The 71641-nt window shown below is 51.7% G+C and overlaps 4 protein-coding genes across 6 annotated transcripts; 1 reads left to right on the top strand and 3 right to left on the bottom strand.

The window, feature by feature from the left end:
* Window positions 1-14446: 14446 nt before the first annotated feature.
* Window positions 14447-25398, bottom strand: zdhhc18a (zinc finger DHHC-type palmitoyltransferase 18a). Of its 3 annotated transcripts, none has more exons than XM_035391669.1 (10): window positions 23058-25398; window positions 22809-22969; window positions 21533-21682; window positions 20386-20523; window positions 19906-19957; window positions 18718-18820; window positions 18156-18268; window positions 17592-17691; window positions 17157-17219; window positions 16272-16405 (listed from the first exon to the last, which is right to left on the bottom strand). In XM_035391669.1, the coding sequence occupies exons 1-9, from the start codon at window positions 23297-23299 to the stop codon at window positions 17178-17180; spliced, it is 1101 nt and encodes a 366-aa protein (XP_035247560.1). In that variant the 5' UTR covers window positions 23300-25398; the 3' UTR covers window positions 16272-16405; window positions 17157-17177. The 3 variants fall into 3 exon arrangements, with proteins under 3 accessions (XP_035247551.1, XP_035247560.1, XP_035247571.1); XM_035391680.1 differs by having other exon boundaries at window positions 16310-16405; window positions 17152-17219; XM_035391660.1 differs by lacking the exon at window positions 17157-17219 and having other exon boundaries at window positions 14447-16405.
* Window positions 25398-27306, top strand: LOC118234499 (cell wall protein DAN4-like). Its single transcript, XM_035431074.1, has 2 exons — window positions 25398-26944; window positions 27117-27306. The coding sequence occupies exons 1-2, from the start codon at window positions 25515-25517 to the stop codon at window positions 27304-27306; spliced, it is 1620 nt and encodes a 539-aa protein (XP_035286965.1). The 5' UTR covers window positions 25398-25514.
* Window positions 27307-27751: 445 nt separating this feature from the next.
* Window positions 27752-32431, bottom strand: pigv (phosphatidylinositol glycan anchor biosynthesis, class V). Its single transcript, XM_035399767.1, is given in 4 exon segments — window positions 27752-29168; window positions 29962-30648; window positions 30650-31126; window positions 31604-32431. Coding segments are annotated over 4 exon segments (1608 nt in total). The 5' UTR covers window positions 31667-32431; the 3' UTR covers window positions 27752-28787.
* A 1421-nt stretch (window positions 32432-33852) lies between these two features.
* arid1aa (AT rich interactive domain 1Aa (SWI-like)) lies at window positions 33853-69054 on the bottom strand. Its single transcript, XM_035431015.1, is given in 21 exon segments — window positions 33853-37043; window positions 37369-37499; window positions 37634-38304; window positions 38306-38418; window positions 38860-38956; window positions 39358-39480; window positions 40528-40669; window positions 41005-41180; window positions 41418-41550; window positions 42775-42976; window positions 43218-43427; window positions 43657-43754; window positions 44047-44189; window positions 44904-45333; window positions 48198-48368; window positions 48881-48955; window positions 49395-49635; window positions 52291-52410; window positions 53235-53828; window positions 56145-56354; window positions 67511-69054. Coding segments are annotated over 21 exon segments (6834 nt in total). The 5' UTR covers window positions 68426-69054; the 3' UTR covers window positions 33853-35204.
* Window positions 69055-71641: the final 2587 nt, after the last annotated feature.

Raw genomic sequence — 71641 nt, 5'->3', positions numbered from 1 at the left:
ATTTTAGACAAAAATGGCAATTAGATACAATGAAAGGGCTATGCACTTTCAAATTTCTAAGATGCCAGTCCTGACACTTGTAATATTAAACCACAACTTCAATGCAGAGAATGACAGTGAAAGAGTATAATGACAGATCTTAGCCTGATGTTCACATCCACAAACAGTGTGTTCATTAAACATTAAACAAAGAGTAATTTTAATTGACCTAAATGGAAGTGAAATTAGTCCCTGGCCTCTCTGATATAAGAAGCTGTATCTGTATTTCCTCAGACAAATTAGTAAACTAAGAATTAGTTTTTGTTTCCTCACTTCCTGAAAAAGAGGTTTTCCTTGTGGCTGAGTCGAAACAGGAACTGTGTTTAATGTCTGATTAAAATGAGTTAATTGTGTCTGTATCGCTGTACACAGTCTGTAACTGTGTCTGTATCTGTACACAGCATATAACTGTCTGTGACTGTACACAGTTTATAACTGTGTTCATATCTCTGTGCTCTGTCTGTAACTGTGTCTGTATCTGTGTGCACTGTTTGTAACTGTGTCCATATCTCGGTGCACTGTCTGTAACTGTGTCCATATCTCTGTGCTCTGTAACTGTGTCCATATCTCTGTGCACTGTCTGTAACTGAGTGTATCTCCCCAACTGTGCAGATGTACTCTGAATTTAGAATTTCCCAGGAAATTCAGAGTAAAAATGAGTGCATTTCTGCAATAGATTTTCATTGAGTTCAGTGCGTGTGTTAGCAGCACAGCTCAGCAAGAGGTCTCTGAATGAGAAACCACACTGCTGCTCCTGGCGGTTTTCATAGTTTCACTTGTGTGGTCTCACTCTCTGCCAAAAAGCCAGCATTTTGCACCCCACAGGGCAAAGAGCATTATGCCATTTAACACACATCATAGCCTTTAACACACACTTAACACCCATGGAACACATTCACACACACTTTCTCGTATCCAAATGTGGAAAAACTCCACTTTGCCTGTCCAACTACAATAAGATTGTTTCAAACATTTAAATCAAGATTAGCTTAACCTATACCAGGTCAGATGGGTCCACTAACAGGCCTAATTAAACACAATAAAATGTCACTGAAAGCATAAAGGCAAAAGGACTCTAAGATAATGCCGATAAGGCGGGTGAGCTGATAACCCCGTAGGAAAGCCATGACAGAGCGGCTGCTTTTCCACAGATTCAGAGCGGGCTGCTTTTCCACAGATTCAGATACAATATCTCAGAATATTTCCACTGTTTGTCTTTCCTGTGCGGAGTGCAGATTGTTTCCGCACATCAGTTATGGTTTTATTTGCCCCCCCTTTTAATGCTGTGTTTGTGTTCCTTGCTGGGGGGATGGGGGTGGGGGGGGGGGGGGGGGGGGCAGTATCAGAGGGGCAAGTCTGTTGTCCGATTCCAGTCAGAAACTCACTGAAGCTTCAATGCCACTAAATTGGAGGAACAGCCAAAACGGGCTGCGTTTCTCAGCTCAGTAATCAAACGCCATTTTGCATTTATGCCTTTTTTATCAATGCAAAATACAGAAAATCTCTTTTAAATTTCATATTTAATCATTCAGGCACAGGCATGTGTGTTTTGCACTTAAGTTTGTGCATAACAGTCCAACAGCCAAAATGCTCATAAGCAGTAAGTTAGGACGCTGTCGTTGATTTTGACAGGAGCATTAATATAGATGCTGCACAAACTCCTTTCACAGCATGAATAAAATAAAAGGGGTTCTGGTACAAAGTGAGCTGCGTGTGTTTGGAATTGCTCCCGAGGCTGTTGAACTGCGGAGACGTCAGTTTAATTTGAAACAAAAGGGAGAAATGATCTGTAAGGAGAGATTCCAGCGACAGGCACCCCTGACTGGCTCGGGCAAGCTGCTTGCAGTGATGGTCTGTGTTTGGGGCTGGGTTGTTGCAGTGATGGTCTGTGTTTGGGGCTGGGTTGTTGCAGTGATGGCCTGTGTTTGGGGCTGGGTTGTTGCAGTGATGGTCTGTGTTTGGGGCTGGATTGTTGCAGTGATGGCCTGTGGTTGGGGTTGGGTTGTTGCAGTGATGGTCTGTGTTTGGGGCTGGGTTGTTGCAGTGATGGTCTGTGTTTGGGGCTGGTTGTTGCAGTGATGGTCTGTGTTTGGGGCTGGGTTGTTGCAGTGATGGTCTGTGTTTGGGGCTGGGTTGAGATTTGCAAAGATAGTCGGTGTGCGGGGGGAGGGGGGGGGGCTATTTCTGTGCGCTTCTGACACGCTCAGCAACGTGGCTCTGACTCATGTCCCTGTGTATCAGACAGATGGTGTTTGTGTGTGTGTGTGCGCGTGTGTGTGTGTGTGTGTGTGCGTGTGTGTATGTGCACATGTGAGTGTGTGTGTGTGTGCGCGTGTGTGTGTGCGCGCGTGTATGTGTGTGCGCGTGTGTGTATGTGTGTGTGTGCGCGTGTATGTGTATGTGCATGTGCGCGTGCATGTGTGTGCACATGTGAGTGTGTGTGTGTGAGAGAGTGGGGCGGGGGGCAGGGGGATTATAGACAGGATGAGGGTGGGATTTTGAGTGGTTGGTAGGGTGGAGTGGGGGGGCATATCATGCGTAAGGTTTGTTGTCAGCACAGAGACGGCCTTCCAGGCCTCCATGATGTCAGCATGCTCCCGTTTCCCTGGTGACAGCATCCCGCGGTCGCCTTGCAGAGGCCTGACCAGCTTCCCGCCGACGGGAGGAACAGGTGGCAGAGAGGCACCTGCGTCACACGCTATTAATACCCCACCGCCCATCCGCTTGGATCTGCACCTTCCCACTCACTCATGAATGAAGAAGAAAAACACACTCAGGTCACACAGAGGTGGGCAGGCTAAGAGCCTGTTATATAGTACAGTTTCCACAGGTACTCAGCTCTGTCACACAGAGACACAGATACTCAGCTCTGTCACAGTCACACAGATACTCAGCTCTGTCACAGTCACACAGATCCTCAGCTCTGTCACAGTCACACAGATATTCAGCTCTGTCACACAGTCACACAGATACTCAGCTCTGTCACAGTCACACAGATCCTCAGCTCTGTCACAGTCACACAGATACTCAGCTCTGTCACAGTCACACAGATATTCAGCTCTGTCACACAGTCACACAGATACTCAGCTCTGTCACACAGACACAGATACTCAGCTCTGTCACACAGACACAGATACTCAGCTGTCACAGTCACACAGATACTCAACTACAAAATGTACTGTGTGATCAGGATCTGGAATTATAAAGCAAGTGAGAGAACGTTTTGTGTTGGAGGACTGCAGGGTGATTGTAATAATGAAGGTAATTGTTGATTGATGACAAAATAGGAGATATAATCTCTACAATAGTAGGTTGCACATGGACTCAGGAACAGGCTAAAGATGCATCTGTGGCGCTGAGCTGTGTTTGTGACTGCAGAGCTGGATTGCTGAGTTCTGTAGGCGGGGTGCATTTGTGCTGTTTGATCACACCTTGAATAAATGCTGAACAGGAGAGATGGGCTTCTGGGCGATCCCTTATCAAACATGGAGCAGGGTTACATCCACAGTCAATAGCTCCTGTTTACTCTCCTGTCCTCAACCAACAAACCATCACAGTACCGAGATAAGAGATAAGCATCACACACACTCACATTCACACTCTCTCTCACACACACACACACACACACACAGTCACACTCGCACTCGCACTCGCACACTCACACACATGCATACACACTCACGTGCACACGCACGCAAACACACACACAGACACACACACTCACACAAATGCTCACACGCAAACACACACTCACACAAATGCTCTCACACATACACACAGAACCCTGCATGCAGAGCAGAATTAGGCCAATATCTGTTACTCATTAACATAAAAAAGAACATTAAAACAGTGTAATTAACCAAATAATGAAGCAATAAAAAATGATATTACCTATTGGGAAACTCAAACAAAAAATCAAAACAAATTGGCATATTATTTGGCCCTAAACTGAGAATACACTGACCGCAGCGAAAAACCGCAAGCTTAGGCAAACAGCGAGGAAGTACAGACTCAGCGAGCACAGCCTGGCGACAGAGACAGGCTGACACAGGCAGACCTGGCTGCCCAAGGAGGCTGTGCTCCCACTGCAACAAAGAGCAGGTAGAGACAGAGCCGCACTTCCTCATTAAACGTGAGAAATCAGAAACATCAGAGAACATTTCCCCAAACTCACAGAACAAGTCCCAAACTTCCCAAACCTTCCTGAATCACAAATAAATTCCACTTCTCCTGGGAGAGGAAAGGTGCTGCCAAAATCTGATTACACAATGTGTAGATACCTGCCACAGCCTGTGGGACAGTTGTGACCCTTAATGTTAAGAAATTATAATTAATTGTCATTCGTCGTTTTATTAATATTATTCTTCATCTAATAATTATCAGTTCATGTATTTGCATGCATTTGTTAAGTGTTCATTGATGTATAATTGATGACATTACACTGTACTTAATGCAAATTGTAACGTTTTGCAAAGCTTTGGCAACACGCACACTGAAATATGTCGTGCCAATAAAGCATTTTGAATTGAAATGAACTGAATTGAGAGAGAGAGAGACAAAGACAGAGAGAGGAAAGACAGAGAGAGACAGATAGACAGAAGAAGAGACACCTTATGTATGTATATATAATTTTTTTTTGGTATACAATTTTTTTTGGAGCTTCACTGGTAACAGAAGTGAGGATGTGAGGGTCTCATTCTCCAGATCTGATTGGCCGGTTTGGGGCGGAGGGGCGGGAGGTAGCTCTTGTTGTTGCTGTAATGAAGCAGCCAGCCGGTGGTGGGGTGTTGGGGGCACATGTCGGGTGATTTTGGGGGGCACATGTCGGGTGATTTTGGGGGGCACACGTCGGGTGATTTTGGGAGGATCAGAAGTCTCACCCCTGATGAAGCCAGTCTCCCATGGGCATTAGACCCGGCAGTGCCTACCCCAGGATCACATGACCAGAGGAACATGCCCAGGCGTGACTGAGTCACCCTAAAGTCCTAACTGCACCCCAGACCAAAATATCTACGACTAATATTAAAGTACACACAATACCTACCAGATATATTATTTTGTATATTTTAAACAGTGCACAATGATATATTGATACAGATCTGCTTTTATAAGAAGCCTCCTTGCTCCCGGATGACCAGCCTGTCAGCTCTGTTTGTTCGAGGAGTAGCGAGCGATAAGGACAGTAAGTGTGTAATGACGACAAAGCGAGCTGTTATCTGCGTTTCCGCTTAGTGTGCACAAATTCAGGGAGGTGTGTAACTCGCTCTTTTCCTTTCTTTCCACGCTGAACAGAGAACTCAGATCATTTCTCCCGCGAGAAGTGCAAGTGTTCAGGGCTTAGTGTATAGTGCTCAGGGCCTATGTGTGCAGTGTTCAGGGCGTATGTGTGCACTGTTCGGGGCCTATGCATGCAGTGCTCAGGGCCTATGTGTGCAGTGTTCAGGGCATATGTGTGCAGTGTTCAGGGCGTATGTGTGCACTGTTCAGGGCTTATGTGTTCAGTGTTCAGTGCTGAGTGCTCAGATATATAAGTGTTGAATATCCCAGAGGAGGGGTTTTGCAGTGTGATTGGCCAATCAATGACCCGATTCAGAGCCACTCTCCACAGACTGAGCTCTGGAAGATAAAAACCGAATTTCATTCTCCAGGCTGCATTCCCAGATGTGTGGGCTGCAGCGTGACACGTTTACAGATGCACACGCTGCTCTGCCTGTTCTGCTCGGGATGAGTTACAGGCCAGAAGAGGGGGGTTGAAGAAGCTCTCTCATAGCCGCCACCCCCCCCCCCCCCCCCGGGGATGTCTCAACAGTGCCTCCACAGGTATAACACACCCCCCTTTACTCCCCCCTCCGCTGCTGTGGCCCCCCCCATGCCCCAGGCCGGCCCATCTTGCAGTAACAGGTTTACAGCTGTAATCTGCTTTAGCCGCAGGCTGGGCCCATGGCTGCTTCTCTCTACACCACAGCACCCAGCTCCGCTTACGCAACAAGCTCAAAACAGAGCCGCGAAGCTCCAGCACGTCCCGCGGCTACAGACAGGACCTGGATAAGAGCAGGTAACCCCCCCACCGCCCCCCCGGCCCGTGACAGCCGGCGTGACCGTGTGAGTACACCGCAGGTCACCACCAGCCACATTCTAATCGCAGCCGTGCGATAAGCACGCCGTAAGGACTTTGTTCTTCTTGGCCAGGTACTCACAGATAAGAGTTGGGTTATAAGGCCAGCACCGCTGTGAGGTAAAGGATCCAGCCTCAGATCTGCCTCAGCCTGAACGCTAACACTCAAAACACCCAGACTGCCTTAGCCTCAGTGCTAACACACAATCCAGCCAGACTGCCTTAGCCTCAGTGCTAACACACAATCCATCCAGACTGCCTTAGCCTCAGTGCTAACACACAATCCATCCAGACTGCCTCAGCCTGAGCGCTAACATACAATCCACCCAGACTGCCTTAGCCTCAGTGCTAACACACAATCCACCCAGACTGCCTTAGCCTCAGTGCTAACACACAATCCATCCAGACTGCCTTAGCCTCAGTGCTAACATACAATCCACCCAGACTGCCTTAGCCTCAGTGCTAACACACAATCCACCCAGACTGCCTCAGCCTGAGCGCTAACACACAATCCACCCAGACTGCCTCAGCCTGAGCGCTAACACACAATCCACCCAGACTGCCTTAGCCTCAGTGCTAACACACAATCCACCCAGACTGCCTCAGCCTGAGCGCTAACACACAATCCACCCAGACTGCCTCAGCCTGAGCGCTAACACACAATCCACCCAGACTGCCTCAGCCTGAGCACTAACACACAAACCACCCAGACTGCCTTAGCCTGAGCGCTAACACACAATCCACCCAGACTGCCTCTAGTCAGCATCAGCTCAGAGCACAGACCAGCCACGCCACAAACAACAGAAATCCAGGCCTGGGCCACAGTAGACTGTGTCAGGTGGGCTTTAGCCGCAGGTACAAGAGCAGGTGTGTTCCATGCCAGGTGTTTGCTGCTCTGTCCTGGTCAGGAGGGGGCAGGCAACCTCTCATCACTCTCAGGAACAGCAGAAGCCCAAAGCACCAGAACATCAGACCCCCGAGGAAACTAACCTCAGCATCACTCAAAAGCAAAAAATAAAAAAACTTCGCTTTAAAAATAAAAAGTAGGCGGGGTCATTCGATGAGCTCACGGATCCCTATCAGAACCGCAGCGATAAGCAGCAGGCCGATAAGCAGCAGGCCGATAAGCGATGGGAGCACGGCTTACTGACCAGCGTTTCCATGGCACCCGTCCAGGTGTGTGCGCCGGAGCGCTCCACACGCACAGCGGCGCTCTCTCTGAGCCTGCCGCTCTCTCTCAGCTCTCTCTGAGCCCGACGCTCTCTCTCAGCTCTCTCTGAGCCTGCCGCTCTCTCTCAGCTCTCTCTGAGCCTGCCGCTCTCTCTCAGCTCTCTCTGAGCCCAATGCTCTCTCTGAGCCTGCCGCTCTCTCTCAGCTCTCTCTGAGCTCTCTCTGAGCCTGCCGCTCTCTCTCAGCTCTCTCTGAGCCTGCCGCTCTCTCTCAGCTCTCTCTGAGCCTGCCGCTCTCTCTCAGCTCTCTCTGAGCCCGCCGCTCTCTCTCAGCTCTCTCTGAGCCTGCCGCTCTCTCTCAGCTCTCTCTGAGCCTGCCGCTCTCTCTGAGCTCTCTCTGAGCCCGACGTTCTCTCTGAGCCTGCCGCTCTCTCTCAGCTCTCTCTGAGCTCTCTCTGAGCCTGCCACTCTCTCTGATCTCTCTCTGAGCCTACCGCTCTCTCTGACCCTGCCGCTCCCTCTGAGCCCGCCGCTCTCTCTGAGCTCTCTCTGACCCTGCCGCTCTCTCTGAGCCCGCCGCTCTCTCTGAGCTCTCTCTGAGCCTGCCGCTCTCTCTGAGCTCTCTCTGAGCCCAACGTTCTCTCTGAGCCTGCTGCTCTCTCTCAGCTCTCTCTGAGCCTGCCGCTCTCTCTGATCTCTCTCTGAGCCTACCGCTCTCTCTGACCCTGCCGCTCCCTCTGAGCCCGCCGCTCTCTCTGAGCTCTCTCTGACCCTGCCGCTCTCTCTGAGCCCGCCGCTCTCTCTGAGCTCTCTCTGAGCCTGCCGCTCTCTCTGAGCTCTCTCTGAGCCTGCCGCTCTCTCTCAGCTCTCTCTGAGCCCGCCGCTCCCTCTGAGCCCCTCTCCCCTCGCACTGAACACACTCTGAACAGGCTTTGTGAGGACACACTCGTAACACACTGAGGGAGTGTGCCCCATATAGTGTGCTGGAGACTCATAAAACCGTGGGCCTGGAACCATAAATACTGGGACAGCTGGAATTCTGCCACAAAACATGCGAAAGTGGCGACCTCAGGCCTGGCTGTATAAACAGGCGTGTTCTGCACAGGTTCCGCCTGCATATCACTGCGGGACTGAGCCTGGGACGGCTGCCATCAAGGATAGATCAGGACGCCATGGCAACCTCCACCCTCACAGCCTCATCTGGGAGGTATCTGGACAGGTAACACCACCTGCACACCATGCCAAAGCTCACCTGGCAGACAGAACAGCCAGGTTTCAGTTTGAATGCCTGAGGAAGAGTGTGAGAGGAGACAGAGGAGAGAGGGAATGAGGGATGTACTATGCCTGGCAGGTGCCTGTTCACTTTATTTACTTGCACAATTAGCCAAAGCTCAGCTGATCCAATCAGAGAGGAAGGACAGATTCAGGCTCTAGAAGGAGACTGAGCTTCTCCAGCTGATACTGACAGTAGATGACAAACCCATCGCATGCATGTCTTATGTACAGCACATAGACCCTGCAACACTGACATACTGCACATAGACCCTGCATCACTGACATACAGCACATAGACCCTGCATCACTGACATACAGCACATAGACCCTACATCACAGACATACTGCACATAGACCCTGCATCACTGACATACAGCACATAGACCCTGCATCACTGACATACAGCACATAGACCCTGCATCACTGACATACTGCACATAGACCCTGCATCACTGACATACTGCACATAGACCCTGCATCACTGACATACAGCACATAGACCCTGCATCACTGACATACAGCACATAGACCCTGCATCACTGACATACAGCACATAGACCCTGCATCACTGACATACAGCACATAGACCCTGCATCACTGACACGCCTGAACTTTAACCACACCGCTGCAGTACTGAGGGTCTGTCACATTTCTACCAGAGTCCAGTACTCAGCGTTGTGTTAATAGCATGGACCTAGTGTGCGGTCTCTGGAGTCTCAGACCTGCCCCATGGGGCAGATACTCATAAAAAACTGCCCCAGTTTCAGCAGAGTGAGCAGGAGGCAGTGCAACAGCCTGTGGAAACAGAATCTCCGCTATTCAAACAAAGTCCCCCAGTCCTGCTGCTTAACCTACCGGTCCCTGACCCCCCCTCCACACACACACACACACACACACACACACACACACACACCATTCACCTCCCACATACACACACACACACTCACACACTCACTCACACACCATTCACCTCCCACATACACACACACACGCACATCATTCACCTCCCACATACACACACACACACACACATACACACACACACCATTCGCCTCCCACACACACACACTCACACTCCATTCGACACACACACACATACACACACGCACACACCATTCGCCGCCCACATTAACACGCACACACACACACACACACACACACACACACACAAACACACACCCAGTGGGGCTGTGTTGTCCTGGCTAATCCGTGGTTCATATTTTGTTAGCAGAGAGATTAGCCTCAGGCTCTGCAGGGGAGATGCTAACCGCTAACACCCTGGACACGCCCTGTGGCTCACAGACACGGCACTTAAGCTGCGGGCTTCCTTAACCACCAGCCAAACATCCGCCCATGGAATCCACTGCTGGCACAAGTCCGCCACTAGCACGGGTCCGCCGCTAGTACGAGTTCGCCGCTAGCACAAGTTCGCCGCTAGCACGGGTTCGCCGCTAGCACGGGTTAGCCACTAGCACGGGTCCGCCGCTAGCACGGGTTCGCCGCTAGCACGGGTCGGCCTCTAGCACGGGTCCGCCGCTAGCACGGGTTCGCCGCTAGCACGGGTCGGCCTCTAGCACGGGTCAGCCGCTAGCACGGGTTAGCCACTAGCATGGGTCCGCCTCTAGCACGGGTTCGCCTCTAGCACGGGTTAGCCGCTAGCAGGGGTCCGCCGCTAGCAGGGGTCCGCCTCTAGCACGGGTTCGCCTCTAGCACGGGTCCGCCTCTAGCACGGGTCCGCCGCTAGCACGGGTTCGCCTCTAGCACGGGTCCGCCTCTAGCACGGGTTCGCCTATAGCACGGGTCCGCCTCTAGCACGGGTCCGCCTCTAGCACGGGTCCGCCTCTAGCACGGGTTAGCCGCTAGCACGGGTTCGCCTCTAGCACGGGTTCGCCTATAGCACGGGTCCGCCTCTAGCACGGGTCCGCCTCTAGCACGGGTTAGCCGCTAGCACGGGTTCGCCTCTAGCACGGGTTAGCCGCTAGCACGGGTCCGCCTCTAGCACGAGTCAGCCAGTAGCACGGGTCCGCCGCTAGCACGGGTTCGCCTCTAGCACGGGTTCGCCTCTAGCACGGGTCCGCCTCTAGCACGGGTTAGCCGCTAGCATGGGTCCGCCTCTAGCATGGGTTAGCCGCTAGCATGGGTTCGCCTCTAGCACGGGTCCACCGCTAGCACGGGTTCGCCTCTAGCACGGGTTCGCATCTAGCACGGGTTAGCCGCTAGCACGGGTTCGCCTCTAGCACGGGTTCGCCTCTAGCACGGGTCCGCCGCTAGCACGGGTTAGCCGCTAGCACAGGTTCGCCGCTAGCACGGGTTAGCCGCTAGCATGAGTCCGCTGAGGCCGAGGGCCAATCGAAAGCACTCCGGAACATTCTGAGCACCAGAGCAGAGAAACCTTCTGGAAACCCCCAGGCCACGTGTGTCATCTCACATAACAGTAATGTTCTGGGGTAAAATAACATGCTGTGTCCAGTGTGGGTGATCCGGGGACTCCTGTTTTAAGGCCTCTGAGGCTCGGCTCTGTAAATGTAATACAGTAAACGAGACAGACACTTCTTTCCAAACAAGTTTCACCATCCGTAACCCAGCACCAGTGCGTGATGCAAAACCACCTTTTCTGCAAGACTTAGAAAGAGGTGTGCCTGTGGGATAATATAGTAATGTAAGACTGTACACACTCACACACACACACTCAAACTCTCTCCCACATACACACACACACTCACTCTCTCCGACACACACACTCTCTCCCACGCACACTCACACGCTCTCCCACACACATACATTCACACACACACACACACACACTCACACTCTCCGACACACACACACTCTCTCCCACACACACGCTCTCTCACACACATCCATTCATGAAAAATCAATGACTGCTGTACTTATTTGCATTCCGCTCACACATGGTAGCCACTGATTGCTGGTTGTTTAGTAATCCTGTTTCGCCGTTCTTTAACGTTGTTCTGTAAGGCCATTCTTTAAGGTTGTTCTCTAAAGCCGTTCTCTAAGGCTGTTCTTTAAGGCCATTCTGTAAGGTTGTTCTCTAAGGCTGTTCTCTAAGGCTGTTCTTTAAGGCCATTCTGTAAGGTTGTTCTCTAAGGCTGTTCTCTAAGGTTGTTCTTTAAGGCTGTTCTTTAAGGCCATTCTGTAAGGCTGTTCTCTAAGGCTGTTCATTAAGGCTGTTTTTTAAGGCTGTGCTCTAAGGTTGTTCTTTAAGGCCATTCTGTAAGGCTGTTCTTTAAGGCTGTTCTCTAAGCAGCTGGCTCCTGTCCAGCCTGCAGACGGAGGCTCTGCTGCCTCTGGGATGCTGAAGAGAGGGTCAGCTGATCTCACAGAGCTGAGATAGAGACCTTATTCCCACCCGAATCCTGTCCAACTCCAACACGTCCAGCTCAGCCCACCCGCAGAATAACAACAGAGCAGCACTGTGCTTCTGAGCTCTAAGGGTGGAGCATGGGCCCGCTAGGCCCAGAGGCCTGGGGAGCGGGTGAGAGGGCTCCCCCGCAGACAGCACAGCTGAGTGGGGGAGAGTTAACCCAGCTGGCCCCTCTGCCTTCCTGTCTGGTGGGTGTTGGGGTACGGCCAGAACCCTTTTTGTTTGTGTTGGGTCCCTCCCCGTCTGAGAGGTGGAGAGCAGCCAATCGAAAACAACCCGCCCCACAAGAGCCAGTGTCCGAAACACTTAGAGGTCCCGCCCAGCATCACAGAGATAAATATCCCAACCTAGAAAAAACATGAATCAAAGCCAAGCAGCCACCAACAAGCAAGGGGGGACGAGGGGGAACCCAAACTGCCCCCCAAGCTGTAGGTGAGAAAAACAGCAGCGCATGAAAGTGGGGAGACTGCACACAGGAGGTGGGGGGGGGGGGCACCAGGGTTAACACAGGAAGCTATAAACCCAGCTGGTACCAGCCCAGAGAGAGAGTGCACTGGCTATAAATGGACCAGCAGGGGGGGAGGGGGTGCTGTAATTAGCCCGTGAGGGTGGGGGTTCTGACTCTACTGTTTGGGGGGGGTGGGTGATTACTCAGCATTTCTCTTACTGTGCTTCCCCTCCCCAGCTCAGTGCCTGCAGCAGCTCACAGAAGGTCAGGTAGCAGCGACTCTCAGAGTGCCCAAGCCCACGCTTAGCGCCATGTTACCTTCAGACTGGAGGTCAATATTGAGTCTGGATGGGCTGACTGCCCTCTTCTCCTCATATTCATGTCCTCCTCTACGCTGCTGGACCAATAGGTTTACTTCTCCATATCCTCTGGCTCTAGTTCAGCATTTTAGCAGTATGTGGTAGAATCACATGTGATGATGTGTGGCTAAAAAGCTGATGAATGAGGCAGCATTATAAGGCAGGAAGTGCAACTCATAAGGCAGGAAGTGTAACCCGCATAATAAGGCAGGAAGTGTAACTCACACTATAAGGCAGGAAGTGTAACTCACACTATAAGGCAGGAAGTGTAACACATTTTTGGGTAAGGCATGGATTCCGGGTTTGAGTCTCGGCTGGCCGGATCCTCTCTCTGTGGTTTGCATGTTCTTCCCATGTTTGCATGGGTTTCCTCCAGGTACTCTAGTTTACTCCCACACACCAAAGTTCAAAGACATAGGCTCCAGGGCTCACTTGCAAAAGAGATGTCAAAGTCAATGTGACTACCCTGCACAGGCATACATGATACTCTCCACATGCAGAGCACGCACGCACACACACTCTCCCTCTCACACAGACAGACACTCACACACACACACACTCCCTGTCTCTCTCTCTCTCTCTCTCTCTCTCACACACACACACACACACAGACACTTTCTCTCACACACACACTCTCCCTCTCTCTCTCTCACACACACACACACAGACACTTTCTCTCACATACACACTCTCCCTCTCTCTCTCTCTCTCACACACACTCTCAGATATAGTGTGTGGGTGCACCATTACACACTGACAGCAGGCTGCAGTGTGTGTGGGAAGAATCACACCTGTAAACATCACCACACCTGTAAGCATCACACTTGTGCACATCACCACATCTGTGTACATCATACCTGTAAACATCACCAAACCTGTCAGCATCACACCTGTGAGGATCCGTTTCTTTGTCTTCTCTAAACCTGCTGTGGAGTAAAATGGAAACAACATTCAGACAATCAGGAATGGACAAGAAATTAAAATCATTCATGCAGAGGACAGGAACTTAGTGACCAGTTTTCTGCAGAAAACAGGAACTTACTTTCAGATCAGGAAGTGTGACCACGCGAAACAAGCACGTCCTCTTCTCTGCAGTGGAGAGATTTAAAACGGAAGCTGGTGAACGGCGCCCTCTGTTGGTAAGAATAATTCAGTGCAATGAGGCAGCTCACGGGCCATACAGCGCGCGGAGATTCACTGGGAGGGAGCTCGCTGCCTGGCAACCAAAGGTCACTGGAAGGTAATCCAATAACTCCCAGAGTCTCAGGATCTTTTTACACTTCTAGAATGTTCTGCTAAGGCAGCATCTGGAACGTGGTCTCGACACATAAATCACTTCTGCTCCAATTTATTTTTAAGTTTCATGAATTTTCAGCAAGCCCGCTAATTTACGTTACATGTTAACAAGGAGAAACGTAAATGAAAGCTACATAAACGTGGCGAACGGTAGGCATCCAAGCAGCGAGCGCTGTGGCTAGGCTACCAAACGCAACAAACATCCACACGATGGCCGCATGCTGCCGCATATAACAGCCTTAGATAAACTAGTGAGACTCATATCGCTTCACTTTTCATAGAATTCAAAGAACCACGGCAAAACTCCTGTTCAAGGCCAAGTATGCGGCAGGAAGCAGTCCAAAATGAAACGGCACACCATTTCCTCTTCAAGCTCTTTTTATTGAAGGTACTTTGTGTGGATCATATACATGGAGATTACATTATCAGCCCTTGAGAGGTATAAAAAGATAAAACGGGATGACCCAGGTATTTTAATCCCCTTCCTGTCTTCCCAAAGTTCAGAGGCAAACTACAGAGGAGAATCCGTCTCACTCAGACAGGAGAAACCCGCAGGAGAGGAGAGCGGTTCAGTGGCTTCTCAGCTCGTCACACCAGCTGAACATCGGATGAGCTGAACACGCAGGACCAGCTGAACACGCTGAATGAGCTGAACGCACAGGATGAGCTGAACACCAGATGAGCTGAACACACTGGACCAGCTGAACACACAGAACGAGCGGAACACGCTGAATGAGCTGAACACGCAGGACCAGCTGAACACGCAGCGATGAGGTTGGTGTTGTGTAACTGGCACCCTGCCATTATGTTGCAAGCAGCATCGAAAGTGAGCTGTGGGCGTGTCTTGTGTGCAGTGGGCGTGTCTTGTGTGTGCAGTGGGCGTGCCTACAGTGTGCAGTGGGCGTGTCTAAAGTGTGCAGTGAGCGTGTCTAAAGCATACAATGGGCATGTCTAAAGCATACAGTGGGCATGTCTAAAGCATACAATGGGCGTGCCTAAAGTGAGCAGTGGGCGTGTCTAAAGTGAGCAGTGGGAGTGTCTAAAGTGTGCAGTGGGCGTGTCTAAATCACACCGTGGTCTAAAGCAGGTCTGAGTGTGCAATGTAAGTTTGTATTGTAAACAAATAATTGTACACATCTCTATTCTCTGCCTGTCTTCCTCAAGAATCATCTTCACTGACCTTTAAAAAATGCATGTTTTTAAAACCCGTGAGGCCAAAACATGTACAAAGCAAACAGAAAAATTAGAAATATTTTCACTTAAAAAGGCTAAACTAAGCAAGGGGGGTGCAGAGACACGCAGAACCGTGTGGAACCAAGCAGATCCAGGAAGAACCATACAGAACCCGGAGAGAGCAGCATCTTGAGCCTGGGTTCTGCAGTTCTGCAGTGTACCACGGCTCTCCAGCACAGCTCACCAGGCCAGATGATCCTGGGGGGGGGGGGGAGGGCGTATGAACCTGGGCCGCTTAAAGGAGACCCAGCTGAGGAGCCACTCCCTTATGATGTCACACATGCACTGGGATGTCACACAGACACGTCCTGCCATCCCCCCCCCCACCTCCCCCAATTAAACCTCCCTCTGCTCCTCTCTCAGGAGTACTACTCTGGAGTTTTGCATGAGTAGGGCGAACAGGTGTGACATTGCCATGGTCACACACACCCAGGTGTGTAGCAGTGAGCCCAGTTATTGCTGTGAGTTAGCGCCTCCTGACGGCGCTATAAAATATGGCTCAATACTTTGCATGACGCACGCGGGCGGTACACAGCCTAAAAAAGGGGGGAATCTTGCAAAAACAACCCCTCTAGTCTTTTGTGCTTTTTCCAAACTTTCAGGCAGCTGACCCCGCCCCCAGCTATAGAGTTTGCTCGGAGGCTTCTCCCCTTTCCTAAGCCCCTCCCCCCTCTACTCCGACAGCTGAGTTTCCCACAATGCACTGCAATGATCCACGGGGAGTTGCCCCTCCCTGGAAACCGCCACTGTTCTGGAGCGCGCTCAGTGCAGTGTACTGAAAGCCAGGCTGGGGGCGGGGCCATGGGTGGGGGAGGTGGGCGGGGCCGCCAAGTCGTAGACGGGGTTTGGGGCGTGCAGAGCCGCGCGCTTGCTGCCTCGCTGGGGGCGGGGCTTGTCTGCAGACCGGCGAGCGTGGCGGCCGGCGCACCCAGGAGAAGGCGGCCGATTGGCTGGCGTGGGGCGAGGGGCGGGGCTGAGGAGGTCCGGCCCGGCGGGGGCGGTCTTGGGCGTGGCTCGGGAACACGGACCCGAGAGGAGCGGAGCGTGGGTGGCCGTCTCCAGCAGGTCCTTCGCCCCGCGCGCACACTGGGGGGCAAGCACAGAGCGACCAATCAGAGAGCGGCACAGAAGCGAAGGGCAGGAAGGAAAAGAGGTATGCAGACATGGGCACGTGCAGCAGGAGCGGAAGAACACTGTGAAGGAAAGATGGAGAGAGAAAGTGCAGGCACTGTGACATCACTTCCTCTGAGCCAATCAGCTGAGTGCTGAAGGAGGAAGCCATAATGACACATGGGAGAGAAACTGTTAGTGTACAGAGAAGTAGTTCCAAACACACACTCACTCACACGCACGCACACACTCACATACACACACACGCATACACACACACTATCACAACTTCACACGCACACACACACACACTAACACGCGCACAGACTTGATGGGAGCAGAGACCACATGCTGCTGATGAGGGCCATACAGGTGAGACGTTCAGGTGAGGTCACACAGGTAAGATGCTAAGGTGAGGTCACACAGGTGAGACATTCAGGTGAAGTCACAGGTGAGATGCTCAGGTGAGGTCACACAGGTGAGATTCTCAGGTGAGGTCACAGGTGAGATGCTCAGGTGAGGTCACACAGGTGAGATTCTCAGGTGAGGTCACACAGGTGAGGTCACAGGTGAGATGCTCAGGTGAGGTTGCTGGCAGGTGTAGGTGAACACAGTGCTGCTTAACAAAGTGAGCAAGCGGCATGCAGCACCAATGACAGTGAGGAGGCGGGACCCCGTCACTCAGACTCTTACCAGCCAATAAGAAAGGCCACTGCACACACCTTACCTGCTGCTGCCCAAACTCCCATCAGGCAGTGCAGGTCAGCGCAAATTCCTGACAGCTCTCCTCCTGGGACACCACAACACCACAGATTAATACTGACACAGGTACACACACAGCCACACACATACGCACACTCTCTCACACCCGCACATACGCACACTCATGCACACACACTCACTCTCACACAGACACTCTCACATACGCGCACACACACACACACACACCCGAGCTGAAAAGAGGCTGACTGAAATGGTGCTCTCTCAGGAATAAGGGTGTATGCAGCACTGGTATCACCTGCATTGAGAGGACCATGTGGGCGGGGCTTTGGGGCTGGGTGTGGAGTGGGTGGAGGGGTGGGGCCAAGACAAGCCCATTGCGGAGTAGGAGGAGCTACAGCAAAGCAGAGATGTGATGTCTCCACTAGGTGGTGCTGCCTACCATGTTAGCATCATTTTTGGCCACAAAGTGGGGGAGCTCCGCCTCCTGGGGGGCAGCAGGGGGGGTGTCTGTCAGCACAAAACCCCGTCTGTCAATCAAACTGCAGGAAGGAGAGAGAGCAGAAATGAAATGGTTTCATACAACAGCTTGGCTGAACACTCAACTCTTATTGGTTGGGAGGTCAGCATTATGTTTCCATAAATGCCCAGCTATGAAGCACCACAGTCAAAAGCTTAATCACGGTTCTAAATTATTGTGCATCAAAGGTCTGACTCAATAAAACATGGACTATAATTATTTAATAATAATTTTTTTGCCCTAAATTGCCAACAAGCCCACGGCCAGCTACACTATCACACTGGCAACAATGTTCAGGGATATGCCCAGCCATTACCACCGCAAGCACAGTCAGCCTGTGGTCTGCGAATGACAGCAGAGCGTTGCGACTGTAGTTACTGTAAAGCTCGATTTAGGGCTGCCACCCGTCCCGTGTGATAAGGAATCGGTCCGTGATTGGACAGCAGAAGAGGCGTCCCGTACTGAAGCCACACGGAGTGCAGTCACCTGGGGGGCATGGGCCCACACAGCACCATGCAGCAGTTGGTGAAGATGTTGTTGTAGCTGTACGGGTTCCCAGAATCCACTGCACCCCTCTTCCCCGACCAGGAACCTTTAATCTGCGCACACACCACCAGCACAGGAAGCTGAAGCCCAAAACCCCAGTGAACACACAGCAGCCGAACCAGGCGGCAGGAAAGTCCTGGCAGCGCATCTCAAAGGACCACAGCATGAGCCGAGGGATACTGAACCCACATGTAAGGAGCATGCAGCTAAATATTAACCTTTCAAGTCATTAAAATGTGTCAAAAGCCACTTTGTCCCAATACTGCTGACTTGAAATAGGGGGGGACACACTGAATGGCATCGCTGTAATATAGTATGAAAGACATTAAAAGAAAAACATGTTTCTGTAAAAAAAAAAATTATTTTTTTTAGTGTACTTTTGTTGCATAATCATCTTTTGATCTCAAATGCAAATGCCTTATGTATATAGTAAAAGTAACAAATTTCACACTGCACACACACACACTACACACACACACACACACACGGGGCTGTTACTCACGTCCTCATTGGTGGTGAGGTTGGAGGCCACGAGATACGTATGGAAGCCTGAGAGGCCCAGTATGGACCAGATGGAGAAAAAACAGACCACCAACTCCAGCACAGTGCAGCAGCAAGAGTCAAGGAGCTCTGCAGTACCTGCTCTTAACATCACACCTGCTAAACATCCTGGGAGTATTTAAGTGGCAGCCATGATAAGAGCTGTTTGAATTCCCTAAATGCTAGGGAAAGGAAAGGTCAATGCTTCCTTTCGTATCTCCTTTAGCATAGGGGACACTGGACCATCCTTTACGAAAAGAAAGGAGATAATGCTGTCCCACAATTCCTTGCAGCAGCAACATTTTAAGCGACGCACCATTCGGCCGTTCACAAAAACAAATGATCAACATGACTGGGTTGTGTGGTGTTCTTAAGCTATTATATGCATAGGCTTATAATCAGATCATAATCAGCATATTAACCATAACACAGAAGTCTGTCTTTCAAGAAAAAGGGACGTTTTTAGCCAGATGATGTTTTTAATTCAACATGTTTGAAACTTAAGAATGATGATGTACAGTAGTAGATTTGTAGGCATAACATGTTATGCCTATCTTGCATAAATTTAACAATTATTTTCATACAATCATATTAATTGGGATTCATGTCGATAAATATGAGCGGACAGGAGGGTGAGCGTGAGCAACCATTCTCAATGTGACAACCATTTCGTTTCACTTTTGTGACTGGTAGCCTATATTCCTTTTTTTAATTTCAGTTGTAACCTTGGTAATGAAGTAATATTTTGTCCTTTTGAATTCTCCTGCACATCTTTCCTTGACCTCATGATGTTTTCCATCGAGGTCAAGGAAAAGTGGTTAGGAAAAGACATAGGACGTCATTTTTTTTGACTATTCGGACGCAGCCCTGCTCTCAAAATCACACCTGCTCAACATCACAGACACAGAGCAGTAAGATCACAGACTCGGAGCAATAAACTCACAGACACAGAGCAGAAAGATCACAGACACAGAGCAGTAAGATCACAGACACAGAGCAGTAAGCTCACAGACACAGAGCAGTAAGCTCACAGACTCAGAGCAGTGAGCTCACAGACACAGAGCAGTAAGATCACAGACACAGAGCAGTAAACTCACAGACTCTTTCTGGGATTGCATGGGGGTTGATAAAGGATAAAGGTAAAGGATATCTGGCGGGACTCTCCTGCAGGGCTAAGACAAGGCCCTTCCCACTCTGAGAGCCTGTGGGAAAAACACACATTCTTCATGACAGTTATCTGCTCTGGAACGTCCACATTTCCCACCAATCACTGCTGATAAACCCCTGGTGATGATTACTGTACATTTTCTTTACAAAATAAAGGCAGTATCACCTCCACCCACCATAGCATCCAAGATATCAAACTCCACCCCCTCCCTCACAGCCACCTGTCAGAGAATCACCCTAGGCTCTGCGCCCTTTGAGACAGCAACCTGTCAGAGACTGACTAGGCTCCGCCCCCCTCTGCAGAGTGAGGTGTGTGTTCAGACAGGAGTAGAGTACGTACGCAGTGTGAGGTGAGTGTTCAGACAGGAGTAGAGTACGTACGCAGTGTGAGGTGTGTGTTCAGACAGGAGTAGAGTACGTACGCAGTGTGAGGTGTGTGTTCAGACAGGAGTAGAGTACATACGCAGTGTGAGGTGAGTGATCACGCAGCCGAAGATGAAGGTGGTGAGGAAGGACAGCGAGACGATGAAGGTGTAGAAAAAGCGGTAATTCCGTTTCCCCACACAGTTTCCAACCCAGGGGCAGTGGTGATCAAAGCGCTCTGTAGGAGACACACGTACACACACACACACACATACACACACACGCACGCACGCATGCACGCACGCACACACACGTACACACACACGCACACGCACACACAACCCATTTCAGTAATGGGGTGCAGGGGGCCTCAGTAATAACGGGGTGCAGGGGGGCCTCAGTAACGGGGTGCAGGGGGGCCTCAGTAACGAGGTGGAGGGGGCCCTCAGTAATGAGGTGCAGGGGGGCCTCAGTAGTAACGAGGTGCAGGGGGGCCTCAGTAATGAGGTGCAGGGGGGCCTCAGTAGTAACGAGGTGCAGGGGGGCCTCAGTAACGAGGTGCAGGGGGCCTCAGTAACGAGGTGCAGGGGGGCCTCAGTAACGAGGTGCAGGGGGGCCTCAGTAATAATGGAGTGCAGGGGGGCCTCAGTATTAACGGGGTGCAGGGGGGCCTCAGTAGTAACGGGGTGCAGGGGGGCCTCAGTAACGAGGTGCAGGGGGGCCTCAGTATTAACGGGGTGCAGGGGGGCCTCAGTAACGGGGTGCAGGGGGGCCTCAGTAACGAGGTGGAGGGGGCCCTCAGTAATGAGGTGCAGGGGGGCCTCAGTAGTAACGAGGTGCAGGGGGGCCTCAGTAGTAACGAGGGTGCAGGGGGGCCTCAGTAATGAGGTGCAGGGGGGCCTCAGTAACAGGGTGCAGGGGGCCTCAGTAACAAGGTGCAGGGGGGCCTCAGTAATAATGGGGTGCAGGGGGGCCTCAGTAATAATGGGGTGCAGGGGGGCCTCAGTATTAACGGGGTGCAGGGGGGCCTCAGTAGTAACGGGGTGCAGGGGGGCCTCAGTAACGAGGTGCAGGGGGGCCTCAGTATTAACGGGGTGCAGGGGGGCCTCAGTAGTAACGAGGTGCAGGGGGGCCTCAGTAACGGGGTGCAGGGGGCCTCAGTAATAATGGGGTACAGGGGGGCCTCAGTAACGAGGTGCAGGGGGGCCACAGTAGTAACGGGGTGCAGGGGGTACCCCGGGTCTTACCCACGCAGTTGTCACACAGGCTGCAGTGGGAGGTGCGGGGCGGGCGGAACATCTTGCAGGTGAAGCAGTACTTGAGCTTCACCACCTGCTGCCGGATCAGCACCTCCCTGGTGCGGGGCGGCGGCCGGTAGGAGGACGAGCCCGAGTTATCTGCGCCAGACACACAGCCAATCATTTAACAGCTTGGGAAAGGTGCAGCCAATCAGGAACGAGGAAACAGACACTGGGATAAATGAGTAAACGTGCAGCCAATGAGGCAGAGATGCTGAAAATCACAGCCTGCAAACGCACACCCCACTCCCCCTTTCAGCCTCCCTCTCCTACCATTCTCTCTCTCCCTCTGTCCGTCTCTCCCTCTCTCTACTGCCCAGTGTAGCAGAGCCTCCCTCCCACCCCCCAGGACCATGTGAGAATCACGCTTTGCGTATTAAATGAGTGAAGTGGGGCAGCGGCAGCCGTAGAGTTCGGGACAGCGTGTCCTTTACTCTCCCACAAAGAGCAGCTTTCAGCTCCCGGGGCTGTGAATGCAGCAGCGAGGAGAACCGAGGAGGGAACAGCGAGCAGTAAACAGCAACAAGAAGCAAAGAGCAGTGAGGAGCGAGCAGCAGCAAAGAGCAGTGAGGAGCGAGCAGCAGCAAAGAGCAGTGAGGAGCGAGCAGCAGCAAAGAGCAGTGAGGAGCGAGCAGCAGCAAAGAGCAGTGAGGAGCGAGCAGCAGCAAAGAGCAGTGAGCAGGGAGCAGCAGCAAAGAGCAGTGAGGAGGGAGCAGCAGCAAAGAGCAGTGAGCAGCAGCAATGAGCAGCGAACAGCAGCAGAGAGCAGCAAAGAGCAGCACACAGCAGCAAAAAGCAGCAAACAGTAGCGAGGAGGGCACAGCAGTAAAGAGTAGCGAACAGCAGTGAACATCAGCAAGCAGAAATAAGAGGCAAAAAGAATACAGCAGCTGCAAAATCAAACCTGCAAGGCACAGGACTCTGAAAGCATCTGAGAGGTTCTCAAACTGAAGACTGAGAGAGGAAGAGCCTGGCAGCCCGGAGTCACGCATCATTAAATAAAGCAGCTCATTACTGTCAGACATATGATCCGGCTTCTAGTGTCTGTGTGTGTGTGTGTGTGTGTGTGTGCATGTGTGTGACATGCAAGTGCGTGCATGTGTGAGTGCATGTGTAAGTGCGTGAGTGCATGAGGATGCATGTGTGTGAGTGCGAGTGTCAAAGCAGACCATCTTGTCTGCCAGTACGGTGAGAGAGAGCCAGACCATCACTGATCCGTTCTTACCGATCTGCTTCTCGATGTCGGCAGCTTCTTCCGGCGTGGCTCTCGGCAGGATGCCCGGGTCGGAGAAGCTGGTCTGCAGGAGGGAAACGACCACAAACACGCACAGCAGCCCTCCGATCGCGGGGATGCAGCCGGTCAGATGCGCCACCAGGAACGGGCAGCTGTGCGGGAAAGAGCGGCATCCTGGGTCAGATTCAAATGCCCAAGCCACAGTTGCGGAGCTTTACTTTTCCACAGTGCCGCACTTACTCAAATATAAAGAACAGGCTGCTGGTGACGAGTATGAGGCCGAGCGTCAAAGGGAGAACCCCCATTTGCCGAGCGACGATGATCCGTCCGTCGCAGTAAAAGCGATTTCGGCCCGGAAAAACTTCCCATTTTCTCCGAGGTCTCCCAGTCTTCTTCGCACACGGGGGAGGCAGAGGTGTAGTAGTCGGTGTAGGTGTTGAAAGTGCCCGCGGGTCGATTTGTTGATACTCGCAGTTTTTCATGGCGTTACAGTTTTAAACGGTTAAACGTGCTAAAGCGATGACTGTAAAAGTGACACTGTGGCTTAAACCAGCTAAAGAGAGCTAAAATCAGCCGTGCATGCGGGCGGTGTTCTGGGAATAAGAGCACTGGAAGGTGTGTAAGGTACAGGCAGTATAGTGATGAATGTCATTGTTCAGAAATTATTGAATAGATAAAACAGCCAGAGAGGTTGCGACTAACTACTCTAACTCGACTCTATGTAACTTCAGCTACGGTTTGTCGTGGCACTTCAGATCGACGAGATTAGACTACCTACCGTTAGACATGTAATTATAGCTAGATTTACGTATTTTGGCTAGATTAACATTAGCTACTTGTTTGGCTCAGAGTAGTTGGTGTTTCTGTGGTTGTAGCTGTAGACTATTGAGGTTAATGTCATAATTAACCAAATGCGTTCGAAAACACAACGACTCTGTGCGAGTTAATATAGCTACCGTTACAGCTAGACATCGTCCTTAAGGAAAACGTTACAAACTGAAATCTTTTAACTGTATGCTAAATTCCCTCCAGATAGCCAAACCGTTAATCATCCAACGTTCAGTCCGTTTCTGTTTGCACTCGGTACATCACTTAGCCAGTTAGTTAAAACTGCTAGCAAAACGACAGAATCTAAAACTGGTTAAATAGCAGGGGTAGCATTAGCGTGCAGTCCTGCTCGCAGCACTAATTCCTTTGTTTACGAAGTCAGGTCGTTTGCTAAACTGTCAGCCATCAATAGTCTAAATCACTAGTTACCTTCCTAGACAGAAACAAGGACATTCTAGCTAAGTTTAAATTAACCGTGCAACCCGAAGCTAATATTTTATTTCGAATTATGTACTGATGGGAATATGAACGGTTAGCTTGCTATAGATATTTTCCAGTTTAGACAACTAACAAAACAAATAAAAGACGGCGCACTATATAGATCTCGCCTTAGCATGTACAAGCTCAGTGACAAATCTGCGTTGAAAGTCGGTATGCTAGCTAACGGCTCCTGCTCCTTTCGTTGCCCTGAGTAGTGCGCTTGCCGACATTCACTCACAGCTAAAAAGCCAAATAGCTCTTCCATACAACACGGCTGAAGTCAAATATCTTCCCGTTTGCTCCTGCAGCGAGTTTCTACAGTCTGCTATACGTCTCAGTCCATGGAGCTGGTCTTGATTCAATTCCTTTCACAAAATATAACGTTAGCAACTCAGCATATGTCCAGAAAACTCAGATTCGCTGTCAAAGCCTCCTTGCTGCAAATGCTGGTGTAAAGCCATTATCGCCGTGTCGACCTCCCGCGGTCTTCGCTGCACAGCGGACGCAAAGCGTGCAGCGCGACTAACTGGCTTTGCGATCCTCCTGGACTGAAATGTTGCACCGCGACACACGCTCCGCCGACGGCATTTCGTCCGCCTACCGATGGCTACGTGCAGCGAATCTGCAAAATGAGCGCCCGCCTTTGCGCACACACCCACCTACTTACCGAAATTAGCGCACAGTCCTTAAGGTTGTTCGAGTCAATAGATATGAACTGGTTACTCGCTGTAAAACAATCTGACCTTTAAAACAACCTTTCAGTTTAGGAAACAAATTAACTCATGTTCAACGCATTGATCAGTAATAAATCTAAGATTTACCGGAGGGACAACCTATAGACTACCTACCACAATTTGGCTCCCAGTTTTAAAAGCAATGAACGTAACACTTTCACCTTTACCTGGAGCTTTCCTTTCCATGAATCAATACTTTGCACATATGCCATTTAATTTTTGAGTTGCAAAGCTAAGTTTCAAAAGCATGAACTGCATCAAGAAAGTGGCAACACTTTTGCACATCCTTGGGCATCGTGTCCAACTCAAATCTGACTCAAATCAATTTTCTACGTCCAGCACTGGACTGTCAGCCTTGTTATACGCACTTAATCGGAAGTCATTCTGGGTAAGAGCATTTTGTAATGTCCGAATGTAAACAAGTGCTCGAAAATCTAGCCTATGCACTGTGAACTGAACATACAGTATTTGCCTTGCTTACGATTGCTTGTAGCAAAAACGTTAGTTTACAAACTAAGCTGCAAAGACATTTCATTACATTTAAATTTCCTCATTACCTGTGGACGTAGTCGGTCTGATCACCTAGTCCTGAGCGAGCGTGTGAGTGATCTCACAGAGTGCTTCATCAGCAGATCAGGGAATGTAGACAGCCGCTATGGAGTCCCTAGTGCTGGACTTTAATTCAGCATGGTGTGCTAAGGAGCCTAACACACTCAGTGACGCCAACATGCTCAGTAACACCAGCACGCTCAGTAACACCAACACGCTCAATATCACCAACACGCTCAGTATCACCAACACGCCAACACGCTCAGTAACACCAACACACTCAATATCACCAACACGCTCAGTAACACCAACACACTCAATATCACCAACACGCTCAGTAACACCAACACGCTCAGTATCACCAACATGCTCAGTAACACCAACACGCTCAGTATCACCAACACGCTCAGTAACACCAACACGCTCAGTATCACCAACACGCTCAATATCACCAACACGCTCAGTATCACCAACACGCTCAGTAACACCAACACGCTCAGTATCACCAACACGCTCAGTAACACCAACACGCTCAGTATCACCAACACGCTCAATATCACCAACACGCTCAGTATCACCAACACGCTCAGTAACACCAACACGCTCAGTATCACCAACACGCTCAGTAACACCAACACGCTCAGGATCACCAACACGCTCAGTAACACCAACACGCTCAATATCACCAATACGCCAACACGCTCAATATCACCAACACGCCAACACGCTCAGTATCACCAACACGCTCAATATCACCAACACGCCAACACGCTCAGTATCACCAACACGCTCAGTAACACCAACATGCGCTCAGTATCACCAACACGCTCAATATCACCAACACGCCAACACGCTCAGTATCACCAACACGCTCAGTAACACCAACATGCGCTCAGTATCACCAACACACTCAATATCACCAACACGCTCAATATCACCAACACGCTCAGTATCACCAACACGCTCAGTAACACCAACACGCTCAGTATCACCAACACGCTCAGTATCACCAACACGCTCAATATCACCAGCACGCTCAATATCACCAACACGCTCAGTAACACCAACACGCTCAGTATCACCAACACGCTCAATATCACCAACACGCTCAGTATCACCAACACGCTCAGTAACACCAACACGCTCAGTATCACCAACACGCTCAGTAACACCAACACGCTCAGTATCACCAACACGCTCAATATCACCAACACGCTCAGTATCACCAACACGCTCAGTAACACCAACACGCTCAGTATCACCAACACGCTCAGTAACACCAACACGCTCAGGATCACCAACACGCTCAGTAACACCAACACGCTCAATATCACCAATACGCCAACACGCTCAATATCACCAACACGCCAACACGCTCAGTATCACCAACACGCTCAATATCACCAACACGCCAACACGCTCAGTATCACCAACACGCTCAGTAACACCAACATGCGCTCAGTATCACCAACACGCTCAATATCACCAACACGCCAACACGCTCAGTATCACCAACACGCTCAGTAACACCAACATGCGCTCAGTAACACCAACACACTCAATATCACCAACACGCTCAGTAACACCAACACGCTCAGTATCACCAACATGCTCAGTAACACCAACACGCTCAGTATCACCAACACGCTCAGTAACACCAACACGCTCAGTATCACCAACACGCTCAGTAACACCAACATGCGCTCAGTATCACCAACACGCTCAGTAACACCAACACGCTCAGTATCACCAACACGCTCAGTATCACCAACACGCTCAATATCACCAACACGCTCAGTATCACCAACACGCTCAATATCACCAACACGCTCAATATCACGAACACGCTCAATATCACCAGCATGCTCAGTATCATCAACACGTTCAGTCAGGGTTAGGGTTACCCTGGCGTACAGATTTGACCTGATCAGCAGTTCCAGTCGAGACCTCACAGGCAGTCATATTTATTATTAATCACGCTGAACACGTGGACCTCCAATCAGCACAGCCGCACCTGGCTAGCCCAGCGGGATCTCTCATCAAAATGGAGTAACCCTGTCCCATGCTTTTTTTTTATTTTTTACATTTTACATAGATTGTATTTTTTACCGTGTAGCACAGCAAACAAAGTAATTAATAAGGGGGGGGGGGGGGGGGGGGGGGGGGGGGGGCAGTGAGTCTACGGCTCTGACTGGAGTGGGGAGCTCAGTCCAGCACTGGGGAGGGGGGGTTGGGGGGGGGCCCAGCAAAGACATGACTGGTAGGGGGGCTTTGGGGGGGGGGGGGTGGCAGCGGTACGCATATGGAGTAAAGTGGCCTGGATGTATTAGTACATGAGGATGGTCCAGGTAATGTATTCAAAATGTTTTATTTGGTCATACAAAAAGTGTCCTATTTCTGTGAAAAGCACATTCAGCAGCATAAAACCCATTCCTGTGAGGTGTTCTATGGGGGTCTCAGTGAGATTGAGGTGTTCTATGGGCGTCTCAGAGAGAGTGAGGTGTTCTATGGGCGTCTCAGTGGGAGTGAGGTGTTCAGTGGGAGTGTCTCAGTGGGAGTGAGGTGTTCAGTGGGAGTGTCTCAGTGGGAGTGAGGTGTTCAGTGGGCGTGTCTCAGAGAGAGTGAGGTGTTCTATGGGCGTCTCAGTGAGAGTGAGGTGTTCAGTGGGCGTGTCTCAGAGAGAGTGAGGTGTTCAGTGGGAGCGTCTCAGTGGGAGTGAGGTGTTCAGTGGGCGTGTCTCAGTGGGAGTGAGGTGTTCAGTGGACATGTCTCAGTGGGAGTGAGGTGTTCAGTGGGAGTGAGGTGTTCAGTGGGCGTGTCTCAGTGGGAGTGAGGTGTTCAGTGGGTGTGTCTCAGTGGGAGTGAGGTGTTCAGTGGGCGTGTCTCAGTGGGTGTGTCTCAGTGGGAGTGTTTCCCTAAGGAGATCTGTGAAGGCAGGGAAGACGCACTGCAGTGTGGAGGGCACAGTTACTCTGTGCAGCTTCATGGTCTCAGAACATACGCAGGCCCTTTTCCACACAGAGCACTGCAAGTCCATCAGGGAAGCTCAGCATCTGGCCGTATAGCATGTGTGTGTGAAAGGGAAGAGCCCTGCTAGCCCTGTTAGCACAGTTTAAATGCTACAGTTTCAGTGCTATAATCCCTGATACAGCCCTGTTAGCACAGTTTAAATGCTACAGTTTCAGTGCTATAATCCCTGCTACAGCCCTGTTAGCACAGTTTAAATGTTACAGTTTCAGTGCTATAATCCCTGCTACAGCCCTGTTAGCACAGTTTAAATGTTACAGTTTCAGTGCTATAATCCCAGCTACAGCCCTGTTAGCACAGAAATAGCAGTTTAAATGCTATAATCACACAGCCGCAAGGCAACAGGTCTGGATCAGGTCCAGGGCAGGAAGTTGCAGTGCAGTGCCAGGCCCAGCAGCCAATAGGAGGTGAAGTATCCCAGCAGCCAGCGGGAGAGGGTGGAGCAGCACCTCCACTGGAGCAGCAGATGGGTGACAGGGTTGTGGGACAGGCCTCCCCATACCATCCTGGGGAGGTGCAGAGAGGAGCCCTGCTCCGTCTGCTTCTGCTCTTGCTGCTGCTCCTCCTGCAGCTCATCCTGCTGCTGCTCCTCCTGCAGCTCATCCTGCTGCTGCTCCTCCTGCTGCTCATCCTGCTGCTGCTCCTCCTGCAGAAGGGGCTCATGGTGTAGGAGGAGGTGCGCACTGAACCAGTAAAGCACAGGGGACGAGGAGGCCAGGAACCGGGTCAGAACCTGCACAGGTAGAATAACTGGGTCAGAACCTGCACAGGTAGAGGCAATGACTGATGTATCTGCCTACAGACTAGACAACTAGACATTAATACATTCCCAGCCTACAGATTAGGTCATTACCTGTACCTGCCCCGCCCACAAATGAGGTCATTACCTGCACATGACCTGCCCACATATGAGGCCATTACCTGCACACGCCCCGCCCACAGTGAGGTCATTACCTGCACATGCCTCGCCCACAGTGAGGTCATTACCTGCACATGCCCCACCCACAGTGAGGTAATTACCTGCGCATGCCCCACCCACAGATGAGGTCATTACCTGCACATGCCCTGCCCACAGATGAGGTCATTACCTGCACATGCCCTGCCCACAGATGAGGTCATTACCTGCACATGACCCGCCCACAGATGAGGTCATTACCTGCACATGCCCCGCCCACAGTGAGGTCATTACTTGCACATGCCCCGCCCACAGATGAGGTCATTACCTGCACATGCCCCGCCCACAGTGAGGTAATTACCTGCGCATGCCCCACCCACAGATGAGGTCATTACCTGCACATGACCTGCCCACATGAGGTCATTACCTGCACATGACCCGCCCACATATGAGGTCATTACCTGCACATGCCCCGCCCACATATGAGGTCATTACTTGCACATGACCTGCCCACATATGAGGCCATTACCTGCACATGCCCCGCCCACAGATGAGGTCATTACCTGCGCATGCCCCGCCCACAGATCAGGTCATTACCTGCGCATGCCCCGCCCACAGATGAGGTCATTACCTGCACATGCATGCAGAAGAAGCCGAACGCCAGGAGGACTCCAGCGTGCACCACGTACACGAACACTCTGGGGTTCAGGAATCCAGAGGCCGGTTTCCCCGCCCCCCCCATCAGCCGCTCCCCCCACAGCCCCAGGCGCAGACACAGGGCGGGGCTGGCGGCGGCGTATGTCCAGGCTGCCATGGCGACCAGCATGGCCACAGGCAGGGCCAGCAGGAAGTTGGGGGTCTGTCTGAGCTGGAAGTAGCGCAGGAAGCCCACATCCCAGTACGCGTCCTGGATGTAGGAGTAGAGCAGGGGGGGCCGGGCGTGGCACCAGGGAGGGGGCGGCTGGGTGGCGTCGGGGACCCGATAACCTTTGACCCGCGCCAGTGCCAGCAGGGCAGGGGGCACCTCCTCGGGCAGCAGGGAGGGGGTGCAGAAGGTGCGGTAGCCGTACAGCTGGAACACGGCGAAGGGGAGCACGACGAGGACGCAGCCCACAGCCGCCGTGAGCAGGAAGCGTAGGCCGACGCCCACCAGACGCAGCCCCCTGCCCAGCCCCCCCGCACCCCTGCAGACCCCCCCGGCCTGGGCCAGCCCCCAGCGCAATGGCAGGTAGACCAGGAAGCCGGTGTTCGCCAGGCCGTTGGCCCGGCAGGCGGTGGCCAGGGAGAGCAGCAGGCTGGCCCGCAGCGGGGCCCCCCCCCTCCAGCGCCCCCAGCCCCGCGAACGTCAGCGCGGAGAACAGCGCCTCCGAGTAGCCGGCTGCCAGGAACACGTTGGCGGGCGTGAGGCAGAAGAGAAGGCTGGAGAGCAGCGCCAGGCGACGGTCACGCAGAACTGCGCGGCCCAGCCCGTACAGCGCCGCGGCGCTCAGGACGAACAGGCCGCTGTTCAGCACGGCCACCGCCAGCAGGAGGCGCCCTCGCAGCGACAGCCAGCCGGCCAGCGGCCGCAGGACCCCCGCCGTGGCGCGCAGGCCCAGCGGCAGCAGCGGGAAGAAGGCGTGGTTGTGCTCGAACACGTAGCCGCGCTCCGCGATGAACAGGAAGTGCTCGGCATCCCACCGGGACAGCCCCCCCAGCAGGGCCTCCACCACCCCGTCCAGCGCCCCCCCCTCCTCCACCCGCGGCGGGCTGAAGGCATCAGCAGCGTGGTCTGGAATCAGCGCGTTAAACACAGCCTGCCAATCAAAAGACAGAAGCGCGTTAAATACAGCCTGCCAATCAAAACACAGCGCCATCAGACAGAGCAGCAGCCTGCCAATCAAAACAAAGAGCAGCGCGTTAAACACAGCCTGCCAATCAAAACACAGAGCAGCGTGTTAAACACATAAATGGTACAAACTACACAGATGCACACACAGTATGCACGCATGTACTACACAAGCAATACACAGACCAACACTCACACAGAATACTGGACTAACACACACCGCAGCCTGACCCACTCAGGCACACACTCAAACGAGCGAAAAGCCCTGCAATCATTAATAAGACCATGTTCTCACAAGAACAGCCAATGGTCTCCAAATGCATGAGGATAAAATGTATAAAATCCTTTATACACTCCAAAGTGTAGAACCAAAGCTCATAACGGATCTCATATATTCCTTTCATTCATGATTGAATTTCAAAGCGAAGACGTCGGATGATCATACCTGCAACACTAAAGTCAAGACTCTTGTGAACGCCGCGAACTGGACCACTGTCCTCACGTCCATTTCAAAACGACTCTCGCCTCTCGCTCCCGGACGCTACATGAGGACGGCCATACGTTCATGAGTTCATTTTACAGAAATTATTCGAATTTGTTCAGGAAAAACACGAAGTTACATATCCAGATGGGTAATGCCTGCAACTCGCTTCCGGGTATCTAGTATGTTTAGCTACCAAGTTAAAACCACGGTGTACAATCTAGTCATATCGCGACATTTAGAACTGACTGAGCGTAAAACGCGAACACCGTATTTTCAGTAGTCTCAAACACATTTCGGTTTTATTTTTGCTAAACTGCTACATACAAGCGCTAAATACTGAGCTGCACGCCCCTTTAGCGAATGCATTGCGGCGTGTAGTAGACACTTCTCTAGACGCATGCGCGTATCGATTCCCTTCTCAGTGACGCAGATCATCTGACGTAATGCCCTGCGCCCTTGTAATAAGCGGAAATAGTGAAAATGGCGTTCATCTCAATATCTTACAAATCTTTAAGTTCCCTGAATAAAATAGGAAACATTCACCAAAGCAAGTATCTATTCTCTTTGCTGTAGCCCTGGCAGCAAGCGTGCAGGCTACAATACGGAATTTAATGCCAACTGCCCTGCTGTGGCTAACAAAATGGGGGATCGGAATAACACAAGCTCATTAAATGCACTAGAACGGAAAAGCCAGTAAACACAGCCTGCGACTGCACATGTCAGCAGACTGTAGCCCCCACAAGTACTTAATTTAACAGCTAGAATTTATTAGGTGGCCAGTTCACGAATTTAACATCCACAACATGTCCAGTGATTGCCGCAGCGGCTGAATACATGCGACTCCGTACTGCAGACGCGAGAGGGGGCTGTAACCTTGCCTTTAGCAAAACGCTGTTTACTGAAGGTCGGGGCGTTTTAGGAACGCTGACCAAAATCCCCTGGTCGATACAAATAATGGAATGTGTTAATTTTTTGCTCACAATCTAATTTAGGAAACAAATTTAATTCGTAGCTGAACTCGCAGGATTTTTAGCGAGCTGAGTGTTTCGCAGCCATTTTCTGTTCGGACAGGCTTCCCAACAATGATCTTATAAGTAAACATCAGTTTGAATAACGAAACAAATGAAACCTTTATAGCAGCAGCTTATTTCTTCACTCAACCTGTTGAAACAGAGAAGACTAAGCCTACATAATTTAAAGTGGCCTGACATTGCAAAGAATATTCTGATATGAATTACATATTAAATGGACTGCATTTATATAGCGCTTTTATCCAAAGCGCTTTACAATTGATGCCTCTCATTCGCCAGAGCAGTTAGGGGTTAGGTGTCTTGCTGAAGGACACTTCGACACGCCCAGGGCGGGGTTTGAACCGGCAACCCTCCGACTGCCAGACAATCGGTCTTACCTCCTGAGCTATGTCGCCCCTACATATTAAATATTTATATTAATATTAAAATATTAATGGGCATGTTCGTACCGACAGGCAAAGGTGAAGATGTTTGCATGGATGAAATGTTTGCATTGATCGCTAGATCTGACAGCAGACAAAACAGATTATCAATAAGAATCAAGCATCTACAGCAGAGACGAAACTGTGAGCGCAGCTTGTAAACCACAGCAGACCGAAACGTGAACGCACCGTGTATAAACCTGCCAGTGGAGGCGGGATTACCGCCGTCTGTGGACGCAGTGGAAATGCTGATCTAAGGGAAAAAGCCCTACACCTCTGTAACATGCCATTGGCTCTGCTTTAACCTGGATGGGGGGTGGAGCTGTAATCACAGGCCTGTGCATGCCCGAGAGGCCGGTTCAAACAGGTTTAAACAGATCCTCTCCCGCTCTTTTACACGTTACCTGGGAACCTGTGTTTGTGGCTCTAATCACGTTTCCACCTGCAGGCTCCCGAAGGCAGAACTCCATACGGTGATGTGAGGAAAGCCATCCAGCCAATCAGGCCAGCAAACGCCCCCCAGCACCGCCTCAGGTTTCTGTATCAAATGAGCCGGGAAAAGAGTTATCCTCGTACCTTTCTGGCCTCTCCGATCAGGTGACCGGGAAGAGCTCCGTCTCAGTCTCACTTCTGGACGCGGTTCTGGGTTCCCTCCCAGTCTCCTCCTGCTGTGCAAACACAGGGCATTCCACACCGGCTTCAGGGCTTCTCTCCACCGCACATCGAGTACACCCCCAAAATGAATAAAACCGTCACAAACGTCTTACGAAGATTTAATGTACATTTATTCTTAACACGTGGAACATATAGTATAAAGATTTCATACTGAATAAATGATATTCATTAAGCCAAAAAGGAAAAAAGAAGGAATTTACATCAAGTTTTTAGCTACATTGTCTGAAATACAAATATGTAGAATTCATGTCACTGGAAAAAAAATCTCAGATTTGTGTTTCATCATCGGAGGGGGGGTGTGAACGCGGCTTCAGCGTGAGCTCAGGGGTCAGGGGTCGGGGGGCGGGGGTCTGTCCGGCAACTGCCACAAGGACCACAGCCAATGGCTGAGGAGAATCAGAGCGGCCGTGTGCCAAAGGGCGGGGCTAAATCAGTGTGATGCATGATGGGATTGGATGAAGGGAGACTGGCGCTTGGGTAACCCAAACCCTTTTATTCCTCAAAGTTATAAAAAGGTGAAGAGCTTCAGAGGGTGAGGGAAAGAAAGAGAGACAGAGAGAATGTCATTAATGTACAACGTCATATATACACCACCCGTGACACTGGAGATTAGTCCTCAGGGGACTCCTGTAATGGCTGATTTACACACTGGAGGGTGAGAGAAGAGGTCGGGGCGTTGTGAGTATTTCACCAAACTTTGGGGGACTTTTTTCTCTCTCTCCAACGTTAACTAAAAACAGTTTCTTTTTTTTCTTTTTTAAAAACTACGGTTGTGTGGCAGAGCCAGCACTTCAGTGTGAAAGAGCATCGTTACAGTATGTTTACAGTCATATTCGCAAGGTGTACAGTACAGAAAAGTCCTACAATCTACTGCACAGGCCTCTGGTTTAAAACGCGTGTTCACAGCTGATAGTGTGGTTCCTGTAGGGCCGTGTACATCCGAGTCCAGCAGTGCTCCGCCCAAACACCACCCACAAATCAGCTCCTCGCAGTCCCCCGGGGTCCCCCAAACTCACTGTAAACGGGACAGCAACTTTGGTTACAGTTCTGTTTTTTTTGTTTTTCTTTCTTTTTAAAATTTTTTTAATTTTTCCATTTTATTTTTTCGTAAAAAAAGGCCTTGGTTTTGGGTGGCACGCGGTCCCTAAGCCAGGATTCTAGGTCTGATCGTCTGCAATGATTACAACGTTTGTACAATTATCTGCTTAAAAATCCAGCTACTTCATGATGCCCGTCCGTTTCGGGCACAGCTGGGTGGAGGGGGGTTAAGGGGGGGTATCAGACAGTGGAATCCGAGGTGTTTTTTGCATAAATAAAAATAAAAAAAACGAATCAGTTTCGCTCTCCGTCATCAGCACACGCGCGCACACACACACACACACACTTGCTTGCTCACACACTCACACAGAGGGGAGGGGGGCGGAGCCACGGCCGTCATGACTGGCCAATCAGAAAGAGTACGTCACAGATCACGTGGGACACCAGCGAGTTCATGAGCGGGGACACGGAGATGTCGAGGAGGCGGGACTCGTAGAGCGTGAACTCGCCGCGGTTCTCCGGGAGCTTGGCCAGGGCGTGGAGGGCGCGGGCCGCCCGCCGCATCATGTCCGCGCTGGTGGGCTCCAGCGGCGCCCCCTGCAGGTGCAGCAGCGAGCTCGGGCTCTGCTGAAACTGCGCCGCCGCCAGACTGTCCTCCAGGAAGCCCAGCAGGTTTCCCACGCTGCCCCGCTGCACGGCGATGGCGCGCGCCGCCAGGCTGTCGCCCTGCGCCAGGTTGGCCAGCAGCACCACGGCCATCTCGCGGCACACCGGCACCTTCCGCTCGCCCACCAGCCGCACCAGCGTGCCGAACAGCTTCTCCAGCCGGCTGAAGGGGGGCGTGGCCAGGATCAGGTCCACGTTGCTGTCCTGCACGCTCAGCTTGCTCAGGGCCTCCAGGACCAGCCTCTGGGGGGACAGGGCAGCGCTGGGCCCCAGCGTGGGGAAGGGGTCCTGGGCCTCGGCCGAGGGGCAGACGGCCCAGTGCAGCAGCCCGTCTAGCAGGGGGAGGCAGATGCTCTCCGTGTACGCGGACAGGTCCAGCTGGCCCGACATGTTGGCCAGCGTCACCAGGCAGTTCTCCCGCAGCAGCTCCAGGCAGTCCCACCACCACTCGCCGGTCCCGCCCCCCGCCCCGCCCTCCTCCTCCTTCTCCTTCTCGTAGGTGAGCGGGGCCTGCTTGCGCTGGGGGTGGCGGTGGTGCAGCAGGACCAGCCGGCCCAGCAGCAGCAGCAGGCCGGGGTGCTTGGACATCTCCAGGTCGTTTCCGGGGACGAAGGAGAGGCTGCGCAGGATGTTGGAGACGCAGACGCAGCGGCGGGTGAGGGCATCCTGCCAGGGCGCCAGCGTGCCCAGCGGAGCCTCGTCTTTACTGTGCGGCTCGTCCTCCAGGATGGTCAGGGTCCGCCGGCCCTGCTGGGCCGGGCCGCAGACGAAGGGGAAGGAGGGGCCGCCGTCCCGCCCGCCCTCTGGCGCCCCCTCCTGCTCCGGGGTGGAACTGTGGCGCGCCGACAGAACGTCGTCCATGGTGGCCGTGATGCTGGCGCCTGTCTCCGCCTCCACGGCAGCTGGCTCCGCCCCCTCTCCCTGGCCACGTGGCTCGGTAGGCGGGGGCAGGGCGGGGGGCGGGGCCGGGAAGTTTGGCGGCTGCAGCGGGAGGGCACGGCTCTCGAAGTGCGTCTGGATGTGCTGGGTGGTGTCTCCGCCCCCCACGCTCCAGTGGACGAGGCCGCTGTCAAACTCCTGCACACGACCGCGGCCCCCCCGGCCCCCCCGGTTCGCCCCAAACGGGTCCCTCCTGCGCACCACCTTGATGGGCAGCCTGTCGAACTTGCTGGCCTGCTTGGGCTTCTCCTTGGGGGGCGAGGCCTCTGCACTGGGGGCGGAGCCCTGGCCGTCCGGGACAGGCGATTGGCCCTGCCTGCTCTCAGGCTCCTCCCCCTCACCAGGCTTCTTGCCCGGCTGCTCCTCCTGTGCAGATGTGGACGGCTCCTCTTCGTCCTCTTCATCATCCTCCTCCTCCTCGTCCACATCGTCCTCCTCTTCCTCCAGCTCGTCGGGCTCCGCCCCGTCAGGCTCCGCCCCCTCGGGCTCGGCGCGTTGGCGGTCCAGGGCGTGGGGGTCCAGCAGGGTGCGCTGCCCAGGGTCCCCAACCTCGTACTCCCGCAGAATCCCGAAGATCTCTATCAGACAGCGGCGGAAGTGCTCCACGATCAACTCCAGGAAGCCCGGCAACTGGACGGGGGGGGGGGGGGGGAGAGGGAAGAAGAGAGAGACAAACAGAGAGAGAGAGACAAACAGAGAGAGAGAGAGAGACAGAGGGAGAGAGCGAGAGGGCGGAGGGACGGACAAAGACAGAATGGTTTGTTCATTTCTGAGGACATCAAGTAATACTTTAAAATGTTAAATTTTAAATGTGATGTACACATTTTAAAACCGCAGGAAGGAATCAGAGCCGTGAGAGTTACCACACAGATCCACCAGCGTGTGCACAGGATTATGCGTGAGGCTGCACGGCCCCTCCAGCGTCCCACAATGCAGCGCTGCAGAGCAGACTCACCTGGCACAGGCTGAAGGTGGAGATGCTGCTGTCGTCGTACAGCAGGATGTTGATGGTGTCCAGCGCCCAGGTGCTCTCCGCCAGCAAACCCGACTTCAGTGACATCATCACCCGCCACGCCTCCGGCGTCCCTGCGGCAGCCAATCACATGAGCGCCTGTCAGAAACGGGCGTGGCCACGTTGACAGGGCGGGCAGTCAATCACCCCGCCCCCCCAAGTGTTACGCAGCGCTTTCTGAGGTGCATTGTGGGATTGCGGGCCGTACCGATGTCTTTTGTGTTGAGGCGTCGTCGCGGTTTGAGCACGGGGGGCGTGGCCTCCACGGACCCCGGCGGGAAGCTGATGCGGATGAGTGGCGGCTGCGAGGAGGAGTGGCCGATGTGGGAGGCGGGAACGGGAGGCCCCGCCTTCTGCATCTTGATCCCGCTGTGCATGGGGGAGGGGCGGCTCTCCATGGGGCGGGGCATGGGGGCGGGGCTGGACACCTGCGGAATGTGGTTCTGCATGGACGGCATGGGGCGGGGCATGGGCGAGCCGGCCGGCCCGTAGGGGGGTTGGCGCTGGGTCACATGACCGGGCCACTCCTGGTGATTCATGCGCTGGTCTCCCGCCATCATGTCGTCGGAGCGGCTCATGCCATGGAAGGCGGGGCCCTGGGCGGGGCCCCCGGGGCCAGCCGCGCCCGGGCGGCCGGGGAAGCCCGAGTAGCTCATCTCGCTGCGGCCCTGCCACACAGAGCCCTGGGGCCCCTCGGGGGCCGGCTGCATGGGGCTGCCCATCATGGGGCCCAGGGGGGACTGGGCGTTGGGCCCCGCGGTGCTGGGGCCCCGCTCCCGGCCGAAGGGGAAGGGGAATTGGCTCTGTGGTCCTGGGGCCCGGCCTGGGCCTGGGTAGGCCCCGCCATACTGGCTGTACATGTCCTGCTGAGGGGGGGGGCACCCCGGATGCCTGCTGCTGCTGGGGGGGCCCACTGAACGCCCCGCTGAACATCTCCCCCTCGTGCCGCTTCGCTGGGGGCCCGTACCCCCCCTCCACCGGCCGCTTGTAGCTCTGCACACAGGAGGAGAGAAATCAGCCTACAGTCACCCTCTCACACACACTCACCCTCTCACACACACACACTCACCCTCTCACTCACACACACTCACCCTCTCACTCACACACACTCACCCTCTCACTCACACAGTTTACCCTCTCACACACACACTCACCCTCTCACACACACACACATTCACCCTCTCACACACACTCAAACACATTCACCCTCTAACACACAAACTCACACAAACTCACCCTCACACACTCACCCTCTCACACATACAGAATCACCCTCACACACACACATTCACCTTCTCACTCACACATTCATCCACACACACATTCAACTTAAACCACCAAAAACTGTCCAAAACTCAACAGGTAAGGTTTTATGGGAAATTAAGTGGAATAATTCATGTGAAATATTTGTTGGAAAGGCAGGTTAGCACAGACCGACTGCTGCTGTGGATACATTCCTGGCTGCTGGTTGGGGTACGGGCCAGCAGGGGGCGCTCCTTGGCCAGGGTACTGATTACCATAGGAATCATGCCTGCAAGGACCAACACACATAAACACACATGCAAATTTACATACATATCAGGGAACCAGCACACGGGTGGAACATGTGATCCTTACATACAGGAAACACAAACACAGGCGTGACCCCCCCATGACCCCCGTGTGACTCCCATGTGACCCCCGCGAGATCTGTACTCTTAACAATCCAAGTCCCATTTCCCTGCTGCAGAAATCAGAACCTCCCACTCTGAGGCACCTCATTAATATTCATTCGAGGGGTGTGGCCCCAGACAACGCTGTGGCAATGCACGCTGTCCCCTGCAGCAGAGCCGCAGAAGCCCAGCCGGAGCCTCCGGAAGCAAAGCAGGACACCGGTATGCGGGCGATGTGTGGCGAAGTCCAGCTCCACACCGTTGGCATGGCGATGCTTACCGCTGCTGTTGCGGAGGGTAGCGGTTGGGCGAGCACATGCCGGCGTCGGCGTTGGGAGGCATCAGGTTTGGCTGTGGTGCCGTCGTCCCCATGCTGCCCTCTGGTCCTAGCCCCGCCTCCGGCCTGCGAAAGCACCACAGAGCGGGGTCACCTCCGCACCCAAACAGCGCCAAAACACAACCGAACCATAACCAAACCACAGCCAAAACACAACCAAACCACAACCAAAACACAAAAAACTGCAGCCAAAACTCAGCCAAAACACAACCAAACCACAGCCAAACCACAGCCAAACCACAGCCAAACCACACACAAAACTGCAGCCAAAACTCAGCCAAAAGACAACCAAAACACAACCAAACCACAGCCAAACCACACACGAAACTGCAGCCAAAACTCAGCCAAAAGACAACCAAAACACAACCAAACCACAGCCAAACCACACATAAAACTACAGCCAAAACAGAACCAAACCACACATAAAACTACAGCCAAAACACAACCAAACCACAACCAAACCACATAAAACTACAGCCAAAACAGAACCAAACCAAATGGTAAATAGTAAATAGACTACATTTATATAGCACTTTTATCCAAAGCGCTTTACAATTGATGGCTCTCATTCGCCAGAGCAGTTAAGGATTAGGTGTCTTGCTCAAGGACACTTCGACACGCCCAGGGCAAACCACACAACTGAACCAAAACTGAACCACAACCAAACCATACACCAAACTACAGCCAAGCCACACACAAAACTACAGCCAAAACACAACCAAACCACAACTGAACCAAAACCAAACCACAACCAAACCACTACCGAACCAAAACCGAACCACAACCAAACCACAACCAAAACTCAGCTAAACCACAACAAAACTATAGCCAAAACTCAGCCAAACCACACCCAAATTACACCCAAATTACACACAAAAGTACAGCCAAAACACCCAAACCACACCAAAATTACAGCCAGAACTAGCCAAACCGCACCAAAACTCAGACAAAACACAACCAAAGCACACCCAAAACACAGCCAGAACTCACCCAAACCACACCAAAACCACAACCAAATCACAGCCAGAAAGTGAGTGTGAGAGTGAAAAAGATGGAGAGAGGGAGTGAGTTAGAGAAAGGGAGAGACAGGAGGGACGGTAAGGCGACCCTTACCTCCGGTCGTACCCGGGACTGTATGGGTACTGCTGCCTCTGGCCCATGGGCATGTTTCCCATGGTCCCCGGCGGCCCGCGGCTGTACTGCTCCCCCATACTGCTGCTGGAGCCCTGTACTGCGGGCATGAACTGCTCCCCTACTGAAACACACACACACACACACACACACATCAGCACCACACACACACATCAGCACCACACACACACACATATACACATCAGCACCACACACACATACACACACACACACATCAGCACCACTCACACACACACACATCAGCACCACACACACACACACACACACACACACACATCAGCACCACACACACACACACACACACACATGCACGCACGCACGCACACACACACACACACACACACACACACACACGCACACGGACACGCACACACACCCTCACACACACGCGCACACACCCTCACACACCCTCACACACTCACACACACAGGCCCGTACCCTTCCTCATGGCAGTGAAGGGGTCCTTGTTGGGCTCGTAGGGGCCCATGCGGGGGCCCATTTCGGGGGTCCCCATGCCGGGCTGAAAGCCAGAGTTCGGGGTGATGGAGTTTCGGCGGGGGAAGGCGGGGTCGCTGCTGTCGGAGAAGGGGTCCTGCAGACTGACTGCACTGCTCCTGGGGGCGGGGACACTGGGGTCACGTGACAGGCTGCGGTGGCACAGCTGAGCTCAGACAGGTGAGCTCACACAGGTGAGGAGATGAATAGGTGAGCTCAGACAGATGACCTCACACAGGTGAGCTCAGACAGGCGAGCTCACACAGGTGAGCTCAGATAGGTGACCTCACACAGGTGAGCTCAGACATGTGAGGAGATGAACAGGTGAGCTGAAACAGGTGGGGGCAGGTACGTACCTGACCCCAGGCATAGGGGGCATTTGGCTGTGAGGGGTGGACGCAGGGGTGGGGGGCTTCAGGTCTCCCCCCTCGGCCATCGAGCTGCTGGTGGACTGGGGGGTCTGGGGTCCCTGCAGTGACCCAGAGCCAGCTGTACACACACACACACACACGCACACGCACACGCACACGCACACGCACACGCACACGCACACGCACACGCACACACACACACGGTACATCACAGACACTTTAACAGATGCTCGTATCCAGAACATTTTAAATCTGAGTATTGATCTGGCTGATTAAGTGAATGTGGAGCATTCATTCTTCCCAGAATTCAGAGTGGGAAAGCCACCCTTTCAGGAGACTGAGTCTGATTAAGAACAATTAACAGCTCATTACCATTAAGATACAAGAAACAAAAGCAGCACAGTCTGGGGGCTCCCAGGTTTGAGTCTGTGTGTGTGTGCGTGTGTGTGTGAGTGTGTGTGGGGTGTGCGTGTGTGAGTGAGTATGAGTGTGTGTGTGTGTGTGTGTGTGAGTGAGTATGAGTATGTGTGCTGTTGACTCATGTCTCTAACAGGAGGGGTCGTTGGCAGGTCACATTTATTTACATGTTGGCAGGCTGCACATGCCAACCCCCCCCCCCCCCCCCAAAGCAGGGATTTTCCTCTAACGGGGAAGCAAGGGGGGAGGGGTATCAGAGAAAGAGAGGGCGAGAGAGACAGAGAGAGAGAGAGAGAGAGAGACCGTTTCTTGTTTGCTTTGGCAATATCTACTTTGTGTATTTCCTGCCAATAAAGCACATTGAGCTGAATTGAGGAAGATCCTCCATCATTAGTTCTCTGGCTGTGCTGTAAATCTTGTGGGTGTGGTTTCAGCAGGGGTGCTGAGACGGAATTCCCTTACACCCCCCCCCCCAAGGAACAGAGGGCTCCCCAACAAATACCTTAACACAAGCTCCTTAACACAGCCTAACAAACACAGCATCTCTAGCATATGCTCCCTAACACAGCATCTCTAACACAGCCTCCCTAACACAGCATCTCTAACGCATGCTCCCTAACACAGCCTCCCCAACACAGCCTCCCTAACACAGCATCTCTAACACAGCCTCCCTAACACAGCATCTCTAACACAGCCTCCCTAACACAGCATCTCTAACACACGCTCCCTAACACAGCCTCCCCAACACAGCCTACCTAACACAGCATTCCTAACACAGCTTCAGCAACATAGCATCCCTAACACGGCATCCGCCAACACAACATCCCTAACTCAGTATTTCTGGACTCCCTAAGGCCAGTCTGCAGGCATTATGGGCGGCAGGCAGGGAGCAGGCCGAAGCCTGGGCCTGGAGTGGCGGGCTGACCTGGGGACGGAGGCTGGATCTTGGGCTGGTTCTTCTTGTTGTCTGTGAAGATTTCGGGGGGTGGGTCCTCCCCGCGCTCGATCTTGCACTCGAAGGCGTACAGACACTGGATGTACTGCTTCTTGAGGGAGCTGGCGGCGCTGCTGGACGTGCCCACGCTCAGGCTGGTGGCCAGCTCCCGCCACTTCTTATTCTTATTCACCTGGAGAGAGACCGAGCCACTCAACTGCCAATCACCTGCACGGCGTACACACACACACACACTATACACACACATACTCACACACACACACACACACACTATACACACACACACTCACACACACACACACACTATACACACACACACACACTATACACACACACACACACACACACTATACACACACACACACACACACACTACACACACACACACACACACACACACACACACACTCTACCTGTGTGAGGCCCCCGATCTCCTTGACGGAGACGTACAGGCGGAAGAGGTCGAGCGGTTTGCGGCCCACGGCCGGCAGGTTGTTCATGGCCATGCTCTTCTCCTCCAGGAAGGCCAGGTAACGATCCACCCACAGCTTCCTGTCTGGCTCCCCGCCCAGCTCATACAGCTTGGTGATCTTCTCATTGGTCGTTGTGGAGGAGCTGGACTTCTGGACAGGGAGGGGCATAGTGACAGGGCGGGGTTGAGAGAAAAGCAGGGAAGGGTAGGCCCTCTGAATTTCAGAACACACTCCGAGCCGCCCAGGTGGGTTTACGGGCCACGCGATCCACTCGACCACAAGCATCAGACTTCACTTCACTGATGAAGTCACTTGATGATGAGGTATGATGTCAGAATGCTCCTCAGAAAGTGATTGGCTGCTGATTTCTGCAGGTTACCTTGGATTTGCTTTCAGGTTTGGGGGTCCCGTCCGTTCTGCTGTTCATCTTCTGATTCAGCTTCACGTCCAGGCCAAACTCGGGGCTGGGGGCCATACCTGCAGTGAGAGCAACAACACCTTAGTGCCCCGAATACACAGGTGATGCCTCAACACATTCATAAATACGTTCACTCATTCATTCACCAACACGTTTCCACCAGGGCACTAATCAGCTTCAGCTCTTGTAAACTCTTGTTGAGACTCTGTCTGGTTACTGGAACTCAGGACTGAGAGGTGTAATGCAGGCGCTGTCATTTCCTGTCCACTGATCAGTGCCCTGTGTGCAGCTGGTCTCCACGGTGACCAGGGTTAGGGTTTTGGGGTGTTTGGTGGGCACGGGGGTACTGACCTGCGGAGTTGTTGGTCATGTTTGCGCCCATGGGGTACGGGGACCCCTGGGGGGTCATCATGCCAGGCATGCTGTTCAGGCTGGGTGTGTAAGGGGAGCCACTACTCATCATGCCCGGCGACATGCCGGGGTACCCAGGAGGCCTGTGGAAAGGGGGCAGTAAGAGTCCATCACTGATAAACATCACAGCAGCACACACTTTCACCCCCAAACCTGCCACTATCCTCAGCTCAGGCACTTTACACACTTTACAGGTGTGTGTGTGTGTGTGTGTGTGTGTGTGGTGCAGGTGTGTTTACCTGTTGTGTATGGAGTTGGTTGTGCTGCATGGGTGTGTGTGTTTACCTGTTGTGTATGGAGTTGGTGGCGGTGCAGGTGTGTGTGTGTGTGTGTGTGTGTGTGTGTACCTGTTGTGTATGGAGTTGGGTGTGGTGCGTGTGTGTGTGTGTGTGTGTGTGTGTACCTGTTGTGTATGGAGTTGGGTGTGGTGCGTGTGTGTGTACCTGTTGTGTATAAAGTTGGGTGTGGTGCGTGTGTGTGTGTCTGTACCTGTTGTGTATGGAGTTGGGTGTGTGTGTGTGTGTCTGTGTGTGTGTGTGTGTACCTGTTGTGTATGGAGTTGGGTGTGGTGCGTGTGTGTGTGTGTGTGTGTGTGTGTGTCTGTGTGTGTGTGTGTGTCTGTGTGTACTTGTTGTGTATGGAGTTGGGTGTGGTGTGTGTGTGTGTGTGTACTTGTGTATGGAGTTGGGTGTGGTGCGTGTGTGTCTGTGTGTGTGTGTGTGTGTACTTGTTGTGTATGGAGTTGGGTGTGGTGCGTGTGTGTGTGTGTGTGTGTGTCTGTGTGTGTGTGTGTGTACCTGTTGTGTATGGAGTTGGTGGCGGCGTGCTGCATTGCGGCTGCAGCAGCCTCCTGGGCCTTCCTGTTGAGACTCCCCGGGGGGGGGCACATCCCCGAGCCCACCTGAGGGGGCATGCTGCCCATGCCAGGGCCCATATTCGGGCCCATGTTGGGGCCCATGTTGGGGCCCATGTTGGCCGCTATGTTGGCCGCTATGTTGGGGGCCATGTTGGCCGCTATGTTGGGCGCCATGTTGGGGGCCATGTTGGGGGCCATGTTGGGCCCGTAGGAGCGAGTGCCCATTTGGCCAGGCCCCATCCTGCCAGGGGGCATGCCAGCGTAGGATGCCCCCCCTCCCTGGCCGGGTATGGGGTTCATAGACCCGCCCATGGCAGGGCCCGGGTACTGGGCGTTGGGCATCCCACTGTAGCCGGGCTGCCGGGGGTAACCTGCAGGAGGAAGAGAGCAGAGGTCAGAGGTCAGACAGGAGACCCAAAAACAGGCAGATCTGCCCACAGACCTGCTAATGCTGTATAACAGCACACTCACACACAGACCTGCTAATGCTGTATAACAGCACACTTACACACTGACCTGCTAATGCTGTATAACAGCACACTCACACACAGACCTGCTAATGCTGTATAACAGCACACTCACACACAGACCTGCTAATGCTGTGTGCACTTAGACACACAAGTAGTGTCACCATTTCTAAAACATGTGACCAACCGGGATTTAAACGTACATCACAGTCCACATCCTCATGGGTGTCCCCATAGGAATTAAATTAACTGACTAATCGTAGAATTACTGGTAAACCCTCATAGTCTTCCTGAAACATGGAGAGCATATCAAAGATAAAAAAATGTTTGAGCAACAAAGTGCATCATGCCGGGTACGCTGCATGCGTATGGATTCAATACGTTCAGCAGTTTGAAATGTATCCACACAAGCACACAAGACTACGTCACATCGACCAGGTGAATCACCTACAGACACATCTGAGTGCAAACATTTCACCATCAGATTGAACAAGAAAAAAATAATGAATTCCAAACACTGGCAGATTTTTGTCCACAAATATGACTGCACACTTGAATTGACTAAACTCCCTCTGGACTCGATTCCAGGATTTGACAAGACCAGTTTTTTTTTTAACTCAATCACAAAATATATGAGCAAGCAAACAGCTCTGCAACAGCACTGGAGAGTTCTGAGACAGAGCTGAGAAAAAAGTTTCCAAATATTGCACAGAAAGCAAAAAGTAATTTTTTCCATTCCACCCAACTCCATCAGTGCAGAACGACAGCTTCCCTTCATCTGAATGAGCTGACACCTGGCATCATCAAGCAACGACAGAATGCTGTCACAAATGAACCACGACCAAATTCAATCACAAGGCTCAAATGTTACATTCTGAACACACGCTGAACACGCGCTGAACACACTCTGAACACGCGCTGAACACACTCTGAACACGCGCTGAACACACTCTGAACACGCGCTGAACACGCGCTGAACACACTCTGAACACACACTGAACACACTCTGAACACGCTCTGAACACACTCTGAACACACACTGAACACACTCTGAACACACACTGAACACACTCTGAATGTTACATTCCTCTAATTTGAGTTCATTTGTTTTAATCCATTTCTTATTAGTCTGCCCCTGCTCCAAACCCTTTCTTACTTATGGATCACCTTTTTCTGCAGGTGATATAAGTGCCCTTTTTACATGTGCAGACTACTGCCCCCAAATTAAACTATAATGAAGCACAACGCTATAAAAACAAGCTCTGGCCACGTGTGTGTGTGTGTAATAACTGACCTGACTGCAGCACCTGGCTAACAGCACAGCAGCAGTGTGTGTGTTAGCAGCAGCTGGCTAACAGAACAGCAGCAGTGTGTGTTAGCAGCAGCTGGCTAACAGAACAGCAGCAGTGTGTGTGTTAGCAGCAGCTGGCTAACAGAACAGCAGCAGTGTGTGTGTTAGCAGCAGCTGGCTAACAGAACAGCAGCAGTGTGTGTTAGCAGCAGCTGGCTAACAGAACAGCAGTAGTGTGTGTGTTAGCAGCAGCTGGCTAACAGAACAGCAGCAGTGTGTGTGTTAGCAGCAGCTGGCTAACATAACAGCAACAGTGTGTGTTAGCAGCAGCTGGCTAACAGAACAGCAGCAGTGTGTGTGTTAGCAGCAGCTGGCTAACAGAACAGCAGCAGTGTGTGTGTTAGCAGCAGCTGGCTAACAGAACAGCAGTGGTGTGTGTGTTAGCAGCAGCTAGCTAACAGAACAGCAGCGGTGTGTGTGTTAGCAGCAGCTGGCTAACAGAACAGCAGCAGTGTGTGTGTTAGCAGTGCTTCCTGCACAGAACAGCAGCAGTGTGTGTTAGCAGTAGCTGGCTAACAGAACAGCAGCAGTGTGCGTGTTAGCAGCAGCTGGCTAACAGAACAGCAGCAGTGTGTGTTAGCAGCAGCTGGCTAACAGAACAGCAGCAGTGTGTGTGTTAGCAGCAGCTGGCTAACAGAACAGCAGCAGTGTGTCAGCAGTGCTTCCTGCTTGTATAAACAGCTCCCTCTGTGCAGACCGTCTCTCTGAAGGGGACAGTCTAACCAACGCTGTTCCTGGAGATACACCATCCAGCCGGTCTTCACTCCAGCCCTAACAGATCACACCTCATTCAGCAGTTAGAGAGCTGCACTGAGATGCTAATCAGCCAGATCAGGAGTGCCAGATTAGGGCTGAAGTGAAAACCTACAGGACGGCAGGTCTCAGGGAACAGGGCTGATTACCACTGGCCTGAGTTATCTCACCACTGCTCAAAGCTTCTAAGTTATCTCACTACTGCTCAAAGCTTCTAAGTTATCTCACTACTGCTCAAAGCTTCTGAGTTATCTCACCACTGCTCAAAGCTTCTAAGTTATCTCACTACTGCTCAAAGCTTCTAAGTTATCTCACTACTGCTCAAAGCTTCTGAGTTATCTCACTACTGCTCAAAGCTTCTAAGTTATCTCACTACTGCTCAAAGCTTCTGAGTTATCTCACTACTGCTCAAAGCTTCTAAGTTATCTCACTACTACTCAAAGCTTCTGAGTTATCTCACTACTGCTCAAAGCTTCTAAGTTATCTCACTACTGCTCAAAGCTTCTAAGTTATCTCACTACTACTCAAAGCTTCTAAGTTATCTCACTACTACTCAAAGCTCGCCCACATGGAGAAAAAGAACAGAAAGAGGAGAAATCAAACGACCTGAACATGAATGAAACGGGACTCAGTGGGACCTGCCCCGCCCCGCCCCGCCCCTCACCTTGGGGCCCATACTGTCCACCCTGGGGCCCGTAGTTGCCCATGGAGTTGTTCTGCTGATAAGGCCCCATCCCAGCATGCATCTGGGCTCCTGAGGACTGGCGTGGAGATAAGGCGGGTCCGGGCTGGGGCGACCCGTACGGAGGGATCTGGGGGTTCCTCTGCATGAACCCTGAGAGGAACAACAGCGCGAGCAGCCCCCGTTAACCCTAACCCCCGTTCAAATACAAATACATCTGCATATGCAAACACACGCATACACACACACACACACTCACGCACGCACATGCGCACGCACACACACATTCACCATTCACACACGCGCGCACACACGCACATGCGCACGCAAACACGCACACGCACACACTCACGTGCGCACACACGCACATGCGCACGCACACGCACATGCGCATGCGCACACACATTCACCATTCACGCACGCGCGCACACACACACATGCGCACGCACACGCACACGCACATTCACCATTCACACACACATGCACATGCGCACGCACACACTCACGCACGCACACGCACATTCACCATTCACGCACGCGCGCACACACACACATGCGCACGCAAACACGCACGCGCACACGCACATTCACCATTCACACACACACGCACACACGCGCACACGCGCACACGCGCACACACACACACACAGCAGCTGAATCCCCACCTCTCTCCTGGGCCATGGCTGGCTGTAGGATGCTGTCTGACTGCACACTGGGGGGTCTGGGGGGCATCTGGCTCCCTGCAAACAAACAACCCATTTAGAGCTGTGTCCTGTCTGTGCTGCGTGTGCTGTGTGAGTAATGTGTCTGTGCTCTGTCTGTACTGCGTGTGCTGTGTGAGTAATGTGTCTGTGCTCTGTCTGTACTGCGTGTGCTGTGTGAGTAATGAGTCTGTGCCCTGTCTGTACTGCGTGTTCTGTGTGAGTAATGTGTCTGTGCCTTGTCAGTACTGCATGTGCTGCGTGAGTAATGTGTGTGTGTCCAGTCTGTGCTGCGTGTGGTTTAAGTAATGTGTCTGTACTGAACGTGTGTTCAGATTGTGTTCAGTATATATTCAAGGTACGTAAAATATACGTTTACAGTGTTTGGTCTGTGTTCAGTGCATGTTCGGCATATGCTCAGAGTGTGTTCAGAGTGTGTTCAGAGTGTGTTCAGTGTGTGTTCAGTGTGTGTTCATACCTGGCACGGCGGTGGGGGACAGGGGCCCGGAGCGGGAGGGTGTTACGCTAGCGGGGGACCCCACAGGGGAGGGGGAGGGGCCGCGCAGGCCGGGCAGGTGGGGCGAGGTGTGGGGGGAGAAGGGCGATTGGGCGGAGTTGCTCTGCTCGCCCTGGCTGCTGGACACGCCCGAGGTGCTCACGCCCGGGCTCAGAGCCCCCTCCGTACCCGTGGGCAGGTCATCGATGGAGCCCGACAGGTCCTGCAAGCACAGGAGAACACACACTTTAGCCCCGATGCACACACATCACACCCACACACACACGCTAGGCCCGATCCACACACACACGTTAGGCCCGATCCACACACACACGTTAGGCCCGATCCACACACACACGTAGGCCTGATCCACACACAGAATAAACCAAAACAACACCACATAACACATCACCATCACCACAATACAACACCATATAACACACAACAGCTGCTTGTATAGATGCCAAACTGGGCCACCAGGGGGCAGCACAGAAATGAGCAAATGGGAGAGAGCAGCACAGACTGCAGTGGCCATGCCGTGGAGCCCTCACAGGAAGTGCATGCAGTGGACAGGAAGTGAAGATGTCTGTCGTGATGCCTCATCACCATACACAAGCCTACAGACAACACACTTCTGAGAGAGTAATAATACCGCACTCTTCCAAAAGGGTGTAACACAGACACACTGTGGTAGAGTGTGTCAAGAGTAAGAGTTACATGCTGCTGGACAGCCCACAGCCCCCTTCAGCACAGCACAGAGAGCAAGAGAGAGAGAGAGAGAAGGAGGGAAAGAGAAATGTAGAGAGAAATGGAGAGGGAGGGAGAAAGAGAGAGGGAGAGTAAAGGATGGAGATAGCGAGAGAGAGCAAGAGAGGGAGAGAGATGGAGAGAGATGAAATGGGAGAGGTTCACCACTGCTTCAGTGTGTGTGTGTGTAGTTGTGTGAATGTGTGTGTGTGAGTGTGTATGTGTCTGTGTGTAGTTGTGAATGTGTGAGTGTGTGTGTGTGTGAATGTGTGTGTGTGAAACAAACAGAAACTCTGCCCATCCAATCTTACACTGCCGCTCCATACTTCAAACATAAATGTTAAGCTTACACACGCATTCTTACATGTGTATGCATGCACACACACACACACACACACACACACACCCTCACACACACACCCACACACATACACACATGCACCCTCACACACACACACACACACATACACACACGCACCCTCACACACCCGTCTGTCTCCACATGCTGCTACAGTTATTGATTTCACAGCTCAGCTCAGTACAGCCTCCAGTTTCTGCTGACTAAACAACATGCCCCAGAAACACATTTACATTTACACTGCCCATAAACACAGAGCCCCACCCACACTGAGCCCCACACACAGCCCTGCCCACACTGAGCTCCACCCACACACAGCCCCACCCAATCAAGCACAGAGCCCCACCCACACTGAGCCCCACACACAGCCCCACCTACAACCAAGCACAAAGCCCCACCCACCCTGAGCTCCACCCACACACAGCCCCACCCAACCAAGCACAAAGCCCCACCCACACTGAGCCCCACCCACACACAGCCCCACCCAACCAAGCACAAAGCCCCACCCACACAAAGCCCTGCCCACACTGAGCTCCACCCACACACAGCCCCACCCACAACCAAGCACAAAGCCCTGCCCACACTGAGCTCCACCCACACACAGCCCCACCCACAACCAAGCACAAAGCCCCACCCACACACAGCCCCACCCAACCAAGCACAAAGCCCCACCCACACTGAGCCCCACCCACACACAACCCCACTCACAACCAAGCACAAAGCCCCACCCACCCTGAGCTCCACCCACACACAACCCCACCCACAACCAAGCACAAAGCCCCACCCACACTGAGCCCGACCCAACCAAGCACAGACTCTGAGCACCCTCACAGGCAGGACAGCCCCTGAGCCACAGGACAGGAGTAGAAACAGGAAACACCCCAAACACTGAATACTGCAATAACCCCAATACACCAGCCTGAGCACTGCTGACAACCCCAAACACTGAATACTGCAGTAACCCCAACACACCAGCCTGAGCACCCCAAACACTGAATACTGCAATAACCCCAACACACCAGCCTGAGCACCCCAAACACTGAATACTGCAGTAACCCCAACACACCAGCCTGAGCACCCCAAACACTGAATACTGCAATAACCCCAACACACCAGCCTGAGCACCCCAAACACTGAATACTGCAATAACCCCAACACACCAGCCTGAGCACCCCAAACACTGAATACTGCAATAACCCCAATACACCAGCCTGAGCACCCCAAACACTGAATACTGCAGTAACCCCAACACACCAGCCTGAGCACCCCAAACACTGAATACTGCAGTAACTCCAACACACCAGCCTGAGCACCCCAAACACTGAATACTGCAATAACCCCAATACACCAGCCTGAGCACCCCAAACACTGAATACTGCAGTAACCCCAACACACCAGCCTGAGCACCTCAAACACTGAATACTGCAGTAACCCCAACACACCAGCCTGAGCACCCCAAACACTGAATACTGCAATAACCCCAACACACCAGCCTGAGCACTGCTGACAACACTGAATACTGCAGTAACCCCAACACACCAGCCTGAGCACCCCAAACACTGAATACTGCAGTAACCCCAACACACCAGCCTGAGCACCCCAAACACTGAATACTGCAGTAACCCCAACACACCAGCCTGAGCACCCCAAACACTGAATACTGCAGTAACCCCAACACACCAGCCTGAGCACCCCAAACACTGAATACTGCAGTAAACCCAACACACCAGCCTGAGCAGTGAGCGCCACAGACACTGAACACTGGAGACTCACTGGGAGGCTGGACGGGCGGCCCTGCATTGTGACATCATCAGTGCTGCTCTTGTTGGAAGCCATGGGCTGGTTGGAGGGAGGAGCGCTTGACTGGGAGCTGAAGGAATCCTGGGATAGCTCCTGGAGGAGTGGGGAGGAGAGGGGAAAGAGGAGCGAGGGGAGAGGAGGGTAAATAAACACACTCCAAGAGGAGGGGTTGGCAGTAACAGGATGGAGATCAGGCACCCTGCTCCTGCCCAATGGCTGAAGCTAAGCATCCCACCATGCACCCTGCTCCCACTCAATGGCTGAAGCTAAGCGAGTGTGGGCTGGGTTAGTACTTGGATGGGAGACCGCCTGCTGGAAGTGGTGTTGGTGAGCCAGTAGGGGGTAATCTTCCCTCTGGTCAAATAAACCCCAATGCCCCAGTATAATGACAGGGACACTGTGCTGTAGGAGATGCAGTCTTTCTGATGAGAAGTTCACCTGAGGTCCTGACTCACTGTGGTCATTAAAGACCCCATGACACTTGATGCAAAGAGTAGGGGGTTCCCCGGTGTCCTGGCTAAATTCCCGACCTGGCTCTCGCAACCTGCCACCTAAACATCCCCTGATTTAATTGGCTGAAGCTTGTTCTCTCCCGCTCCACCTTCGCTAATGTGTAGTGAGCGTTCAGATGCAAAATGGCAGACGTGCATCACCCAGGTGGGTTCTACACATTGGTGGAGGGTGGCTGGAGTTTTGAAAGTACCCAATCAGAGATGATTGTTTCTCAAAGGGACCAGTGTTCCTTCAGGGGTGTGACTGATCTGACTGATTATAAAGGGGAGGGATCACTCAAATCAGTGTTGCCTAAGCTGTGTGTGCATGTGCATATGTGTGCCTGCTCGCGTGCGCATGCATGTATGTTTGCTTGCATGCATGTATGTGTGTGTGTGCGTGTGCGTGTAGTTGAGCACTTTTACCTGTGGAGGAGGAGGGAATCTCTGATATGGAGACTGTTGCTGCTGTTGTTGTTGTTGTTGTTGTTGTTGTTGCTGTTGCTGCTGCTGTTGTTGTTGCTGTTGCTGTTGCTGTTGCTGCTGTTGTTGTTGTTGCTGCTGCTGTTGCTGTTGCTGTTGCTGTTGTGGTGGGGGGGTCTGGCCGTAAGGGGTGTGGCCCTGGGGGGATGGGCCATGTCCCGAGGGCTGCTGGGACTGGGGGGTGGGGGTTTGAGTGGGCTGCTGCTGCTGCTGTGGTTGGGGGGCTGGCTGCTGCAGGGGGGGAGTGGGGCCAGTGGCCGGGGGGTAGGTGGGTTGGGACTGAGAGCCCTGCTGTGAGGGGGGGCCCTGCTGGCCATAGGGGGGCTGGGCGGACTGAGGCAGCTGCTGGCCGTAGGATGGGGGCCCCTGGGTCTGGGGGTACGCTGCCTGGGACCCGTGGTGCTGGGAGTAGGGGGCTTGGGGGCCCTGCCCTGCTGGGGGGGCCTGGGGGTACGGAGAGGCCTGCTGGCTCCCGTGGGGGGGCTGGGCCTGCTGGCTGTAGTAGGGCCCCTGGCTCTGCTGTCCGTAACCCGCCATCTGCACAAAAACACAGCAAACAGCACAGTTACAGCACAGTCCTCATAAACCCCAATAACAGCACTGTGCACAGTCCTCATAAACCCCGATAACAGCACAGTTACAGCACAGTCCTCATAAACCCCAATAACAGCACAGTTACAGCACAGTCCTCATAAACCCCAATAACAGCACAGTCCTCATAAACCCCAATAACAGCACAGTTATAGCACAGTTCTCATAAACCCCAATAACAGCACAGTCCTCACAAGCCCTTAAACAGTACAGACACAGCACAGTCCTCACAAGCCCTTAAACAGTACAGACACAGCACAGTCCTCACAAGCCCTTAAACAGTACAGACACAGCACAGTCCACATAAAGCCTTTAACGGTGCAGATACAGCACAGTCCTCATAAAGCCCTTAAACAGTACAGACACAGCACAGTCCTCATAAAGCCCTTAAACAGTACAGACACAGCACAGTCCTCATAAAGCCTTTAACAGTGCAGATACAGCACAGTCCTCATAAAGCCTTTAAACAGTACAGACACAGCACAGTCCTCATAAAGCCCTTAAACAGTACAGACACAGCAGTCCACATAAAGCCCTTAAACAGTACAGACACAGCACAGTCCTCATAAAGCCCTTAAACAGTACAGACACAGCATAGTCCTCAAAAAGCCCTTAAACAGTACAGACACAGCACAGTCCACATAAAGCCCTTAAACAGTACAGACACAGCACAGTCCACATAAAGCCCTTAAACAGTACAGACACAGCACAGTCCTCATAAAGCCCTTAAACAGTACAGACACAGCTCAGTCCACATAAAGCCCTTAAACAGTACAGACACAGCACAGTCCTCATAAAGCCCTTAAACAATACAGACACAGCACAGTCCTCACAAGCCCTTAAACAGTACAGACACAGCACAGTCCTCACAAGCCCTGTCTCTCAAGCTCTGGCCCATGAAGCTGCCTGTTAAATGCATGTGATGTAAAGACGTTAAACTTGATGGTTAATACAGGACCTCTCACAGAACCTCCCCGTACGGCGGCCATGTTTTATGAAAGATCACAGCGGAGGAATGCAAGGGAACACGGGGGGGTTAAAGACACAGCACTCGGGGGGTGGAAGGAGCGGGGGCCGACAGCGTGGCCCGGAACAATCCGCAGCCACGGGACAGCGGGCGTGAAAACGGTTAAACTGGGAGAACGACGCTCTGATTCAGAGAGCCAAAACGCCACAGGTCCCCACATCGCCACCCCTCCGCTGACCTCACATCAGTGGCAGAGAGCACAGCCACCAGCCGCCTGACCAACTCTGCTGCTCATCGCTGATCTCAGATCAGTGGTGAGAGAGGAGTGAGTGGGGTCGGAAGCGAGAGAGGATAGCCCAGGCTGTTCTCACAAATAAAACAAATAAATAAAACGCCTAAAACAGTCAGGTTAAACTTACAATGAGCACACATTCTGAACCAATCACACGCAGTATCTGAGAGCAGGCAAGATTACTGAACCAATCACACGCAGTATCTGAGAGCAGGCAAGATTACTGAACCAATCACACGCAGTATCTGAGAGCACGCAAGATTACTGAACCAATCACACACAGTATCTGAGAACAGGCAAGCTTATTGAACCAATCACGTGCAGTATCTGAGAGCAGGCAAGCTTACTGAACCAATCACGCGCAGTATCTGAGAGCAGGCAAGCTTACTGAACTGAAGCTGTACATCACACCCCGGGTTCTGAGCAAAACACTTACACGCTGGGAATTGTAGTTCACTGAAGAAACTGAATCGCTAATCTCAACAGCAGCAAACATGAACAAACAGCATTTGGCTAAGCCCTACAAAACCCAACACTTCAGTCTGTTTGCACAACTGAAACATCGGAATCCGATAAACGGGAATTCCACAGCCTGAGGTTATAGGAAAGAGGTTTAATTAGCTCAGAATGGCTAAACGCTAACAATGAACTCTCCTGCCACAGAACAAGCTTGCAGCTCAGGACCGATATCATAGCAGAAACAATTCGGATTCATACGGGCTGGTCACCTAAGGTCTAGTTACCATGAAAATTGTTCCAAGTTTAGGTAACTGCCATTGAGTAATTCTGAAGCACAGACACACGTGCGCAGGTACACAGGTAGAGGAGAGGTGGAGGTAGACAGGGAGAGGAGAGACGGAGAGAGAGCTAGAAGAGAGACGGAGAGATGGAGGTAGAGGGGAGATGGAGAGAGAGAGCGGTAGAGGACAGACAGAGAGAGAGCGATAGAGGAGAGGTGGAGGTAGACAGGTAGAGAGGTGGTTGAGGTGGGAAGCAGGCTGACCTGTTGGCCGTACTGTAGGCCCATGCCCTGGGTGCGCCCCTGCATGGCCATGGGGTACCGCTGGGGCCCGGGGGGCCCGTAGCCCTGGCCCGGGTACGTGGACCCCTGCTGGGCGCCGGGGGGCGCCCCCGGCTGCTGCTGGGAGTAGGGGTTCCCCGCCCCGTACCCCTGACTCCGCATCTTCCCCATCTGCTCCATCGAACCGGCAGGCTGCAAAACACAGACCCAGGATCAGTCTCACACACACCCAGCTACACCACCCGTACTCCAGCCAGCTACACCATTACATTTACATTACATTCATTTGGCAGACGCTTTTATCCAAAGCGACGTACAAAAAAGTGCATTTCATGGTCGTAGACAACTGCTAAACACGGGTTCAGTAAGGTAACACGGGTTCAGTAAGGTACACCACCCGTACTCCACCCAGCTACACCACCCGTACTCCAGCCAGCTACACCACCCCAACACTCATGAGCTGATGAAGGCAGAGTAAATTACTGACAGACGGATAAAAGCGCGATACTAAAAAAAAAAAAAACCTGTTAAAGAAATTAAGGGAAAATTACCTACTACCCATTTGCATTTTGAAATGTGCATTTTTGGTGATAAGCTATGCGGTGCTCGAGGTGAACCACCAGCCCTGGGTCCCTGGGGGATCACCATTTCCCACGACGATTAACCTGAGTCTTACCTCCCTGGACTTGGTTAAGGAAGTAAGAGTAGAGCTATTTATAGCTCAGAGCCCAGAATGTTGGAGAGCCCAGCTGAACTACGATTTGAGTTCTGGCCAGGAGCTCTCTGTTTATACAACCCAGCTCTGGCACAGAGCAGACACACACACACACACATGCATGCGTGTGTGTGTGTGTGTGTGTGTGAGTGTGTGTGTACAACCGAAGGTCCCGATCTCTGCTCTCTCTTTCGCTGTTTCTATTTCTCTCTCTCGCTCATTCGCTGTCTCGCTCTCTCTCACTCCCTGTGATCAATCGCTGGAGAGAAACACTCCTGCTTTTCTCACCCCCCCCCCCCCCCCCCCCCCAGATAGATAAATAAACATGCGCTGCAGCACATGGCTAATCTCCATAAGAGCAGCTCTGGGCAGAAACGCTCAAGCTGGCTGGAATGTGACATGGCTAGGGGGCGGGGTTAAGATGCTGGAATGTGACATGGCTAGGGGGCGGGGTTAAGATGCTGGAATGTGACATGGCTAGGGGGCGGGGTTAAGATGCTGGAATGTGACATGGCTAGGGGGCGGGGTTAAGATGCTGGAATGTGACATGGCTAGGGGGCGGGGTTAAAATGCTGGAATGTGACATGGCTAGGGGGCGGGGTTAAGATGCTGGAATGTGACATGGCTAGGGGGCGGGGTTAAGATGCTGGAATGTGACATGGCTAGGGGGCGGGGTTAAGATGCTGGAATGTGACACTGCAAGGGGGGCAAGGTTAAGCTCTCCTTCCCTCTCTCCATCTCTCCCTCGCTCGCTCTCCCAGAGAATGCTTTCTGGGATTTTTCTTTCATTCACTCTTAGCAGTGGATAAACACTCATTTGGTCACCTTAATAAAGCTCTTGATGAACTCAACAACTCAAACATTACCCAGATCTCAAGGTTCGGTTATGAATTATACAACAGCTCTATTGCAAACAACATTGACATTGCCCTGTTTTTTTCAGAATTCATTAATATTAATACTAATCTAGTTCTGTAAGAGTGGAATTGAACAGAATTCAAACAGACATGATCCATCCATCCATTATCTATACCCGCTTATCCTGGTCAGGGTTGTGGGGGTGCTGGAGCCTACCCCAGCATGCACTGGGCAAGAGCAGGAATACACCCTGCACAGGCCGCCAATCTATCGCAGGGCACACTCACCATTCACTCACACACTCATACATATGGGCAATTTACAGTCTCCAGGTAGCCTTCCTGCATGTATTTGGACTGTGGGAGGAAAGCAAAGTACCCGGAGGAAACCCATGCGAACACAGGGAGAACATGCAAACTCCACACAGAAAGGCCCAGGCCACCTGACATGACATTGTCCAGTCCCTACAATACACCCAATATCCCTAATATATTTCAGAAATGAAGTGCATAGACACATACGTGCACACACAAACACACACACGGTACAAAAACATACACAGTACACACATGCACACACACACTCACACACACACAGTCAGTGTTTCACATCAGACTGAGTGCAGTATCAGTCCTGCTGAAGCCTTTGTGCTGAAGTTCATCCCGCTCTTATTGGTTGAAGCTCAGCTCTTAATGGCTGAAGGTCAGCTCTTATTGGCTGAAGCTCAGATCTTATTGGCTGAAGTTCAGCACTGTGTTTTCAGACGGGGCTTTTCTGTAGCAAACACACAGTCCTCTCCCCAGTTTCTGATTCACAGGGGAAATTTCTTATTATTATTGTGTGCTGATGTTGAGCACACTTGAGCAGAGCAGAGAAAGGGAGAGTCAGCGCATCAGAAACACTCAGAGACGAGCGGCATCACCGCTTCTGTCCACAAACCCGCTGATATTAAAACACCAACCAGAGCCATGCACATGCAGAGAGCATGCTCAGTGCCGTACAAACAGAGCATGCTCAGTACCGTACAAACAGAGCATGCTCAGTGCCGTACAAACAGAGCATGCTCAGTGCCGTACAAACAGAGCATGCTCAGTGCCTGTACAAACAGAGCATGCTCAGTGCCTGTACAAACAGAGCATGCTCAGTGCCGTACAAACAGAGCATGCTCAGTGCTCGTACAAACAGAGCATGCTCAGTGCCGTACAAACAGAGCATGCTCAGTGCCGTACAAACAGAGCATGCTCAGTGCCGTACAAACAGAGCATGCTCAGTGCCGTACAAACAGAGCATGCTCAGTGCCCGTACAGAGCATGCTCAGTGCCGTACAAACAGAGCAAGCTCAGTCCCGTACAAACAGAGCATGCTCAGTGCCCGAACAAACAGAGCATGCTCAGTGCCCGTACAAACAGAGCATGCTCAGTGCCCGTACAAACAGAGCATGCTCAGTGCCCGTACAAACAGAGCATGCTCAGTGCCCGTACAAACAGAGCATGCTCAGTGCCCGTACAAACAGAGCATGCTCAGTGCCCGTACAAACAGAGCATGCTCAGTGCCCATACAAACAGAGCATGCTCAGTGTCCGTACAGTGTCCATACTTTTCCTGTTCACATAGAAAGTCAAACCTCCACTTAGAGAACGTGCTGTATTTATATATATACTGTATACCGTATATATACACATACTCTACATGCACCCTGCATTCTCTGAACCCAGGCTATGACAGACAGAAGATGGGAAACTGCCTCTGTTCCTTTAAGAACTTGCCATTACAACAGAAGGCTGATATCCCCGTTTTACATCCCCCATTTACACACACAAATATTTACTCAGAAGCTCAGGTCAAGAACCGTGTTCAACGGAACTCAACCTGCAACCTGCAGTTCCACACCCAGCACCCTAACCACCACAACAGTGCTGCACCTTCAGATCTCAGAATACTGTCTGTGTGTGTGAGTGTGTGTGCGTGTGTGTGTGTGCGCATGTGCATGTATGCACGCGTGTGTGTATGTGATTGATCACCGGTACAGTGACCCTCCCCCCGCACACCTGTAGTGACCCTCCCTGCAAACCTTTACTTTCAAATGCAGATTAAGAGCCTGAATCATTTACCTTCACATAAAGAGGAAAAACAGAAGCACTGACATGTAGCACAACTCCACACTTACTAATATACCACAACTCCATACTTCCTAACATAGCACAACTCCACACTTACTAATATACCACACCTCAACACTTATTAATAACCCCCAGCATAACTTATATAAGGTGCAACTCCATACTTACGAATATAGCACAACTCCATGCTTACCATGATAGCACAACTCCATGCTCATTAATATAGTAAAATGCCATATTTAATACAGCAAAACACCATAGTTAACTTATCAAAGGTCCACACTGGCTAATACAGCACATGCCACAATGACTAATATAGCACAACATTTACTAACACATCACCAGTCCATGCTGACTAATATAGCACAACTCCACACTTACTGCTATATCACAACGCCACCAATCGCCAACAGCTCCATGCTTACTAGTATATCAAAGCTGCACAATTACTAACATTGCACAACTTCTCACTTAGCCATATGGCACTGCTCAACATTTACTAACATAGCAAACTGAACACTTGCTTTTACAGTATATAGTGCATCTAAACATTTACAGTATATAGTGCATCTACACATTTACAGCCTATATAGTGCATCTACACATTTACAGTATATAGTGCATCTACACATTTACAGTATATAGTGCATCTACACTTTTATAGTATATAGTGCATCTACACTTTTACAGTATATAGTGCATCTACACATTTATTGATGCAGCCCAGGTGCTTTTTATTTATTCTACAAAACATTTAAGCAGTTTGGTCAACTGAGAGCTCTGTTTTCTTTTGCACTAACAAGCTAGAGACAAATCAATCAACTAACCAATATAAACAAACTAACCAAAGTTATAAAATCTAATGCACAAAAACCAACCACTTACCTATTCTCCCTCTCTCTCCCCCACTCTCTTTTGCACACACACAGACGCATACACACAAACACACACACAGACGCACACACAAACACACACACTCGCACGCTCTGGACTTCGATCTGCCACATAAGCGGTGTGCCTGTAAGCAGTGTTGTGCTCCCCCTCACATCCAGCTACACAGACGCCCTCACATCCAGCTGCACAGGCCCCCCTCACATCCAGCTGCACAGGCCCCCCTCACATCCAGCTACACAGACCCCCCTCACATCCAGCTACACAGACCCCCTCACATCCAGCTGCACAGACCCCCTCACATCCAGCTGTACAGGCCCCCCTTACATCCAGCTGTACAGACCCCCTCACATCCAGCTGCACAGACACCCTCACATCCAGCTGTACAGGCCCCCCTCACATCCAGCTGTACAAGCCCCCCTCACATCCAGCTGCACAGACGCCCTCACATCCAGCTGCACAGACCCCCTCACATCCAGCTGCACAGACACCCTCACATCCAGCTGTACAGACACCCTCACATCCAGCTGTACAGGCCCCCCTCACATCCAGCTGCACAGACCCCCTCACATCCAGCTGTACAGGCCCCCCTTACATCCAGCTGTACAGACCCCCTCACATCCAGCTGTACAGGCCCCCCTTACATCCAGCTGTACAGACCCCCTCACATCCAGCTGCACAGACCCCCCTCACATCCAGCTGTACAGGCCCCCTTACATCCAGCTGTACAGACCCCCCTCACATCCAGTGGCACAGGTCTTCTCACATCCAGCTGTACAGTGGTGCTTGACCTGCTTTGCTTCAGTAAATGTCCAGCTGTATAAATGGACTCTATGTAAAAGAATGTGAGCTGTGAGAGTTGCTCTGGATGAGAGCGCCCCCTCCTGTCTGGGAGGAGACGGGGCAGGCGAGTTTCGGTCAGGGCCGGGAGCCCCCAGCCCCCGTCCCCCGTCCCCTACCCCCCCCCTTGCAGCAGCATCAGTGAGGCTATGACCACACCTCCAACAAACCTAAACAAAACGTAAGGCATGCTGGGGGAAGCACAGTGCAGTTTGTCCTCACACACACACACACGCAAGCACAGACACACAAACGCACACACACGCGCACCCTGCAACACAGACACGTGCGCGCGCGCACACACGCACAGGCACACAGGTGCGTGCACAGGTGCACACACAGACACACAGAAACACAGACACACAGAAACACAGACACACACACACACACACACACACACACACACACACACACACACACACACACACACAGACACACACAGACACACACAGACACACACAGACACACACACACACACGCGCACACACACACACACACACACACACACACACACACACACACACACACACTTTAGACTGGCTCTGACAGCAGCAGGACTGCCCCTCTGCAGAATAATCAATAGCAGCACAAGCAGCTCAGACACAGCGTTCAATACAGCCAATCGGCTGACAGGATTATCCGCTTGTCACTGACAGCGAAGCTGACGAATGGGAAGCACAGAGAGGGGGAAAGAGAGGAAGAGAGCGAGAAGGGGAGAGAGAGAGAGAGAGGGAGAGGGAGAGTGAGTGAGTGAGTGAGAGAGAGAGAGAGAGAGAGAGAGAGACAGACATACAGACAGACAGACAGAGAGACATAGAGGGAGAGTGAGTGAGAGAGACTGTTGTTGTTGCTGTCAATGCTGTTATTTATATTGTTACATACATTTTTTTTATTTTTTTTATTATTATTATTTTACATATAATATATGTATGCTTTGGCAATGATTACATTTGTATTTCATGCCAATAAAGCAACTTAAATTGAAACTGAAAGTGAAATTGAGAGACAAACAGTGGGAGAGAGAGAGAGAGACAGACAGAAAAAGACATGGAGGGAGAGAGAAAGTGTGCGCATGCAGGTATGCGCAGGTGTGTGGCTGTCCTTGCCAATTCTGGGTAGGAAGCTGCTTGCAGAACATTCTAGTTCCACACAGACATCCATGAGGAAGTATGGAACTCCAATATGCGCAGCTGGACAATTAGCCTGCGCAGAGGACGAGTCACGCAGCCAGACTCAACGAAAGGCCCCGCCCACAAGCATACCTGAAGCCCCGCCCACTACCTTTGAGAACCAGCACATAACAAACCACACACACACACGCATACGCATACACACACATATGTGTACATACACAAGTGCATGCACACCCACACCCTAAAAGGTACCCATGTTAATGATAGACAATAACTGAATTTCAGAGTCATCTTTCTTTCCCCCTTTGAATGACATCATTAATGAAAACATTATCAAACCAGAAGCCAGTTTCTTTACAGCCCTGTAAGAGATCAGTTTAAATCCAGCAGAGCTTTGTGCAGCAGAAGCACTCTGATCTTCATAAAGAAGGAAGATGTTCCAACACCATTATCTCTAAAAATGAGTGTTAAAAAGAGATATCAAATTTGACTGTTTACCAACAGAGAATACCTCACAAAAACAGGCACTGTCATCATCATCATCGTCATCATCATCATCTCCACCCGAGTCCGCCAGGATGTGGGCCTAAACTCAGCTCCTGCTTAGAAATCACAGGCAGTTTCGCACAGGATCCATTTCGGGTCAAATCGTGCCGTAAGAAGCAAGAATGTATTTTTTCCCCCAATCCCATGTTAATTGCCAGGCCAATGAGCGGAAATGAGCCTTAAGGAGCCGTTTCCCCGTTTACTCCTGCGCTGCTCAGCACTTCCTCAATAACAGGATCAGACACTTATTAACCTCTGCTGAGAGGCTGCCATGTCAGCATTTTATCTAAACTGCCACAGTTTCCATTAGAGAACAATCAACCAAAGAAGCAAAGAAGACCTGCTCACATTTCTCCTGGTTAGAGTGGGTTTGACACCCGCTAACGAGTGTCTGACACCCGCTAACGTGAGCCTGACGCCCGCTAACGTGAGCCTGACGCCCGCTAATGTGAGCCTGACGCCCGCTAACGTGAGCCTGACGCCCGCTAACGTGAGCCTGACACCCGCTAACGAGGGTCTGACACCCGCTAACGCGAGCCTGACGCCCGCTAACGTGAGCCTGACGCCCGCTAACGAGGGTCTGCACCCGCTAACGCGAGCCTGACGCCCGCTAACGTGAGCCTGACGCCCGCTAATGTGAGCCTGACGCCCGCTAACAAGGGTCTGACACCCGCTAACGAGGGTCTGACGCCCGCTAACGTGAGCCTGATGCCCGCTAACGTGAGCCTGACGCCCGCTAACGTGAGTCTGACGCCCGCTAACGTGAGCCTGACGCCCGCTAATGAGGGTCTGACACCCGCTAACGTGAGCCTGATGCCCGCTAACGTGAGCCTGACGCCCGCTAACGAGGGTCTGACGCCCGCTAACGTGAGTCTGATGCCCGCTAACGAGTGTCTGACACCCGCTAACGAGGGTCTGACACCCGCTAACGTGAGTCTGACGCCCGCTAACGTGAGCCTGGCGCCCGCTAACGTGAGTCTGACGCCCGCTAACATGAGTCTGACGCCCGCTAACGTGGGTCTGCACCCGCTAACGTGGGTCTGCACCCGCTAACGTGGGTCTGCACCCGCTAACGTGGGTCTGACACCCGCTAATGAGGGTCTGCGCCCTCTAACATGGGTCTGATCTTGCCAACATGGGTCTAGGCCCCGCTGGGCGGGGTTATGACCTCCGTGAGGGTGGGTTATGCAGCATTTCAGCCTCTCAAACGCGACGCTGAGCACTGACTCAAACACCCGCCTCAAACAGAGAGCCATCCGCCCGCTCCCAACACAACGCTGAGGGGTGAAAGCGATCCCACGCTGCACACTCCTCCCCTTCCGGGAGAAGGACACCCCACGATCTGAGCCCACAGATGGGACGGGGATGACGGCAGGAGCAGTCAAAACTTACTGAACAGGAGAAAATAAATAAACACACTTCCACCGACATACCGAAGCTCTCGCAGGGATAAATAAACCGCTCACTGCTGTCACAGAAACCAGCGCCGTCCGACAGCTTCTCTGACTGACAGCTGACAGCTCAGTGCTTCCGCTTCACCCGCCTCTCCGTGAATCACTGCTTCAGATAATCCCTCAGACTGAATCATGACTCAGTCAAAAACAGAGAAAAGACAGAACCAGAGAGTCAACCATACACAACCCCACTCTGGGCAACAAGATGGCCCCTCTTCTACATGCGGAGATTACTGACCAGAGTGTGTACGGTTTAGTGTTGGCCCTGTGGGATAAACTTTGCTGCGTGTTCGTTTGTGCGCATGTGTACAGGTGAAGGTATTCAGGTGATGATGTTCAGGGTGAAGGTGTTCAGTGGAAGGTGTTCAGGGTGAAGGTGTTCAGTGGAAGGTGTTCAGGTGATGATGTTCAGGGTGAAGGTGTTCAGGTGATGATGTTCAGGGTGAAGGTGTTCAGGTGATGATGTTCAGAGTGAAGGTGTTCAGTGGAAAGTGTTCAGGGTGAAGGTGTTCAGGGTGAAGGTGTTCAGGGTGAAGCTGTTCAGTGGAAGGTGTTCAGTGGAAGGTGTTCAGTGGAAGGTGTTCAGTGGAAGGTGTTCAGTGGAAGGTGTTCAGGGTGAAGGTGTTCAGTGGAAGGTGTTCAGTGGAAGGTGTTCAGTGGAAGGTGTTCAGTGGAAGGTGTTCAGGGTGAAGGTGTTCAGTGGACGGTGTTCAGGTTGAAGGTGTTCAGTGGAAGGTGAAGCAAGCCTGCATGTTTGGGTGTGGCCTTCAAAATTAAAAACAATCCCTAAAAATGTAAAGTGAAAGAAAAAACCAAGATGATCATTTTCCTTAAAATGACTGATTTTCAGAGCCTTACTTTAGCCCCGCCCCACAACACCTGAATGGTAAAAGCAGGAGTGACATCAGCGCAGAGGGGCAGGTGGTAGCTGGGGATGGAACCCACAAGCCTGGGGTTACGAGCCCAGTTTCCAAACCACTGCGCTACACTGACGCCCGATGGCTCTACCTCTACCTTCACCTGTCCAGAGCCTGCACACCTGTGTACCGTTTACCTGTGTACAAGTCTACGGACTGAGAATCTGAGCAGTGTTTTTCCCCCTTCTGCTGGGGACCAGGGTACATACAGGACCTAAATTTATTGCATTACCATCCGCAGTACTTGCGCTCATGTCAACCGTACAAGACACTTAAAATAAACTAATTTTAACAAAACTACTTGGTGTCTATTATACATAACAAACAATATTACCTTTCCATAAACTGGCATGCTTTTACACACTTCTGAAAACAATCACAGGCCTGTTGTTTACTATGTTGACCTGAACTGCATTAATCTGAGACCTGAAATAAGAAACATATCAGGCAATAAGTTATTCGTTCACATTGGAGGTGTATGATACTGTGGGACCACATACAACCCCCCCCCCCCAAAAGCAAAACACTTCCAGTGATGTCAGTTAGTGGACCAAACTAACATAATTAAGCCAGGCTCCAAAACAACTAAAATAGAAACAGATATATTACAACATTCCCACCCCAAAAAAAACCGCACTCCGTAAGACTAATAAAAAAGCAACCACAAAATTGTTATTTGAATAAACAGAATTCATTCTGATTATCAAAAACAAAACAGAAGTTACATGCTTAATACTGAAGACTTCAGACACGCAAAAAATACCCTTGTGACGTCCATGCACACAGTATTCCAAAAAAAGGAAACCAACCAGGCATTCCGCAGGTTTCGGAAATGAAAGCCGGGATCACGGTGATAAAACGCTGAAGGCGCGCGAGTTGTCACAGTGTGTTTGTTTGGACGCGTTTGGTGTCCTCGCGGTGTGCACGCACGCGGGCTAATCAGGGATTGTTGCTGCGTTACATCAGATGCAATTATAAATGGCCACGAGCGGAGGGTGGGGAGCCAATCAGATCTCAGCTAGCATGTCAACCTAAGACCAACTGTCTCCTGGCTTTGACAGCAGGATTTTACCTCCATAATTCAAATCCCAAAGCAAAGCAATCTGCTCTTACTCAGAGCACTGCACGGTGTTTACTAGCAGAACACGGGGAAAAAACAACCAAATTCGGGGAACACTGGGGCTAAATTAAACGACTCTCTTCAGCAAGAAATGGGTCAGACTTCAAAAAAACTGCAGATGGACTGTTCGCTACATTTCATACAATGAAACAACTTGAGCAAAATCACCTAATACCCATTTCTGCACAATTATCTTATGAACGTGGATTTATCGAGGTTAGGCGCAACGTCCACGACGCTGTATTTCAGCCGCTATTTAAGCAAATATGCAAAGTAATCCAAACAAGTTTGTTAATCTATTATTGACTACTTTGGGTATTCTACTGAAACTCAGGTTTAACTGGGCTGTTCCGACACACGAACGCAACTCTAAAACAGGGCAATCGCGTCAGCTAGGAATAACACGTTTTAATTAGGTTTAAAGCTGACTTGGGTGCTTCTGTGCACATAAACGCACAGAAGCACCCAAGATCTTTACTGTCACTTTACCAACGGTGAAAGCAGAGCTCCTTCGGTCCCGACCCCCCAAAGATTCCCCGATTTTTCTAAAACACTGCTATGTGGACAGGCAACTCATTTTTACAAGATAAATGCAGTTTAAAGGACGTGGAATGGGGGGACCAAGGAGGCAGCCATTTTAGAGAGACTGAGATAGACAATGGCTGGTCCGTTGCAGTGTGTGCTAACGTTACTCCATTAGCCAGTATGTCAAACACAGCGAAGTGCGGAGAGCCCCGTGCCAACTGCAGACTTACCTGGGTCCTGCTCAGCGGCTGCCCCGAGCTCCCGGGGCTCATTGGCGACGGGTGATGGCTCCTTTGTTGCCAAACCTGGTGGCCCCCACCGTACTGGCTGCCACTGCCAATGTCGGCTGGTCCTTTGCTAGCCCCTTCCTGGTTGCTGTAGTCGCTCGGTGGGTAATTCTGGTATCCCCTGGCGGAGCTCGGAGAGGTTAGTAGCTGATTTAGGGTCGGGGTGGACGTGGGCTGAGGGTTCCCCATATTATACCTCTGATTATTGTACGATGCAGCCATAGCTGTCGCTCCTCCCGCGGGCTGCTGTTTGGCTGACTGGCCCCCGGCCGCCGAAGGCTGGCTGTTTCGCGGGGAGTTCATTGTGTACCCTTGTCCCGGATAGGGAGTCCGATTCGGGAAAGGGCTGTAGCTGTTAAACTGGTGGTTGGGGTACCCGTGTTCGTGCGAGTTGGGCTGATACGTGTCCATCATCCCGCCCGGCTGCACGAGCGGGCCCGCCGGAGCTGCCATGCCAGCGCTTTGTTGTCCGCCATGTTGATGAAAAGGGCCCCGGCCGTAGTGCTGATTGTAACCGTAAGAAGGTGGAGGATAGGCGGCCGAGTGGTGGTGTGCCATCCCGGGGTGGCTATTCCCTTCCGGCGCCCCGGAATCATTCTGGCTGTTATTATTATTCACTCTGGACGGATTCCCGTTCCCGTTCTTCATCTCAACATCGCCTCCTCCCCCTACATTTCCAACATCGGCCCCGTCCTGCAACTCCTTCCGTCCCGGAGATCCGCTCTCGGATCCCGCTTCCTTATTTTCCTGCTGATTCTCTCCCGGTACCGTTTCTTCCTGTGGGTCCCGATCCGGTTTTTTTAGCTCGGCAGGCGGACTCGTATTGAGAGTGGCGGCGCTGGCGACCTGAGCGGCCATGATACCCCCTCGCTCTCCCTCTTTCGCTGCGAGTCGGTCACAATCAAACGCTCAATCGCATTGAATATAAATGCAATTATTCATAACAATTTACCCGTGTCCCGGCTCATTCCCCCCCAACCCCGGACCGAATCCGGGCTCCACTCCCGACTCCGCTTCGAATTAAAAGTTACTGGACAAATAAAAATTCACGTACCGGGAATGAATTTTACCGACACAGAATTTGGAGGGGGTTCTGTTACAGAACGAGACTGAGAGCGAGAAACTGATCAAACCAGCACGAGGCTCCGCGAGATACAGCCATTTTACTGAGGCACAGAGAGACAGACAAAATACGGAGCGGATCTCGCCAGATAGCGGAGTGGGATTGAGAAATAGTCTTCATATTTATGTTTATCAATCATAACAACACGATAGTTGATATTATAACAACGCAAAGTTGAGTTTCAGCATATTTTCTAAAATAAACTATTGCAACATTTGCACTGAACTCATTATGCATCACGGCTGTTAACATCAAAAATCTAGAAAAAACCAAGCTTACATGTATTTTGTTCGTTTTATCTCTACCAAAAGTCCCAAACTTGGAATCATACTTTGATAAATTAATTTACCTGTGCATGTGTGTGCGTGTGTGTGCGCGTGTGAGGGTGGGGGGGAGGTGTCCATGTGACTGTGTGTGTGCGTGTGTGAGCGCGCGCATGCGCATGTGACTGTGTGTTTGTCGGAGGATATTCTATTTATTTTAAAAAATATTCAAATTAACAGTAGTCCGCACTTTAATGGATGGATTGGTAACGTGAGCGTGAAGCCGGCCCGGAGACAGCCGTGTCTCCTGCCGCGTGCACGGGAGAGACAGAGGCAGGAGCGTGACAGCGTTGTGTGTATCTGCAGAGAGCGAAGCCTGGAATTAGAGCCCCGGCCTGTGCGCGAGGCGCGAGGGGGGAGGGGGCCAGCCCAACCAGTCAGCAAGCAGGAAGTGAGAACGGAAAAAAGGAGAAGGAGAGAGAGAGAGAGAGCGCGCACTAAGCCACAGAAGTAGCTGAAACCCACAAAACCATTTCTTCATAAAACGATCTTCAACACTCTTTTTGTTGGATAACCCCCCAAAAAACATGACTTGTGGAGGATTTTTAGTAAAACGTCAAAAGAAAAAAATAAATAAAAACGACATGAGTAGGCTATAAACCACCTTCAGCACTCCCCCTCCCTCTCTGTCTCTCTCCCCACCCCCTCTCCTCATTCTCGCTCTCTGGCTCGCGCTCGAGCGGCAGGCTGATCGGTTGCTAAAGCAGCGCTGCCGTACAGTGTGCGCGTGTGGGGGATGGGCGCCCGAGCACAGAGCTTCTGCAGCGGTACTGGCACGCCACACACACGCGGGCCGACTTGACCTTGCCCGGTGAACGGAAGGGGATCCCCCCTGATTTTACAGTACACCAGGGGGTGTGAGATTTTAAAAGGGGGCTTGCAGAGGAAAAAAACTGTTACATAGTACATCTAGCTATCTGAGCCAAAAACATAGGTAGAGCTGTTAATCTGGTTACTGTGTGTAGGAGACAGCTTTGGCTCCATGTGCAGAAGGAATATAAGTTATGCAGGAGTGTGTGGGACCTCCAGTCCCTGTCTCCTGTAACCCCCCCCCCCCCCACACACACACACACACACACACACCCCACCCAATAAATATCTACAAATGAACTTCACATTTATAGTCAACACCTTTAAGACATGTTTTTGTTTCTTTGTGTGTATTTGAGATTTTATCGTTCTGAATGTTAGTGTATTGTGTGCATTGTTGTTTCTGGTACATGTTATAAACTACTACACAAATTAACTCATTATTTTTCTTTTTTTTAAATTCTTTAAAAGATAATAATTGGCAGGCGCTGTATCAGGAGCTGCAGTGTTAGAAAGATCCAAAAGGCCCTGCAGTTCTGAGCTTCTCCTGTACTGAGTTTGAGCTTCAGCTCTGTATGTCCTGTGTGTCTGTGGTTCTGTGTGCTGTGTAGGTGTGTCTGTGGTTCTGTGTAGGTGTGTCTGTGCTTCTGTGTGTCCTGTGTAAGTGTGTCTATGGTTCTGTGTGCTGTGTAGGTGTGTCTGTGCTTCTGTGTGTCCTGTGTAAGTGTGTCTGCGGTTCGGTGTGCTGTGTAGGTGTGTCTGTGGTTGTGTGTGTCCTGTGAAGGTGTGTCTGTGTTTCTGTGTGTCCTGTGTAGGTGTGTCTGTGCTTCTGTGTGTCCTGTGTAGGTGTGTATGTGCTTCTGTGTGTCCTGTGTAGGTGTGTCTGTGCTTCTGTGTATCCTGTGTAGGTGTGTCTGTGGTTTTGTGTGTCCTGTGAAGGTGTGTCTGTGTTTCTGTGTGTCCAGTGTAGGTGTGTCTGTGCTTCTGTGTGTCCTGTGTAGGTGTGTCTGTGGTTTTGTGTGTCCAGTGCAGGTGTGTCTGTGGTTTTGTGTGTCCTGTGTAGGTGTGTCTGTGGTTTTGTGTGTCCAGTGTAGGTGTGTCTGTGTTTCTGTGTGTCCAGTGTAGGTGTGTCTGTGGTTTTGTGTGTCCTATGAAGGTATGTCTGTGGTTTTGTGTGTCCTATGAAGGTGTATCTGTGGTTTTGTGTGTCCAGTGTAGGCGTGTCTGTGGTTTTGTGTGTCCTATGAAGGTATGTCTGTGGTTTTGTGTGTCCTGTGTAGGTATGTCTGTGGTTTTGTGTGTCCAGTGTAGGTGTGTCTGTGTTTCTGTGTGTCCAGTGTAGGTGTGTCTGTGGTTTTGTGTGTCCTATGAAGGTATGTCTGTGGTTCTGTGTGTCCTGTGTTTTTAATACCCATTCTTCACCCTTCACAACAGTGTTATAACCTGCACAATATTAATGTACTTGCCAGACCACTTTTGGTAGAGATTCCTTATCTTACTGGGACTTCCTGGTAAAAAAAAAATAAAATAAAATAAGAAAAGAAAATAAGGTAAAATCTTCAGACCTCAAGATCGGCAGCGCAGACTATAGACAATAATAATATGTTTATTTGTATAACACATTTTTATTCAAATAATTGCAGAATCATGACAAATGTAAATGACAAAAAGGAAATAGAATACTAATAATTCAGGAATACTGTTTAATACATATGACATATTCCCTTTTACTTTGAACTGTAAACAGTTCATTTCATGATGTATTTCACTCCTACAAACACCAGAAGACATCATCTGAAGGAGGCATTGTGATGTCAC

The sequence above is a fragment of the Anguilla anguilla genome, chromosome 1, assembly GCF_013347855.1.
Source record: "Anguilla anguilla isolate fAngAng1 chromosome 1, fAngAng1.pri, whole genome shotgun sequence".
NCBI lineage: Eukaryota > Metazoa > Chordata > Actinopteri > Anguilliformes > Anguillidae > Anguilla > Anguilla anguilla.
The sequence above is the reverse complement of the archived record's forward strand: the minus strand, read 5'-3'. Positions and strand labels throughout refer to the sequence as shown.

What these genes read in the sequence shown, in the direction of transcription:
- LOC118234499 (XM_035431074.1), top strand. Translation starts at nt 25,515, where the DNA reads ATGGAGTCCCTAGTGCTGGACTTTAATTCAGCATGGTGTGCTAAGGAG. An exon ending in ACGCTCAGTAACACCAACAT is followed by an intron (nt 26,945 to 27,116) that starts GCGCTCAGTAAC and finishes ACATGCGCTCAG; the next exon opens with TATCACCAACACGCTCAGTA.
- zdhhc18a (XM_035391660.1), bottom strand. Translation starts at nt 23,299, where the DNA reads ATGAAAAACTGCGAGTATCAACAAATCGACCCGCGGGCACTTTCAACA. An exon ending in AGCCTGTTCTTTATATTTGA is followed by an intron (nt 22,970 to 23,057) that starts GTAAGTGCGGCA and finishes TTTCCCGCACAG; the next exon opens with CTGCCCGTTCCTGGTGGCGC. An exon ending in GATCACTCACCTCACACTGC is followed by an intron (nt 19,958 to 20,385) that starts GTATGTACTCTA and finishes TTTTTCCCACAG; the next exon opens with GCTCTCAGAGTGGGAAGGGC.